The 69172-nt window shown below is 40.5% G+C and overlaps 7 protein-coding genes and 1 long non-coding RNA gene across 19 annotated transcripts in view; 5 read left to right on the top strand and 3 right to left on the bottom strand.

Moving 5' to 3' along the window:
- LOC117740259 (glycerol-3-phosphate acyltransferase 4-like) overlaps positions 1–3438 on the top strand; it is a 6770-nt gene extending 3332 nt beyond the window's left edge. For 2 of the 5 annotated variants that reach the window (XM_034546526.1, XM_034546527.1), the window contains exons 4-13: positions 1–62; positions 181–255; positions 430–519; positions 703–796; positions 960–1075; positions 1771–1853; positions 1945–2030; positions 2115–2243; positions 2383–2462; positions 2842–3394. The exon at positions 1–62 is cut by the window's left edge and continues 236 nt beyond it. In XM_034546526.1, the coding sequence (XP_034402417.1) occupies positions 1–62; positions 181–255; positions 430–519; positions 703–796; positions 960–1075; positions 1771–1853; positions 1945–2030; positions 2115–2243; positions 2383–2462; positions 2842–3034 (1008 nt within the window). In that variant the 3' untranslated portion in view covers positions 3035–3394. Of the gene's footprint in view, positions 63–180; positions 256–429; positions 520–702; positions 797–959; positions 1076–1770; positions 1854–1944; positions 2031–2114; positions 2244–2382; positions 2463–2652; positions 2722–2841 lie in introns of all 5 variants that reach the window. The other 3 variants (XM_034546529.1, XM_034546530.1, XM_034546528.1) reach the window with 3 other exon arrangements.
- A 1054-nt stretch (positions 3439–4492) lies between these two features.
- On the top strand, positions 4493–16794 carry LOC117740258 (trichohyalin-like). Of its 4 annotated transcripts, none has more exons than XM_034546522.1 (6): positions 4493–5001; positions 10971–11398; positions 11508–13689; positions 14306–15178; positions 15587–15701; positions 15905–16794. In XM_034546522.1, exons 1-6 carry the CDS (start codon positions 4649–4651, stop codon positions 16109–16111), a joined length of 4158 nt encoding a protein of 1385 aa, XP_034402413.1. In that variant the 5' UTR covers positions 4493–4648; the 3' UTR covers positions 16112–16794. The 4 variants fall into 4 exon arrangements, with proteins under 4 accessions (XP_034402413.1, XP_034402414.1, XP_034402415.1 ...); XM_034546523.1 differs by having other exon boundaries at positions 15587–15689; XM_034546524.1 differs by lacking the exon at positions 4493–5001 and adding an exon at positions 10404–10531.
- A 345-nt stretch (positions 16795–17139) lies between these two features.
- Positions 17140–21914, top strand: brf2 (BRF2 RNA polymerase III transcription initiation factor subunit). 2 transcript variants are annotated; one of them, XM_034546531.1, is made up of 4 exons: positions 17140–17448; positions 19012–19071; positions 19217–19538; positions 20154–21914. In XM_034546531.1, the coding sequence occupies exons 1-4, from the start codon at positions 17295–17297 to the stop codon at positions 20854–20856; spliced, it is 1239 nt and encodes a 412-aa protein (XP_034402422.1). In that variant the 5' UTR covers positions 17140–17294; the 3' UTR covers positions 20857–21914. The 2 variants fall into 2 exon arrangements, with proteins under 2 accessions (XP_034402422.1, XP_034402423.1); XM_034546532.1 differs by having other exon boundaries at positions 17335–17448; positions 19254–19538; positions 20154–21856.
- A 1318-nt stretch (positions 21915–23232) lies between these two features.
- Positions 23233–25548, bottom strand: LOC117740378 (prolactin-releasing peptide receptor-like). Its single transcript, XM_034546749.1, has 2 exons — positions 25055–25548; positions 23233–23863 (listed from the first exon to the last, which is right to left on the bottom strand). The coding sequence occupies exons 1-2, from the start codon at positions 25474–25476 to the stop codon at positions 23233–23235; spliced, it is 1053 nt and encodes a 350-aa protein (XP_034402640.1). The 5' UTR covers positions 25477–25548.
- LOC117740379 lies at positions 23538–25929 on the top strand. Its single transcript, XR_004610614.1, has 2 exons — positions 23538–23653; positions 23744–25929. It is a non-coding gene; the product is annotated as an uncharacterized LOC117740379 (long non-coding RNA).
- A 6338-nt stretch (positions 25930–32267) lies between these two features.
- Positions 32268–40414, bottom strand: anxa4 (annexin A4). 2 transcript variants are annotated; one of them, XM_034547060.1, is made up of 13 exons: positions 40266–40414; positions 38900–38951; positions 37886–37973; positions 37083–37177; positions 36045–36158; positions 35438–35528; positions 34848–34927; positions 34354–34410; positions 34180–34273; positions 33412–33507; positions 33070–33128; positions 32816–32938; positions 32268–32501 (listed from the first exon to the last, which is right to left on the bottom strand). In XM_034547060.1, exons 2-13 carry the CDS (start codon positions 38906–38908, stop codon positions 32445–32447), a joined length of 963 nt encoding a protein of 320 aa, XP_034402951.1. In that variant the 5' UTR covers positions 38909–38951; positions 40266–40414; the 3' UTR covers positions 32268–32444. The 2 variants fall into 2 exon arrangements, with proteins under 2 accessions (XP_034402951.1, XP_034402952.1); XM_034547061.1 differs by having other exon boundaries at positions 40185–40374.
- Positions 40415–41778: 1364 nt separating this feature from the next.
- LOC117740182 (AP2-associated protein kinase 1-like) lies at positions 41779–61512 on the top strand. 3 transcript variants are annotated; one of them, XM_034546403.1, is made up of 20 exons: positions 41779–42805; positions 44031–44149; positions 45572–45680; positions 45845–45987; positions 46500–46621; positions 46961–47042; positions 47463–47595; positions 47725–47828; positions 48147–48229; positions 48392–48552; positions 48984–49105; positions 49582–49977; positions 50407–50567; positions 50666–50865; positions 50962–51051; positions 52240–52335; positions 52626–52733; positions 52897–53067; positions 54131–54238; positions 59426–61512. In XM_034546403.1, exons 1-20 carry the CDS (start codon positions 42646–42648, stop codon positions 60097–60099), a joined length of 3342 nt encoding a protein of 1113 aa, XP_034402294.1. In that variant the 5' UTR covers positions 41779–42645; the 3' UTR covers positions 60100–61512. The 3 variants fall into 3 exon arrangements, with proteins under 3 accessions (XP_034402294.1, XP_034402295.1, XP_034402296.1); XM_034546404.1 differs by having other exon boundaries at positions 49585–49977; XM_034546405.1 differs by lacking the exon at positions 59426–61512 and adding an exon at positions 54642–56099.
- Positions 61513–64825: 3313 nt separating this feature from the next.
- LOC117740721 (anthrax toxin receptor 1-like) overlaps positions 64826–69172 on the bottom strand; it is a 9299-nt gene continuing 4952 nt past the window's right edge. The window contains exons 13-18 of the mRNA XM_034547259.1: positions 68563–68658; positions 68424–68465; positions 68173–68265; positions 66579–66740; positions 65895–65975; positions 64826–65188 (exon numbers count right to left, since the gene is read on the bottom strand). Coding sequence (XP_034403150.1) covers positions 64826–65188; positions 65895–65975; positions 66579–66740; positions 68173–68265; positions 68424–68465; positions 68563–68658 — 837 coding nt within the window. The remainder of the gene's footprint in view (positions 65189–65894; positions 65976–66578; positions 66741–68172; positions 68266–68423; positions 68466–68562; positions 68659–69172) is intronic.

The raw sequence follows: 69172 nt of genomic DNA on the forward strand, positions 1-69172 counted from the left end.
AGACTCACTTTCCTGTGGGGCGTGGGAGTCCTCATCCGCTACGGCGTCCTGCTGCCTTTCAGGTCAGAGCCGCCACACGTAGGTTATGTTGCAGAGGCAGTAAGATTAATCTCATTTTACAAAAGCTGCAAAAGTGTGAACAACTGGTTTGATCCAGCTACATGTTCTTTTTTTCTGTAGGGTTACTCTGGCGGTCACTGGCATTAGTCTGCTTCTTGTCTTCACTACTTTGGTTGGCTTTTTACCAAATCGAAAGTAAGTGTCCCCCAATTCTCATAACAGTCCAAGCATGCACGTGAAGTCAGGTCCCTAAGCCAAGGGTAGAAAGATGATCATAATCGACATGACTGTCTCAGTATTTTGGCCCTTGAAGTATAGATCCTAAGGAGACTGCAATAATTACTGTGGCATTATGCTGTATGTCTTCAGGTTAAGGTTCTATCTATGTGAGAAGGTTCATCTGATGTGTTACCGCATCTGTGTGAGAGCTCTCACAGCAATCATCACCTATCATAACAGGTACAACATGTTGAATGGTGAATGAATTATAATTATCAGAACAGTAATATTCACAAATTCACAGCTTTTTGCTAATCTCTCCATTTCATAGAACATAATGGCAAGCGTTGAAGTGTGTATGATGTCTAGTTGCAAGTCACCATATTGTGCGTCTGTGTCTCAAACAAATTTGTTTAATTTCAGAGAGAACAAAGCAAAGACTGGCGGTATCTGTGTGTCTAATCACACAACGCCTATTGATGTCATTATCTTGGCCAATGATGGCTGTTACTCTATGGTAGAAACATTTGTGTGTCTTTCATTGTCTTTGTGAGTGTGTGTGTGTGTGTGCGTGTGTGTGCGTGTGTATTCGGTCTTCATAAGAATGAATGATTATGACAAATTACAGATGAGTAGAGGCAGTGTTTTTGTGTTGAACTTGAGCCTAACTGCTCCCTCAGGTTGGCCAGGTGCATGGAGGGTTGATGGGAATGATCCAGCAAGCCATGGCCAAATCCTCTCCTCATATCTGGTTTGAAAGATCAGAAGTCAAAGACCGACACCTAGTGGCCAAAAGGTAACGATGCATCTTCTCAGTGTTGGCATTGCTCTCATCTCCAGTGGCGTTATGGTCAGTCCCACAGCTGTGCAACCATTTCTCATTTAAGATGTTCAGCTCAGTGTGTTTTGATATATAGTACACAATAGATTTAGTTCACCCCTGTATATGTCTTTATGTGTCTTATCGTGAATCGATGTCAAGAAACTTAGTGCATATAGTTTAGATTAGATTGGTTTAAAATGTTGAAATATGAACTTGTGGTGAAAACATTTGATTGTGGCTTCGACATATGTATTACATTATGACTTAAAACACAAGGTACAACAGTTTTACACACACACGTGTTTGACTGGTCAGTCAAATAACAGGGTTGTGAGGAGATTCCATCAAACAGTTTCTGACACATCAGTATATATTTATGGCTGCCATCAAACAATACACTTGTCAGTGAGCATGGTCTAAAAAATATAACTCTACTCTTTTTACTTTAGTGATATTTCAACTTGAAATATACCGGGGTCTATGAATTTATATAATGATTTGGTTTTGGTTGTTGCTATAATAGTAGCAGTTTAGATTTGTCTAAACGTCATTTGTCTTTAACTCTAGAAGTGACGCTAGTAGTAGGATTATTTAGAATATATAGCTTTTCTATATAGATGAATATATAAAGAATATATATATTTTGACCATTTGCTTTGTCATTTTAGGCTAAGCGATCATGTTGCTGACAAAACGAAGCAGCCCATTCTGATCTTCCCTGAGGGTGTGTATGATGACATCATCCTGATAGGTACACCTGTAGAGTGGAGCACATAACATCTGTGGATGTTAAACATAACATTGTTTAGGGTCGATAAGAGCTCCACATGTGTCTTCCACAGGTACTTGCATCAACAACACATCAGTGATGATGTTTAAAAAGGGTATCTTTGAAATTGCCTGCACAGTCTATCCAGTTGCCATTAAGGTAGGAACTTATTTAGTCTTTTTCCTCCTTTCTACTCATGTTGCTCTTCCCTGGGCTTGATATGGCTTTGTGTCCGTCTTGCAGTATGATCCTCGGTTTGGGGATGCTTTCTGGAACAGCAGTAAGTTTGGCTTGGTGAGTTATCTGCTGAGGATGATGAGCAGTTGGGCCATGGTCTGCAGCGTTTGGTACCTGCCGCCTATGAACAGAGAGGTGAAACACCAACTCAACCTTTCTAAGAGATATGTTGGATTATGGAAATTAGTGATGCGATCATCTGTTGTTTATTCTGTTCAATGGAGTACTTTTCCCACCTTTTCTTACCCTGTTCTTTGCTATTGTCCTTGTGTAGGAAGGGGAGGATGCGGTGCAGTTTGCCAACAGAGTGAAAGCCGCCATAGCTGCACAAGGAGGATTAGTGGATCTCATTTGGTGAGTCATTAGCCAAGTTTCCATACAAATGCATTTCGAATGAAGTTTCAAGAAAATCAGCGAAAGGAAACACATGATTTATGTGCGTCTTCATCCTCTGATGTTATGTGAATATTAAACGTTGGTTCATTAAAATAAATGGAGAAACAAAATGGAGTAAACAGTCTTCATATCGTCACACAATTCATAGCATACATCCAAATACTGTTGAAGGCAGATGCTGGACCAATAGAAGACGACAATGAAAACATAAATGAGGGTCAGGTCCGCACACTGTACAGTTGTTCCCTTTTTAATATTGGCATATCCACAAATGCTCTTCTTCAGACTTATAGATCAGGTTTGATACCAGTTCCTTTTCTTTCCTGTGTGCTCTCAGGGATGGAGGTCTGAAACGAGAAAAAGTGAAAGACGCTTTTAAGGAAGAGCAGCAGAAACTTTACAGTAAAGTTCTTGTCGGTGGGCAGGAAGAGGACCAAAGTGACAACACACATTTCGAGGATAAAAATCAAGAAGAGGATAAAAGAATTCAGCTTCAACACATGGACAATGAGGACACACTAAATGTATGACGTTATAAATACAGACTTTTACATCTCATACTGGGAAATCTGGAATAATTTGTATTATTATTAATGATTGAAATGTGAATTAACAGAAGTAGAGCTTTACGCTGGTCACTTTGACCAGACTCTGAGTGATAGAAAAGTGTTTTTATAATTTGATATTTATGTTTTTAGTGGTGTAAAATCTATATTTATTCACATTGTTTTGTATGATGTGAAATTAGGAGACTGGTTACACTTACAGTACAGGAAGCTCAGACATTAAAAATGCTAATAGGTCAGTTTGTCTTTAAAGTAATTGTTCACAGACCAAAGTCCTTTAGTGACCTCACTTTTCCTGCCTCCTTTTTACTGCCACGTGAGCTTGTTGTTTATCACAATAAAACACTGACCCCTTTGTGAATAATTCAAAATGATTTCAGAGATTCTTTGAACAGATGCACAGCCATCAAGAAAGCTGCAGCCATTTCCAGTGCCAAGTCCTACTACTGTTACATCACTGTCAGACAGTGGCAGTGCCAACACTTGTGCGTCACCTTGCTAATTGGCTCAAGGCTCTATATGTGTTTTTGCCTTTAATCTTCGCTGGGCACTGGGAAGCACTAAAAGTTAGATAAACCATGTGCAGACATGGTACACAATGCAAGTCATATTGTTTGTCTCATGTGGTTATGAAAATCTGTCTTTGGTGAATTTGAGAAATAGACTAAAATGGGAAATCCACCCGAAATGTGTTCATTTTGTTTCCTTTCTTCAACAGCAGGAGTCAGGCTTCAGGCTTCCATCTTGCATAATGTGGCATGAACAGCACACATACAAAACAGTAGTATAGATATATACTGTTCTACACCTACCTTATCCTGCTCAGGCTCATGGGAATTGAGGGTTTATCTCAGCATGCATTGAGGTAAATGATATATATCAACCACACCGCATTCAATCCATCTGAAATCCCCGCAGACACCTCGCTTGAGCCCAGCTGATTAAGATTCAAATTGGAGCTGCATGTGAAACTGAATCCAACCATAAGAACCCTATCGCCTGTCACAGGCCTGTCGGGTGTCCTGTGTTTCCTCTCCATGTCACAATTGGAGCAGAGGTCTCATGTTTTCAGACCTAGATCAGAAAGATGTTCAGTAAGAATAGAGGGAACTGTAACTCTACATCGTTACAGAACATGAACATGTCTTTAGTGAAAAGATTTAACCAACTAAGGGACTGTGATGATTAAAAACGGTCAATTTGAGTTAGCACCCAAATCAATCATTCAGTCCAGTCCTCTTTTGAGTGTAGCTGATCCGATGCTGATGCACTCTGACAGGTGTCAACAAGTGGCAGGTGGGGCCTGTTGGCTCCAGTAAATGGTTGTTGTGGTGTGAATGGGCCAAGCAGTGTGTCAAACTCCTTTCGTGTAATCTGTTAATCTGGGGGGCGTGTCTCGTTTGAACCGAGGACCCCTCTCGGTGTAACCACGCCCTAATCAGCTGTTTCCTCAAATTCACCGAAGCTCCTGGGAACAACTTTTCCTCGCTTCTGCCACAGTTCTCACCCTGAACCGGTGGTGGACGTGTCATTTGATTTTCTGTGCGCCGTTAATCCGGCAACAAGTGGCGTCACGAGATGTCTCTGGCGGCTCAGCGGTGGTGTCCCACGAGCGTCCAGGTAACGGTGCAACAAGCCAGGGGCCTCAGGATCAAGGGGAAAAGCGGCACGAACGATGCGTACGCGGTCATGCAAGTGGCCAAGGAGAAGTTCCAGACCTCGGTGGTGGAGAAGAGCGTGGCACCGGTGTGGCGAGAGGAGGCCGCTTTCGAGCTGCCGCCGCTGTCGCATCAGGACGGAGGAGGCAAGGAGCGCAGCACGCTGCACGTCCACGTCCTGCACCGGGCCCTGGTGGGTCCGGACAAACTGCTCGGGCAGGCTGTGGTCAACCTGCTGCAGCTCGGCGAAGACAAAACGCGAGAAAAAATCGAGTAAGTCCACACAGCAGGAAGTCGGATAGATTGCTTTCTGGAGTGTGTGTGTGTGTGTGTGTGTGGTCCGTGTCATCATCTGTTCATCAGAGTCCCAGAGAGTCCAGACGTGTCTTGATTCCTTCGTCCAACAGTCCAACACCCAAATATAATATCAGTTTATTGTCATAAGAAATTGCAACGTGTTGCTGAAACTATTTCTGGTAATGAGCTAATCAATGCATACTATTTATCTTCCAAACAAATGGCATTAACTCACATTTAAAGGAGGCTTGTCTCCTGGTGGTTTCGCCCAGTGGTGCAAAGGGAATCATTCTCTTGAAGTTTCTTTTGAGGAATTAAATGCCTCTGCAGCTGAACCTGTGGACAGAATATGTGTTGCTTTATGTAAAAAAAAGGTGTTAAATAATCCACATGATCACTGCGTTTTTAAGGAGTCTGGGCTTTAAACGCACTGTTACGGCCTGTTGGGTTTTGCAAGTCCTCTAAATACAAGACTGTGTTCTATGCAGTATGCAAGTTTATGTGAAATGTTACTCTTTGCTCTTATGAATAAACATGGGGGGTGCACTTAACTTTCGGTGAGTCATACTGTATCTTTGTGGTCTTGCAGGACACTCCATATATTCTCTATATTAAATCCTAAATAATTACAAACCATGTTTTGTTTTTTTAAATTGTAATAAAAAAAATTATGCAGCGTCTGTAAAAGGAGTTGCTTAATGTTGCCAAATTAATATATTTCCTTTTTAATTTGTGCATTTCGAAAAACTCTTTGGAAGTGAGTTCCTGGGATATTTTGCACCTTTTGCCACTGAGGTGAGGTATTTGAGCGCACACATACAGCCATGCATCACTACACTCACTCGCTCCGGTGCAGTTTAAGGGATTTGTTCCCCCGGCAGCAACCTTCAAGAAAGCCAATCAGCATTACCTACTCAGGTGAAAGACGTGAGTCGAAGGATTCACTCTTGTCAACAACGGACACTTTCCCCAAAGAAGACCCAGACTTCACCTCACTACGCCCAATGAAGCACATTTCTGTCAGGAAAAAGTTAAAAACATCAAGAGTTCAGATTCTCTTCATACCGCATTCACACCCAACAAAGTATAGGTGAAGTAATTAACTGCTTCTACGGGCATTGCTGGTTCTGTATGGTCTCAGTAATGGCAACCTGCTCTTTTTAAGCAGATCAGATGCTCTTCAGTCTGTTAAAGAAGAGGTTACACGTTTTAATTCAAGATATCTTTGTTAAAATGTGTAAAAACAAGACCATACAGTCATGTCTGTAGTTCAGTGAGAATAGAACATGTTTTGTTGTGCTAAGCTGTTTCTGAGAATTTGAGTCCCCAATCATGTGACCGGTATTATACATACAAAAGCCTAAACACACACACACACACACACACACACACACACACACACACACACACACACTTCTCCCACCTTTTCCATGGTTGCTTTGGTTTTTCTGCTCCGTTTGATGTTTTGGGTCATCGCATTAATTTTAATGTAGTCAATAGGAAGGCCAGATTGGATGTTTATTAATGTTCATGTTTTGTTGATCATCAAACTATATAGATGTGCTATCTTTTTTCAGCAAACCTTTTTATAAAAAAGTAAGCGTCAGTAAAACAATCCATCGTTAAATCAGATCCGAGATCATTAAATTAGTATTTGGTCATAAATAACTTGTCATACTATTCTGCCTCCAACTCTCTCAGCATGCTAAACTGAACTTAACTGTGTGTGTGTGTGTGTGCGAGGTATCACATCAGCAGAGTAAATGCTTAACTTTTGATTTCTGTTGGTCTTTCTCTGTGAGCTCAGAGAATGCACCTTGGTTCTGGGGGCTAAATCCAGCTTCAGCCTCACATTCCTGGCTGTTTTTATCTATGAAAGGCAAACAATGATGGCAACAGAGACAGTCTTGCAAGGTCAGTTTTTCTGAGCAAGACCACTATGTCTGTAATGAACTACGACGGACACGCATGTTGTGTAAATGAGAGGCCAGTAGACTACAACAGTATATAGTATAGTCCACCAAGTTCTACTCTTTGAAGGTGTGTTTGCTAAAGAAGGCCCTGCTGAGAGCAAAGTCGTCACTCAACAGTATTCAGAAACCTTTAGACAGAACATAGGAATTAACAGAATTCATAGACATTTATTTAGTGTTTGGACCTTTTTATACCCGCGCTTTTTTTCTTCTTCTTTTGAAATATCTTCCATGAAAAACTACAAGGGCATTATAAATTCCACACCAGTGAGGCTACTGACGAGGTGAATGACATTTATTGTAGTGCCTCTTATTAAAATCTGCTGTCAGGCCTGAGAGCACCTGGACTGTGAAGGCTGGATATAGAGAAATGGGACCTCGGATGTAAAAACCTACTACCTATAGAAGCGTATCGTGTGGAGATCTTAAAAATCGTCCGGTAAGGCAAGTCTCAGTTACAGCATGTTGCCATTTGAAACGTCTTCACTTCAAGTTTATCTTTCCTTGACATTGTTATTAATTTTGGTTGGAAAGGGAATTTCTTTTTAATGTCGGTTTGGTTTCTTTTGCACAGGCCTTCATTGTGGCTTCTCTGACTTGCGGGTGTGAGCCCTGGACTGTTCTGGTCCTTGGACATTGTCACTGTTGAGTTGTGTTACTCACTTGGACAGCTCCTTTGGCACTCGCACAGCTGTGCGCTGTGATAAGAAAGGCTTGAGTCAGGCAGTTTTATCAGGAGTGCATGCTTCAAAAGGAAGGACGTGTGTGTGTGTGCAGAAAGAAGAATATATTTATGAAATGCTGAGTCAAATCCTTCTGTCCTGTCTAGCAGAACACTGTGAACTCTTTGAGATTACTGAGTTTAAGGGGATCTTCTTCATCATTATACAGTCCCTGTTAAGTGAAAGTCACTTTTCATTCCGCATGCTGCACACTGCTTACCACCCCGACCAGATAACGCACAAACACTTTTGCAACTTCCCCTCTGTGTAAACTGAAATATAGCTTCCTTGTTACTTCATGTGGGAGGCATTGGTGTCGACGTCGCATCTGTTGGAATCAGCAAAGTAAAGTAGTAGTTCAAAGGTCAGGGTTGTGATTATATTGAACTGCTTGGTTACTAATAACTCAATAATATTATCATACATACTATGCTATACTAGGGTACAGTAAAGCATACAGTGGTTTATTATTACACTCCTACTTGTACAATATTGTAATATAATATACTATATGGTATAGTATACTACACTGTTAGATTATACTATGATATTAAAGAATATATCTTTTTTCTAATTACCGGTTTTCTAGAACGTTCAATATAAGAAAAGCACTAAAATGTGCTTTAATATTAAAAAAATTATTATTATTAGAAATGAATTATATACTATATATGTGAAAGAAGTTGCTAATCATAAAACCTGTGAGTAAATACCTGAGTTCCTCTCAGCTCTTTTATAGAGTCAAATAAGTTGGCGTGGAATTGTAGATGTGTTTTTGAGCACTTAAAATGGATTAAGGTGATTAAGGCATTCCTTAAAGTGAAGCTGAAATGAGGATGAAATGTGACTATTGAAAGCTCGAGACCAGCTACCAGGGTCAAGATTAATGTATGGGACAAAATGGACGACAAGATATTTTAAAAGAAGCTATAATCAGTATTTTTTTATTTGCAGTAGATCTTTGACTTTGTAATGATGGACCCCCTGAGAATTATTACGAACTCCGTACTTTCACTGCATTGGTCCCCTCACTGCTCCCATCGTCGTTGTTTTCAGCCACGGCAGGAAGCAGCTTTCTTCGGGCAAAGCTCTCAAACATCTGTGTGCTACATTCTCTCACCCGTTCTCTATTGACTGAGTTACTGGAGTGTCCAGCCCCTCCTTACTATACTATGCTTTGAACCATCAGCTTTCCTTTTCTATGATGATATATTGTTTGGCCATATTGATTTGGGAGAGGAATTGTATTCAGTACAATCCTACTTTGACAATAAAACCATTTAAAAGGATGATATGATGCCGCAGAGGGATTGGAGGAAATCTTTTTTTTGTTTTCATAACTTTGTACCACATATGTCACTGTGCGTAAGAGCATAACGGCTACAGAACACGCTCAAATTTGCATGCAATATCTATCAAGCAGTGTTTTGTTGAAGGGCATTCATCAGGGAAATCACAAAGAAGTACCTCAGTGGAATATTTATAATGTCAAGGCCTAAAATGTGCAAATCACATCCCCATTACTCATAAGCGGTATGGGAGGCGGGGGAGCTGTGACTGCAGTCTCACTTTTTCAATTTCCTGGTAAAAGACATTTCACTCCTTAATTTGTTAGTGCAACACTGAAGCAGTACTGAGGGAGGAGGAGAGTGAATGTCCACGTCGTATACTACTCTGTACCACCAAGAAGAATACATTGTGTCTGCTGCATCTCAGGGAGAGTTGTGTGAAAATGAGGGATACAAAAATACAGTGTATGGCACAGAAACACAATATCACAATATGTTATAGTTAGAAGATAACAACTTTACTTGATGATCTTTCTCGGGGTTTTTTTTTAAACTGAATTTTATAGCCAATCTGTTCATTTTGAAGGCAACTTCCTTTTTTTTTTTTTTACACATTGCAAGAACAGACACACAGAAAGGCCCCCCAAGGCCCCTTCCTCATTTCCTCATTTCCCCAGGAATCCAGATTTCAGTTGGAGTTGTTTGTTCAGTGGTGAGCTGACCTCACATTTCTGCCAGATAGGCACTTTATATGCTGACTGCCTCTTATCGTTGTTCTGTTTAAAGTATTCTGCTTATTCTGAGACCCTCCTGTCGGTATTGCACCATGATGCAGGTTCAGAAGCTCTGCAAAGTTGGCACAACCTGGTCTCAGTGGATGGTTTAATGACTTGGTTTAGGTTTTTCTACATATTTTTACAAGATTTGCATTTTAAGATGCCAGTTTGAGGATATAACCATTGGTGCCGGGTTAGATGTTTGGGAACGTGCACTTTATGCACACGGTTGAACATCGCATGCGTCTCCAAGGCATAGTGGGTCATCAGAAAGCCTGCTGGGTATAAATCTATGCCGAGTCTGGTCCTAATGTAGTACATTATATTAAGCTCTGAGACATTGGATGAAAACATTCATAAAAGCTCTCACAATATTGGTGAAAAAACAGTATAAACAGTACTAGCATTCATAACTTCCCGACATGAGAGGCTGTCGCAAGCAGAACGGTGTAATTATTATTATTATTGTGATTTAAAAAAAATAACTTGGATCCTCAGACTTTCCAAAAACAGTCAAGTGGTTGCTGAGTCACGCTCTATTTGCGACGGGATGGATAATAGTTTCCACAAAGAAGCTGACGAGGTCTAAACCTCAACGTACTGTTAATGAATCAGTCTTTTAGTGTCTATGATTCCGTTCAGTAGATTATATGATGAATGATGGTCTGTGAATATAACTCTGTTCTTATTGACGCCTGGTTATTGTGGTTGGTGTGTGGAGCATTACATCTTAAAAGTTAGTAAAGGTATAGAAACAGAAGAGACGGTATTTGAATGTTCTTGCTTTAGATTTTCAGCTAATTGTTTAGTTGTCAAACATGCAGCTTTTTCCTTTTCATAGCGTCATTTCGTTCTGCTTTAAAAGCTCTCAAACCTCTATGTACTGAACACTACCTGGGGCAAGCCAACTCTCAGGAGTTAGTAGACCAAAACAGAGCTAAGAGGGAGTGAATACAAACTCAACCCAAAATTAATTCTGTTTCAGTTTTAATATGCTGGATTTGTAAAGATTTTCCATATCAACTTTAAAGATGCATTTGTCTTATTTCCACTTCCCTCAAGTGGCCACAAAATCAGTTAGTGCCGGTCTAAGAATGTTTTAACCTCAGAACGTGTGTGTGTGTGAGTGTGTGTGTGTGTACATGCTCTCAACAAATGTTCTAATAAGATGCTTCTCTTTAACAGATGGTTTAAGTTGTTGGACAAGAATGGCAAGGCAGACAAAGACAGAGGAGAGGTGCTTTTGGACATCCAGTTCATGAGAAACAACATGACTGCCAGCATGTTTGATCTCTCGGCTCCTGGCAAATCCAGATCTCGCCTGGGCAAGTTCAAGGACAAAGTGCGTGGCAAGAAAAAGGACTCTGACACTGCGTCTGACGTGGTGCCGTCCTTCACCCAAGTTCTGACGGAGAGCGATGAGGAGGGCACCGGGGACGGGGAGGTAGCAGCGGGCAAGGGAGATAAAAAGAAGAAACATAAGATGACGTCTTTGTTTTCCCACAAGTCTAACCTGCAGAAGAACATGTCTCAGTCCATGTCCGTTCTGACTGCGAAGAACTTCTCGCTGAGCGGCAGCCAGTCGTCTGGTCTAAATGTGGATTCCTCTGAAGGTCGGGAGCAACAGATTTTTTTTATTTACACCATCACCTATCTTGTTTATTTTCTCTTGTACTCATTATATATCATTATATGCATGTTAACTTTCCCATGTCCCTCCAGGTAAAAAGAAGTTCAAGTTCCTGATACATAAACGCTCAAACAGCTCTGACAGCAAAGATGCCTCCTCCGGTCACCAAAAACATGTCGCTACAGAACCGAGTAACGTGTGCATCAATGGCAGCCATGTTTACCGCGAAGAGCTGCCACCCCGGGCCTCTCGCATCGGCTCAAACTTCAGTCTGGCCAGTTCAGGCCACGGATCCATGGAGGATGTCCCTGAAAGCTCTCCATCTGTTGATTCACTCAGGGTGGTGAGGCAATATTCACCATGGACAGAAGAAGAAGAAGAAGAGGAGGAATTAGAAAACACAAAAGAGAATGCGGGTCAGCTAAGAAGGGAGGAAGAGGAAAAGCTTAGGGTGGAGGATGAGATGAGGAGAAAAGAACAGGAAGAGGAGAAAGTTAGGAGAAAAGAAGAGCTTGAGAGGTTGTCCGATGAGAAGAGGAGACAAGAGGAGGAAGAAGAAAGGAGGACTGAAGAAGAGAACGTTAAAAGGGAGGAAGAAGAGAGGATTAGGAGGGAGGAAGAAGAGAGGAGGCGACGACAAGAGGAAGAGAGGGTAAAAAGAGAACAAGAAGAGTACGTAAGATTGGCGGGGCACGAATTGCGACTAAAGGAACAAGAAAGACTGATTGAAGAAGAGAGGGTTAGAAAGGAGGAAGAGGAGAGTATTAGGAGGGAGGAGCAGAGGGTTCACGAAGAGAGGAGACGAAAGGAAGAGGAAATGGTGAGAAGGCAAGAAAAGGAACATGAGGAAAAGAGGAGGTTTCAGGAACAAGAAAGGAGCCGAAAGGAGGAAGAGGAAATGATCCGGATGTCGGAGGAAAGTGCTCGGGAAGAGAGGAGGAGAGAAGAGGAGAGAGTAAGGGTGCAAGAAGAGCATAAATTAGCAGAGGAAAAGAGACTGGAGGAAGAAGAAGAAAAAAGGATTGAAGAAGAGATAGTTAGAAAGGAGGAAGAGGAGAGGATTAGGAGTGAGGAGAAGAGGGTTCACGAAGAGAGACGAAAGGAAGAGGAAATGGTGAGAAGGCAAGAAAAGGAACATGAGGAAAAGAGGAGGTTTGAGGAACAAGAAAGGAGCCGAAAGGAGGAAGAGGAAAGGATCCGGATGTCGGCGGAAAGGGCTCTGGAAGAGAGGAGGAGACGAGAGGAAGAGGAGAGAGTAAGGGGACAAGAAGAGGAGTGTAAATTGGTAGAGGAAAAGAGACTGGAGGAAGAAGAAAGAAGGATTAAAGAAGAGGAAAATGAAAGGATCAGGAGGGAGAAGGAGATGGCTGAGGAAGAGAGGAAGAGACTAGAGGAAGAAGAGATGAGGAAGATACAAGAGGAAGAAGAGATGAGGAAGATGCAAGAGGAAGAAGAGATGAGGAAGATACAAGAGGAAGAGATGAGGAAGAGACGAGAGGAAGAAGAGGAGATGATGAGACGACGAGAAGAAAAGCATGAGGAAAATAGAAGACTTGAGGAACAAGAAAGGAGGCGAAGAGAGCATGAGGAAGGGATTAAGAAAGAGGAGGAGAAGAAGGCTAGGAGGGAAAAGGAAGAATATGGGAGATTGGTAGAGGGAAAGAGGAAACTAGAGGAGGAAGAAGGAAAAAGGATTAAGGCAGAGGAGAAGATTAGACGTGAGGAGGAAGAAAGGTTAAGGGTGGAGGAAGAAAGGAGGAAGGAAGAAGAGGGGGTTAGGAGGCAAGAAGAAGAGCGCGAGCAGTTAGCAGAGGAAAAGAGGATGCTAGAAGAACAAGAAAGGAGACTTGAGAAGGAAAGAAAGCAAAGGGAGGAGATGAGAAGACAAGAGGAAGAGGAGAACAGTAGGAAAGAAAAGGAAGAAAATGAGAGATTGGTCGTAGAAAAAATGAGGCAACAGGAACAAGTGAGGAGAAGGATGGAAGAAGAGGAGAAAAGTAAAAGGAAAGCAGAGGAGAAAGCTGAAAGGGAGAGGAAAGAAGAGGAGGCTAGAAAGCTGGAGAAGGAGAAATTAAAAAGAGAAGTCGAAGGGCAGAAGATGGACAATAAACCTAAATGCAAAGCTGCAGGGAAGAAACCTGCAGTGGAAATCCCTGCAGAAGTCACGTCTACTAATCCATTTGACGAAATTGTTTCCAATAATCCCTTTGAGGAGATTCCCGACTCACCTGGACCCGACCGCAGCGCAGCCACGCTGCCAACTGTCAAACAAAGGTTAGGATGTGCATGAACCTGAATGAAATCCAGCTGTGGGAAACAGAATTAAAATATATTAAAAAAAGATTATCTACATTCGGATAACATTTTCTGCACATGTTAATGACTTTCATATTGTTTTCAAGTCAGTCACAGCTACAGTTCCTCTCAGCACTTCTCTTTTCAAACATAGCCCAAAGCTGACACCCTCATGACACTTATCTTTGTTTGAGTGTATTGAGGTCGGTATGAGTGTGCAGACACACGCATGCAAGGATATATTTATTTGTGCAATGAGCCCCGACTCTGTTGACAAGTCTCACCTCATTAAAGCAGGTGACGGGTACAAGGAGTAATAATGACTTAAAACCATCAGGATGGTATTTTAGAAGACTTAATTATTTACCGTCTTAATACATCACATTGCCTTTTATTATACAGTTATTTTTTTCTATGAACATTCTGTGTTCCTTGTTCTCTATTAAAATATAAATAATTGTTTTACATTTTCTTTTTTATGACTGGATTTTAATATCTTTTATTCTCAATTTCAGCTTTCAAGAAGAGTTATCTTGTGTCCTCCTTGAGTACTCAAAAGTATGCTTTAATCTCATGAAGTCTGTCTCATTTCCAGGGTTCAATCTGCAGCCTCGTCGGTAGGAAGCAAGCCTGTTTCCTCTGATGAAAAGGACCCGATCAACACCCAACGGGAGAGGCGACCGGCTCCTCAGCCTCCAGGAAGGAATCAAGCTGAGAGGCTGCAGGACGGAGCGACACAACAGCCGCCACAAAGTAACAAGAAGGGTAAAGACAAAGGCATCAAAACAGTCAGCGTTTTCCCTCAGCGCTCGGTGCAAATGATTGCTCCTCTGGGTAGGTCTCCCACTGAGAAAAAGAACAACCAGAGCTTGGCACAAAGTTGTGCCACCAAAGAAGCCTCAAATGTGTTGAAACAGGGTAAACGTACTGCTCCAGCTAGACCTCGTTCTGTGGAAGAAGAGCCATCATCGGAGCACAAAACAGCCCTTTCTTCTGATGACAACATTTCCCATGAATGTGGCTCTGAGGCCAAACGAGTCTCTATCGTTTATGGTTTGAATCCATTTGAAGACGGTGACGTTGAAAATGCCTCCCAAGAGGATTCAACCGCCTCTGGTAATACTGGTTCAGTAAAATGGCCTCCAGTTGTGTCACAAGCTGCTGATAAGGATGCTGCATCTCAAGCGAAAACCAAATCCTCAAAAGCCCACGCTCCCCAACTTCCTACAACGATGGCCGCCGCTCCGAGCACTTCAATCCACCAACACACTGAGAGGGGGCACGTTACAGATGGTGCCGGTGTGACTGTTAACAGTGGAACCCCCCTCGCATGTGACTCTGCGTCAGAGGCCGTGAGTCCTGTGCGTGTCCCGGAGGCTCCTCTGCAAGAGTCCCAGCCAGTGCCAGTGCAGAGTGCCAGGGAGGACGCAGGTGGGACGAAGGTGGGGCCGCTGACAACGTCACGCAGGTGAGACAGTTCAGACCCTCAACTGAATATTTATATAACTCATCCATCTCCTCGTTTATTATAGAGCACACACTACTAGCTGCCAAAGCATGACTTTCGTTGAAGATTTATAATGCCACATATTCCTAATTTAGAGTCTTCTATTAATCATTCTTAATGTATACTCATTCATTATCCATCTTTGCTTGCATTATTAATCATCTTGTATTTGATACGGTTGGTGTGGATAAGTGAGCTACCAGCAATAATGCAAATATATTCTCTTTGACTAGTGATTTGGTAAATGTGTTGCTCTTTGATCATGTAGAAACATTATACAGCGTTAATACTTACTGTTTTATTTCCGTTCAGTTAACTCCCATCCAGTTAATGCCTAAATTGTTTTTTTTGTTTTTTTTGTCATTGCAGGCTTCAGCCTGTAAAACCCCTTGATCCTTTGGAACAGCAGTCTGTTTCAGTTGTTAAAGGGCTAAAAGATAACCGTTCCACAGGCATCCCTTGTGAAGTCCAGGTAAAAACGAAGGTATCTTGTACGGGGTTTAATGGATTTTATATCTTTAAATGAAACGAGTAAAGAATCTGTCTTAAATGTAAATGATTGTTCAGCAACATTTGAATATTCCAATTGTGTATGTGTATGTATATGTATGTATATGTGTATATATATATATATATATTTATATTTATATTTATATTTATATTTATATTTATTTTGTACTCTCACAGGTAAATGGCACTGGGCTGAAAGGGCCCTACTCGCAGCTGACTCGGGGGGAACTCATCTCTCTGGTGCTCAAACAAGAAAAGCAGCTGTCGGAGAGAGACACAAAAGTATCTGAACTGGAGAAGTACATTGACGACTTGATTGTGCGGGTCATAGAAGAGAAACCAAGTATTCTCATGTCCCTGAACTCTCTGAAAAAAGCTACCTAGGTGGAATCACAGCTGACTTTATCTCCTCTGGTCCTAATTGGTTCAGACACAGTAATCTGACAGTACCGCAACAGAAACTACAAGATACTTGTGAATTATATTGTTAAAGGTAGCTGGAGTACAAGTTTGGATTTACAAGGTTTCACAATATTGGCAAATGAATAATAACAATGATTTAAATATATTTTGTAAAAGACATCTTGCAGAAGCTGATAACGTTTCAGCTCAAATATTTTCAATTGGGGGGGATTATATTAATTTGCAGTCAAAGATGTTAATGAGTACAAAGATGATCTATATTTTTCTAAATATTTAGCAATATTTCTTGACACTCTCCTGCATTATGTACATGTGTGAATTAAATTATTTCCAGAAATGACTTGCCAACATTATTAATTACTGTATGTAATGGTATACAATTAAATTGTTTTTCTATAGAGTGTTAGCTTCCTTTACCCTGGAGATATCTTCAATGTGAAGAACGGCCTTCTTTTATTTTCCAAACTATGCACAAGTTTCATCGTTAACATGTCTTGCTCTTGTATTGAATGTTAAGGTTTACATGATTCTACTAACCCCCAAAAGGCACTTTACGCTTCTTACACTGTTAACATGATGTTCACTGAATTATCGCACTGTTGTGGTATTAAAATGTGCAAAATTAAATAAAGTTGTCTTTTTCTGAAAAACGACTATTCCTGATCAATAAAGTCTAGCTATCTCTGTAGTTTTTCCTAAAGTGTGCACTTTGGGATTCACTGTATAAAATGTTTCCCTCGAACATTTCAACCAAATCAACTTCCTACATTTTCTAATATCATTGACAAGTGAGAGCTTACCGAATACTTTATGATTTCATCGCTTCAAAAAGAAAAAGGCTGATCAATGAGAATATGTAGATAAATGTCAGTTTTTTGTAACCTTGATTGACAGTCTACTGGTATGCACTGTCGGCTATATTTTAACGTCAGGACCAAGCGGAACTTTAGACTTCCGAACGGTTGTGCCTACCCGGACACTTCCTGTGCACCCCCTGCCGACGGTCACTAGTCGTTCCTCATGTTTTTAAAGTTTCTTCGTGCTAATAGCGAGCCCACCAGCGTCACTGCGGGTATTCAAATTAACCCCCGGTTTCGTATTGTTAATTTCTAGTTGTCGCACGCGGCTGCGGCTCATTTGAAAGATGTCTCGTGCAGCTTTGCGATGCTCGGCCTGCGGCTCCTCAAACATCGTAGAAGATGCGCTGTACTGTCAAGCGCAGCAGGTTTGTGTGGACTGCGGCTCTGTGGTGTCCGAAGACGCGCTGTCCAGTGAAAGCGTGTACGTCGGAGGTTCAGGTATGTAACGCTGGGTCTCAAAGCTGTTCTGTCACGCGCCACTTTGGAGGAAGACACAGGTGCTTGCCCCAGCAAAATTGTAACAAAATGCTCCATGTTCAATTTTTATTGAAATGACATTTTGTGACTCCTCCATCTGTGCTTTTTCAAATAATAGAATGGAAAAAGATTGCAGTGACGTTCAAGTAAACCAGATTACTCCATCAGACAAAAACAAATAAAATGTGAAATCACTTTGTTGGAACAATGCAAATAAAGTTCTATCTGTGCAAAATAATTACTAATATTTTGCAAAGAAATGGCTCATCTTGATTGAAATTAACCTGTTTTGGACTGAATATCTTTTCAAAACAATAACCTGTGCAAAACAAAATGAGTGCAGACATGTGTGAGCCATCAAGTTTCATCAGTATTTGTGGCTGCAATGAGCCCGCTTTCCACAACAAATCCTTTAAAAACGAGGTTGCAGACTTGATACGGCCACTCCCAATTCATGCTCAATGCTGAGCTTAGAGCTGTGTTTTGTTTTGAGAGAGGCAGAGAGCAGCCGATCTTACAGAGGTAGGACACAGCCCTCGGTGTGATGAGTGGATGCTCCCTCTCCACACCAAGCCAGAACCCACTTGAGCTGTAAACCTCAGCCTACGGGTAGAGTCGGACGTCATCTATCTGATAAACCGGTCCTCTTCAGCAGAGCTGAACTCCGCAGGTGCTGCTGCCCTGAAGGGATCTCTCAGCCAGTCATACTGAGCACTGTTGTGCGGGAAGTGTTTTTTTAAAGTATCCTCTCACGGAAGAGATGTGCTCTTTGAGAGAAGGAATCACTGTAGTGGCATCCAAATCACTGGTTTCAGCCAATTCACTCCAATTCTCAAAGGAATCAATATTCCCTTGATCGAGTCGCCTGTCCCACATCTACAGATTCTGAGTGAAACCGCTGAGCTTGTCTGCCAGGTGAGGACGGTGCTTGTCTCTCGCTGCCTTGAAGATGAAGATTTAATTCATTCAGCTTTCCAAATATGTTACGGAGATAGGCCAGTTACATCAGAAATTCTTGTGTATGTGGACGGACAGGATTGTCAACTTGTTATATGTATATACACACATACTACACACATACCTAAACATAATAGTATCCACAAAATAAGTTTCTCAATATTGATATTGAACATTTAATAAAGGCTCACTATTCAACATTCTGAAAATGAATATAGCTTAAAATTGAACAACTAAATCTTTGTTTTGTTTTGCTCGCCCAGTAAGTTCTTGGATGTATCACTAAGATGACAACTATGCAGCATCCTTGTGTTACTGTAGATCTTCTCTTGACCGCAGAGGGAATTGTCCCGAGTAAGATGCACATGTCCCCCAGTGTGCCCTGCAGCAGCATCCTCATGGATCATAACATGGCCAGTTTAATCCATCAGGGGCTTTTGGTTGAACACACATCTATTTAGGCATATGCTTTACGTTTTGACAAAGGGCCTAGAGAACTAGTATTAATGCATTTGTGTTTACCATTTAGACTTTGTCTTGACTTATTTTTTCTTTTTTATCATCCAGATGTCAGCTACAGCCGAACCACAGCTGGAGCCAAAAAGCCATGTATGAACCTGATAATAGGTGAGAACTTCTCTCTGAGGGGAGCTTATTAAAGACATTGTTACATAGTAGCTCATATATATAATATACACACACACACACAGACATTGACACAGGTGGTCTCACTGCTCTCACATGCTCGTATTTCTTTGTTACACCTCGACAGGTGTTCAGCGTGTGATATCCATATGTCGGATTCTCAGGGTCAACAGTGAGATTGAGAAGCTCACGCAGATCTATTACAGGGAGGCTTATCAGCACGAAAGTTTCATAAGAGTGAGCCTTCGGAAGAAAGAGCATCTGGTTGGTTGCTGTCTGCTCTTAAGCTGCAGATTGCTCAATTGGCCCATCAGCATGGCAACCATCAGCTCCCTGCTGGATGCCGACCCGATGGTGATGGGGATGCTTTACATTGAGATGGTCAAGATTCTCAACATTGAGGCTCCGATCGTCAACATCACTGATGTGATGGAGGCCCACAGTCACGAGTAAGTAAAGGACGGAGGTCTGAATGTTTCTGTTTTTTGGGGGGGGGGCACTTGAATGACCTCATCAGCCACATGATCATTAAACATTCAAAAACCTCAACTCTTTTTCTTTTCTTTTTACATTGTACAATAGCAACAGATAAATAACAGGTCATTCTGACCAATCCAAACGTCAGCATCCATTCTCATTTTCCTCTGTTATTCAGATGAGTAATTTCATAGAAAACTGACCGTTTCTCAACATAATTCTGCAACCTGTAGTAGAGTTAAATGTCCCAAGCCTACTATAAATCACCTGTGATCCCCTGTGAGCCTCAATTAGCTTTGTTTCACAAATGTACACAAGTGGATAAGATCATTCTTATTTGCGAAGAGGTTTAGCTTTCTGAAATTAAAATGTTGAATTCTCTCTGGACTGACTGGACTTTAAGGGAGCTGCTCTTGTCTGGATTGAATGTAGTAATGAGGCAACAGTAGCTAATTTAAAGTTATCTGTATCGCTGCAAATCTATCGGAACAGAAAAGAGAACCAACACTGCTTTAATTCATTCTCAAGAGGTGGTTTAAATGCTACATTTCTCAGACTTATTGAAAATGTTTTTTTCTTTCTGTCAGCTACCAAATTAGCTCACTTCATGCTCCTGAAGAATTGTCTGAGAGCCATAAGGACTTGACCAAACGTGCCGTGGAGCTGGTGGAGCTGTCAGCGGATACCTGGATTGTGACTGGCCGCAGACCCATCCCCATCATGATGGCAGCCATCTATCTGTCATGGCAGTCCTTAAAACCCAACAAGCACCGCTTGAAATTGTCTCTGGAGAAATTCTGTCAGCTTGCCAAAGTGAACAAGCACAAGCCTGCTATAAAGAGGATAACTGAGATGAAGGAGATGCTGTGTAAGCTGGGACAGGAGATTCCCTGGGTCAGGGAAGCGGTGACACCAGACAATGTTGTCAAGCATGTGGAGGATATTCTAAAACACAGGCATGCACTGCTAAGGAGGGCTCTCAGAGCCCAAGAGGACGCCCTGCTGGCAGAGAGGCAGGCCAGCTGTGAGGACCTTCCAATCAAGGAGGACGCTGATAATCATCAGCTGCACGGGGAGACTCTAAAGAGCCAAGATCCAGAACCAAACTGGGGGAAGAGAGTCCTGTTTGCTCCCCCGTGTGTGGTCCAAGCTAAGAAAAGTAGAGTGGAGCAGCCCGAGCTCACGGATGTTACTGGAGATGAAGAAATCTCTGACAGTGAAATCGACGCTTACATCCGCACTCCTCAGGAAGTTCGAGAGTTTGCTCTGTCACAGAAGATGCTTGAATGACAAATCAGTACCCGCAAGTACCCTCAAGGCCGGATTATACAGATGTTTAATTTCCATGAGATTTGGTTTGTGATAAGAGATGCTACAACCTTTTGTATGTAGTATTATGCAGTCACAGATCATGGTTATTGTTTTGCTGCTTATACTTGGTTCACTATTAAAAGTTGTGTTGAAGGGGTGAAAGAAATGTTGGTTTTTGATTTGTTTTCTTTTAATAAAATGTTGTGTTAAGATCTCCACTTAACAAACTGCAAAATGCTGCTTTTTTTTTTTTTTTTAAAGGAAATATATAATGGTAATAATTATGTATAAATTACATTTTTGGTTTTGCTTATCTTCCTGGTATGAAAGCATTTGTCTGGTTTAAAGTGTGATAAGTTGTGTCATTTATTGGTTTTGCATCATTAAAAAAAAAAATTATAATGGTCTTTTTCTCAGAGGACATTTTGATATTTCAGCGTGAGGAAATCAAGACGTCTGCTGAGAAGAAAGCCTATTATGCCAAGCCTCCAGCCATTGTGTTGATTGAATAGCTACTTCCCAATGAGTACTTTCATAACACCTAAAGAGGTTTTTTACGATGTTACTTCTGCTTTACACATTCACTTCATGATATTCTGAATATTGGCTACGACTGATTACACTGTTAAATCCACCTTTAAGTGTATATACATCACATTTTTCAAAGGAGAGCAGCTATGGAGTTTTTGAATCACAGCAGCCCCTGAGATGTATTAGGTTTAAAATTATTTTGTTTGTTTGCAAGTGCTAGTTCATGATTAAATTCAGCCTCTTTATGTATAAAACACAGAAGGTAATGGCATTCAGGTCCATATAAAATGGTAAAACTCACCTAATGTTTAGCAGCTTTTCACTTTTTGATCAGAAATTAAAATGTGTTGAACAGAATTGTGATAAATGGGGTTTGTTTCACGGATGAAAAACTGTCATTGCACTGCAGGAAATGTACATCATTGTTGGCAAGCACCAAGCATGCTGTAACGATCAATAAATTCTCACATTGTTTCAATGTCATAAACAGCTCCAGTTGAGATGCATAAAACACTTCTGTCCTCCCTGTTATTTAATTAGTAAATTCAGCAGGGCAACCACACGGTGACCTAGTGGGATAGAATTTAATTTAATTAGTCACATTGAGCTGAAGAGGTCATTCAATCTGTCACAATGTACCACAGTGTGTGTGTTGTTAGTACAGGCAACAGATCAGAGAACATACATCTCGTGAATGTCACATCACAAATCCCATACGGCGTTTACACAGTAAGTTATAAGACAGTCCACTTAAAAACAATTCAATCACAGAGTCTCGTCATACGAGCAAATGTGGATGATGGAAAAGAGCAAACATAAAGGCACATGTGTTCGACATCCACGCTGCTGTGGTGAAGCTCAAATAATGACGGTCGCACTTGAAACTTGTGGATTTGGTTGAGTTATCACTGCTGCAAAGATAAATGAGTCTCGTCAGTCGGCAGGAAGGAGACACAATTGTACACAGAGAATGCAGAATAGGGGGCTTGACAGCTAGAATGCAAACTAAATAAAGGAAGTGGAGAAAAAAAACATTCAGTCTTGCTAATTTTGCATTCAATCTCAAGAAGCAATAGAAACGAAAGCAGAGAACACAAAGCAACACAGAGCCAACCACCACACAATGATCACTTGTTTTACAGACATACATTAGTTAATCTTATCTGCTATGAGCATTTTCAAACACAATTTGAACTGACAGTCTCATTTTGTATTCATATACAGCTACTCTTTGTTCAACACCTGTTATCTAGATTTTCTCAGGGTCATTTGAAAAATGTATCCTCATTCATTTGCTAAAGGAGCTTAGGAGCTCCTCTCTGCATCAATAACGTTTTGTCATTACAAGTCTGATGTGCAGCATATGTACAATATACTGCATTAAGTATTTCAGATACACAAGCGTTCATGGGTTCTCAGTTTTATTGGCACAGTTTATTCATGTTTAATTAGCTACTGAGAGAGTTTGTAGTAAATCTTTTTGCATTGTTCATGACATCTGCTGTTGCTATTAATTGTCCCCAGAGGATAAGTCATAATACTAGTGACCCTTTATTTAGTGACAACATGCTTATATTGATGAAATTGGCAGATTGCCATGGAATGTGCAATGGGCACTCGTGCTTCTGAGTGAATGAACCCTTTCGGCTCTGGACCTTTAATATATGCTGGATTGCTATTAAATGTATTAAAATCTTGATCCACAGAGGATGGATTTCCGTTAACTTTTCCGGGGAGTGCACCGGGTGCCCAGAGGATGAACTCCACAGCGCACTATTATACACTCTGAAATAACGCCAAAGGATTCCCTCCACCAGGTCACGACTAGACCACGCTGGCAGCGCAGTGGTTAGCGGGCACTCCGATGCGATGGCGACACGTGAACATCTTCCGCAACTCAGTGCGGAAGCGGTCGTGTAGCCACGCGTAGAGGAAGGGGTTACAACAAGACGAGCTCATGGCGCACAGGTGGCACAGCAGCTGGATGAGGAGAAAGCAGCGCTTGTTAATGAGGTGAATGTCGATGTCTCGCAGCACATTGAACACGTGAATAGGAAGCCAACACGCAGCAAAGGCAGACACCAAGAGCGCAACCAGGCGGAAGATCTTCCTCTTGCGCGCTTGCTGAGCTCCGGCCTGGTCTTGTGTCCGGTGGCCCGGGGCGACGCACTTCCTCAGCTTCACGGTAATGCAGAGATAAGAGACGAAGACGGCGGACAGCGGCAGGACGTACGTGACCACCAAGGTGCTGTACGCGTAAGCACGTCTTTCCTTCTCTTGACCCAACCAGAATTCCTCACAGATGGTGAAGCCTTCCTTCTTGAACTCCACGTAGTACGTGTGGCGGACCGCCGGAGCAACCAGCCCGCAGGACAGCAGCCAGATGCCGGTGAGGACGGAGGCGCAGGTGGCCACGGAGATGCGCTTCTTCATGAGGTGAACGGTGGCGTAATACCTGCAATAAAGACAGAGCGGCGCTTTATAATGATTAGAAAGATATTAATGCACGTATAGTCACGAGCCAATGTATGAATTAGTGTGTGTTTTATAAGGAACAGGAGATCAATTCAAGTTAAATTAGTTAATTAGCTCTAAACGTCCCTGCACATAATCTCAGAGCAGTCCATTTCATTTACCTTTTCAAAAGAAAAACTACGATAATAATAATAATATTAATATTAATAATAGTGATATTGATAGAAACCTGTATTTATATAGCATCACTCTATGTGGAGGATATTAGCACAATGCAGTCTACATCAAGAAAACCCAAAACAATTACAAAGACAGAGCTTTAAATTTGACCCAAACAGAACAATAAGAAAGAGGAAAATAATTAACATGTTAATCTATTAAGAGTGATCAGAGGTGTATATGATAATACGGCAGTAAAAAGCTGGTGCTTAGAAGCCTCCATTGATGTGGCTGTTCTCAGCTCAGCTGAAAGGGGAGACATGAACAATTTGAGGGCAGAAATGGAGAAGGGAGCTTTTCTGTAGCCGTTTGAATTTGTATAACAGTGAGCAGCAGAGAGGAGAGGGATCTCAGGGGTCTAACGGGGGACAAGTCTCTGCAGCACATTGTTCTGCATGTCCGTGCACAAAGTGTAAAGCTGGATAATTGGATTTTGGTCTGTGCCCATCAGTCGCACACTGCTGCAAGCAGCCCAAGTGTTTTGCATGTGTTCGTTCATAAATTCACAAATGATGTACAAAATAAATGAGAGTTTGATATAATTAATTTATAATGTTTACCTAATTTACCAACTCTATATATGAGCTAACAAAAAACGAATTATTAATATATAATAAACCAGAGGAGTCTTAGTTACATCATGTATTATAGCATACTCTGAATCACAATAATAAGTCCTAATAATAATAATAACTCCTATTTTAGTAATACGCATAAGTCATGAAATGTTCATGCTAAAGTGGTGCTATTAAAAGTGCAATCTTTCTGCACAGCTCCATAATTCCTAAGTGCGTATAAATGGAAATTGATGACAGATAATTGTTGAATTTCCTCATTGTCTAATTTCTGGCTTGTGGAGAGAAAGAAAACCAAAGGACGTTTAAAGATAATTCAAAAGGTCCTTTTGTGATGTTAGTGGAGTCATTCTTGCAGCGCAGAGAGATCCACCCACCTGTCCACGGCGATAGCAGTGAGTGTGAAGACTGAAACGTAGACGGTGACCGGTTGGATGAGGAACACCAGATAGCACATCGGGCGGCCAAAAGCCCAACCGTGTGGGTTGAAGGCGTAGGCGAGCGTGAAAGGGACGCAGGTCACACACATGAGCATGTCAGAGAAGGCCAGGTTGCCGATGAAGAAGTTGGTGACATTGTGCATTTTGCGGGTTCGACAAATGACATAGAGGAGCAGGTAATTCCCAAAGACGCCCACCACCACAACGAGCACGTAACAGGGGATGATGAGAGGCTTGAACATCTGCAGCAGAGCCACGTCTGCAAACTGGGAGGTGCGGTTGGCGGAGCTGTTGTCCACCTCATCAATGTGTCCGTCGGTCTGTTCCCCCGACACGGAGCCGCTGTGATTACCCTCCATGGAGGCAAAGCTCAGTCTGCCAGTGTCTGCCCTGTCCAAAAGACAATCACTTGCAAAACATTAGCAACTTCTACAAATGTCAAGTCTGTGTATATTCAATCCAAGGATGCGTGAAAAAAAAGGTAAATGTAATTGTGAACCACATTCTGTTCATGACATTTACTAAATGGAAGGCCATTATTGGATAGTCATGCTTTTACCAACACATTCTCACAGAGGCGAAGACCACGCTATTAAAGGGTGTATAATCACGAAGGCATTTAAATGCACAACATTATGCATCCTCCACTGAAATGTACATATGTCAAATGTCTGCACGTAGAGGTAATGTGGTCACGTTAGTCTGATTACAGACCAGTGTTTAATATTTTTCAGCATCAGTGGATTTGTTCAACGTAACTGGGGAGCTGAATTTTGATGCATTTTCTTAAACAATAAAAAACGATTGTGTTACTTTGCTGATTATTATTGTCACAGCGGAGAATGAATTAGAGAGATAATTAAAGGAAGGTAAGACTGTAACATAACATTCCCTTTGGATATTAAATCTTAAGCGCAAAATCACTTTAAAACAATATGTTGAACTCAAAGCCAGCTGGAATTTGATGTCTAAATAGGGAGAATAACTGCTTTTTAAACTTTATATTGTCTCTATATTGTTAGTTGTTTAAGACATAAAAATAAATGTAATGATATTTTATAATCAGAGTTCTTATGCTTCTCGTGCACCTGAATCAGATTACTGAATTAAAACTATAGTACATGGACAAAATAACAGAAACAAAAACCTTAGTTTTAAAATGATTTAAACATCTTTTGTTGGGATTTGTCTGATGATTGAAGGTCATTTTTTAGAGAATATCTTTTATGCATAAAGGAGGTTGACTTTTCTGTGTCCATCTTCATCAGTGGAGGCATTCTGTTTTAAATCCACTTCAAAAGATCAGATGTGCAGAAACTAAATGCAATATTCATCTTCATAACCCAATTAGTACTTTCATTTTAAAAGTCCAAGTTCAGCACGGAGCAAGTACTGAGTGTGGACTGGTAGCTGGAGAGGTGCAAGCTCTCCACCTGGGCACTGCTGATGTGCCCTTAAGCAAGGCACTGAAGCCCTAACCGCTAAGTCCCTCCAACTGCATGTCTTTTGGGTCCTAATGTGTGTTTGTAAAATAAAAAGGAAGGTGAAACTATTTATTCCCCCAGGGGATCAATAAAGTAATTATTCTTCTAGATGCTTAGTCTCCACAATGACTTTGAGTATGATCACACATTATGAACTCAAAACAAACGGCGCAACATGTTATCAACTTGGATGCTACAGTGCAGAAACACAATTATAAAAGTAATAATACAAACATTATATTTGTTTTTCCCCTCTTTTATTCCTTTGAGATAGATGTGTTCACGGTGTCTTTTTCCTCCTCAATTATATGAACAACATATTCGAAGCCTTAATTCATGTTTCAGATTTATCATAGAAGTCCAATATCATATGACCAAGCTCTGGCACATGCTGTCACTCCCTACTCATGAATCTCTCATTACACATGTATTGAAAAAGAAAAAAGGGCCCTCAAAAATATATATATTTGCATAATCCAGGGTGTGCAAATACATATTTCCTTGAGCCATAACAGCTTTGCCTGAATTACAAACAAACGTAAGCAGTGTGAGTTTTGATATTTAAAAGAAGATGATGTGAAAATAGTGTGTATTATTGCAAGATAGATTCCAAGATATCATATTTATTAATTAAATAATCAATCAATTTCTATTTTATTCTATTGACTTCTATGAAAAAAGATACTTTCACTACCTCTGAACATTCAAACAAATACAGATAACCAATATTACACAGTAACTCACCTGTGTTGGTGTTTCTTAGTGTAAAGATGACTTGAGTGTGTGAGTATGAAGAGAGAACCTTCCTTGTGCGCTTCTTCTCAGTGAGTGAGTTGAAGAAGCTGCTGTTTCAGAAAGAGAGAGAGAGAGAGAGAGAGAGATGTCTGTGAAAATGACAGTAAGCCAATAAGATGGCAGAGACCCAAAAAGATTAATGTCTGGGTTGGACTTGACGATGATGTTTGATCTTAAACTGATTGGTTTCGTGGTCACGACTGATAGATTATACATTAATGACAGTAACGGTATTTATTGATCTGTTCACAGAGGTGCACGACTCTATCTGAGAGCGGCTAGATTATTGTTTGTCGAGGCATGCACATGTGTCAGTTCTGATTTAACATATGTATGTGCCGTTAGTGCACTGTTGATTAGGATGGAGCTGATTAAAGTGGGAATTTTAAATGTTGGGATTTTTTAACTGCTTTGGCATCGACCGAAAAGGATCTGCAAACGATCTAGGGGACCAGAAATGTCACCATTTTAACGTTTCTTCTTGCTATCCATAGAATCTTTAATTGTCATCTGTAGAACATGCCAGTTACAACTTGTTTTCTGTAGTTTTACCTTACCATAACTAGACCGGATTCTGTACTAAAGCCTTTTCAACAACAAAACTCATTATACTTGCAAATAAAGTGGAAAACATTTTTCAATAATGTGCTTTTAAAAAATGTCCCAATTTTAATGTGTTATGCCATAAACTTCTGCTTTGACAAGTGAGGATTTCCAGTAATTCCATTGTTCACAAAACCGTCCCCGGATAAAAGCTTTAAAAGTGCACTGTGATTCACAGTTACATGTCCTCGGCTCCACCTAGCATATGGGTTAGACATTTAATTTGTTTTGCTAAAAATGACCTTTTCACTGCAAACGGAGAATTAATATTGAATATTCAGAAGGCAGCTATGCCTCTGCCACTTCCGTCTTCTTGTGACTCATTTCTTACACATTACACTATGTTGGCATCACAAAAGCAGTACATTCTGATGACAGCACTGCCATCTTAAATTGTCAGGCGTGTCCATCAACACTAAGAAGAAAGGCTATAGATAGCCACCACAAAAGGATTGAAGTTTTAGAGGACGCAAGGGCGTTTGGATATGGATAGTAGGACCAATATTTTCAGAGAACAGAATAGTCCCTAACGATATTGGAGCAAACTCGTTTGCATTATACACAGAGGAGCAGAGGAATGCTTCCATCCAGAAAATGATGCCAGATGGAGTTCAGTAGTATGAGGAGGAAAATGTCCTTTAAAAAGAAAAAAGCCTGGCCATTAAAATATGCTGAAATACGTTGATGTGTCAATGCTATCACGTCCAATGTGGAGTGATGAGTAGTCAAGGAGATGGACCACCTGCTGCCAGGGGCCCCATAGGCTCCATCATCAAGTGTATTTAAAAAAAACAACTGTGTTACTCAAAGTGTTTTCACAAATGAGAAACACTGACTATATAAAGCTGCAACATTTACCTAAAATGCTCTTAAACTTGAAATGAGTATAATGTAATCGGATCAGCAGACCGGGAATTAGACCCATTATTACCTGCAGCAGTTTCAGAGAAGTTAGATGTAGCATACAACCGCCATGTCGTTCAAGTATTTAAAATATGGTTAGAGTTGTATACGCAAGTATCCTGATGAAGTATCCTGCATGCTTTCACTTCGACTAAAAGTTTAGTGGAGCTGCTAAGCATAACTGGCCAAAGTAAATTACTGGCGCAGAAAATAACATTACAAAATCGCCTCTGAATTCCTCGCTCTGTATAGCCCATAAACAACTTAACAAGTGGCTACGGTAGTGAGAGTGAGGCTGCACGTTATCTCTACATCCCCAGGCCTCCCTTACAATCGGCTCCCTCTCCCTCCATCCCATTGTTCCAATTGACTCTCTCCATCCAGTCCTTGTTTTCTGCTGTGATTAGAACAAAGCAGCCATCCTCTGACTGACATTATCTTCCTGATTGTTCTTCAAAAGTTCTTCCAAAGTGCCCTGCACAATGCCTCGATGGATGGTTTGGTCGTGTCACACATTTTAATATACCTGGGTTTTCTTTTTCTGATTTCATTTAGTTTTACTGCTAATTAAATGTGTTTAATTAGCAGTAAAACTAAATGTGTTTAACACATGAAGTTAGTGTCGTTCCTTTGTGAGGGCAATTCAAAATAGACACCCTGTTTCTTCTCTTCCTGACTGAGATAACAATAATTATTTTAAGCAGCAAAGAGAAACGTTATTTTTCTTTTAAAAGAAACATGACAAATAACATTTGAGCAGCGACTACACCTTAAAGAAACACCATTTAGCCTTGCCTTTTTATTGAGGTTGTAGTTCACACTGGTGTTGAACTGGACTGCATTGTATCGACAGGTCCATTTTCAAATATAGTACCCGGCTAATTTTGTTAGATAGATAGATAGATACTTTATTCATCCCCAGAGGGGGATTTGTTAACTTATTGTATATTTGATATGTGTTCATGTTAACACATAAGCGAAATGTGAGATGGTTGAATTATCGCTGGTGTGTAATAACTTTTGCATCAGCAAAATATGGAAGATGTATAGTTTGCTAAACTGTTGAAATATCCTCTTTGAGTAGCCCTTGGACTTCTCACAGGTGGACAGGTGTCAATTTGTTATTAGCCAATCGGTGTCAATCAAAGACAAGTTTGTAGCCTACCGGGTTCTTAGAGGGGGTGGGACTACAGAGACCAGGTAACAAGGAAAAATATGACTGTTAATGTATTTATTTTAATGTAATAAAGGATGCTTCTCACGCGGGTCGGACCGGATCTGGTGAGAGGCAGTTTCATATAAATTGATTCATGCTTTGTCAGGCTGTAAGCAAGCCACTTTTAAATTGTTTGTTTTCTGAATGGAGCTCGCATATATCATGGCTGTGCCACGCAAACATCGTAAGTGCTGCAACAAAACTCTAAATAATATACATACTGTGTTACTTATTTTGTAAACTCACCAGCATATATATGTATTATTCATGAATAAAGCTGTGCAGCCATATCAATAAAATGCTACTACAACAAATGTATAGACTACCCCCTACAGTACCTCCAATACAACCCAGTGAAATGTTTTCTTTGCTGCAGATATCTTGCAACTGGTGACTTGTTTTAGGACCAACACATGATGTCATCAAAGCCCATTCAGGATCCCATCTTTAGCTACAAGGGAACCTTCTCATTGGTTCTCCTGCAGCTACCAACGAACCAGCGATGTTGTTATTCTGGCCTCCTCCTCTTTTGGTAAAGCTCTTCAATCTACACCCTCCAGCTGACCTGCCACTCCCACCGAGGACTTCAGCAGCACTTCTTTGTTGCTGACCAGAACTTTCCACTCAGACATATCAGTGGATATCTCTTTTTATCACCCCATAAATAGGAAAATACAAGGTTTACCATGTGCTAAGAATATAATGTTCTATAAATCAGGCTATGAATGAAATATATAAACCTTCTAGTTTCATTTACATGGTAAACGGCTGTGATATTTGTTGTATGTATTTGTATTGTAGTTTTCTGAAATGTTATGTTTAGATGTGAAAATGTTATATATTATCTAGTGCTAACCTTTGTTGAATTTATGAGATTATCTACAGATTTAAATAAGTAAAATAAACAATTAAATGTGTATTTTGAAAGTTGTATTTCCACTAATCCGAAAGAAGACCAGTGCATAAAAAAACAATATATTGCCTGTGGTCATAAAGAAAATAATTCACAATGACTATTCAATCTTAGGCTTTCTGTCTCAAGGTAACGTTGAAGCTGCAGCAGCATTCCTTTCCCTTGACTGTAGTTGTGACCGATTCTTTGTTGGCAAGATGTTAATTATCTTCTGGCACAGAGGGTTAAGTGTAGAGTAAGCATAAGGATGTCTGCTGTGTCTGTTGCCATGGTAATATTTGCAGTGTTCATCCTTATTAGGATTGTTAAGATGTGAAAAAACGTCCTGTGTCCTTGTGTCCAGTAAGTACCTGATGTTTTGGTTTGCTTTACACACTTTACTTTTCTACATTTATCAAGGACTTCCTGCACGTCCCATCTGGGATTCTGGGATCAACTTCAGCTTTTGCCTTTAAAACACCTGAACGCTCTGAAGTAACTAAATGAGGCTTTTAGCAGATGGCCAGAGGGTGGCAGCCCCTCAAAGACAGAACCGGATGCAGTCTTTTTGGCTGTGTAATATGGTGACTGGCGGGCAACAGGGATCTTTCTTCTTCCTGTTGGTGCCACAGAGTGAGTGCGCTGCGGGGATCTGCGTTGTTTTGTAAAGTCTGAACTGCTTTTGTATGAAAGTATGCAGCACAAGCCAGATTCAAAAGTCAGTCCTATGTTGCCCAAGGACCGTGAAAGAACACATTCAATATCACAAGAGCTTTTACTCAGAAGCTAAATTGTCATATTTTGCAGCAAAAAAGAATGTATGACATTGAGCTCTGTACATTGAGCTCTGTACATTTCACGAACAAATGCTTCTCGCCTCCCAGTGGCTTCAGGCAAACTTCATGTAGTTATTTTGGTTCCACCTAGTGGTCTCCTTGAGTGCAACCACTGCAGGATGTTTCCCAGGCGTATTGCTCTGAAATGGAGGACTGTAAGCTTGTATGAGCTATGGGACTTTCTCCTTAACTTGATTATAACACATTTTACTGCCCCCCAAATCAAGCTAGCATCCCGTTAATGTAATTGAGTCAAATGACAAAGGGCTGACTCAACAAATGAGTAATTGCTACCAATTAAACAAATGCACTTCACTGACTGGACAGGGATGAAAGGAACAAGACCGGGAGCTGGAGGCGTGAATATCTCTACTACCATTAATTAATCCTTAACACAGCATCAATAACAAAAAGAGACGTGTTCAAAGGTCACATGGTCTTTGGTTTAATTGGTAATAAAGGTCGAACATTAAAACAAGGCACGTTCAATCTGTGAAATGTGAAGGCCGTGGAAGAGAAAGGAAGATAGAGAAAGTCTTCAACAGAATAATAGCTCATCATGTGAAATCAAGAGAGCTGGAAGTCCTTCTGATGTCCTTCACTCTCCTCCACACAGCTCCAGCAGGATTGTGCGGTAGTCACCAGATGTGTCTCCCTACACATTGAGAAAAAGATCTGTGAGACTTCAAAGGACGAGTGTAGGGAATAACTCCAAACTGGCAACGGCTGTGATATTCAGATTCAGATTTCAAAAAAATAATACAAATGATATGACTTAAGGCAATCATCTGAAATTAATACATTGAAGTCTTGTCACAGTTCAAAACTACATTAAGGCAAAACATAAACGTAAAGAATTGCAATTGTTCTAATAATAATAATAATAATAATTAATAATAATAATGATAATATCACAGCTGATGTATTGCAGATTTTTTGCTGACTTGAGTATTCCCCACCCTGACTCACCTTGATGAAGGAGTAGAGGGTTTTGCCATACATCTGCAGGAACTGCACCTTAATGTCCAACATGTCGATCTCCGCCCTCGCAACCATTATTCTGATGAGGACAGTATCTGTAGTACCCAGCCCCTGACGAGAGACAGCATGTTTGTATGGCGCTGGAGTTTATAGATAGAGATATGTGTATATAGATAGATTTCATTTGTGTAGTGACTTCACATTTCAGTTTAGTAGCTCCATTAGAAGCATGAAATATTTACCTTCATTGATTTGTATAATCGCTCCGCAAAGAAGGCTGGCTTGTTCTTTATGCATTTCACTATAAAGAAAAAACAAACCCCAGCACATGAGGTGCAAAGCTCTCACAACATGAATACAATAAACTGAGTGGTGTTAAGTGTGTAAACACTGTTTTAAAAGTGTGTTTCTGCACAGAAGAGACTCTCCAGCATCGTACTGTCTGTAAAGTTTGAGTTATGGTTCCTGGCTTTTTCTTTATCCATGCTCATTTGAACTTGAATGGTGACAGCTTTCACAACAGTGTTGAATTTTTATAAATGATAGATGTCTATTTGATGGCGCATGTCAGAGCAGAAACAAACCTATGGCCAGAAAGACGTCCTCCAGACATCCGGACATCTCCCTCTTAATGCTGTCCTCAATGTCTCTCCCAGAAATCTTCTGATACTCCTCGAACACTGAAGGAAGAGGACGACCGTCACACACTGCCTTTTCATCATCAAGCTCATGATGCCACACACTTCACGTATGAAAATTTAAATTATTCAACAAAACAATTTCACATTTAAAAAAAAAAAGGGAAAACCAGTTAGAATTGGGCAATAAGACTCCTTTCCCATAAGAATGTCGTGCTGTTTCACTGGTCCTCCTTTTTTTATTTTTTTTTTTATTCCCCGCTGTGTTTCTGTCGCAATTAAATTAATGAATTGTGTTTTACAACAACCGGTGAGTTAAAATGTCTGACTGAGGTCTGGTGGCTTTAAGGAGATCATATTCATTGTATGTTTTGTACAATAATATATTGTAATTCTCTGAATCCCTGTTGATTTATTTGTAATATATTCAGACTGGAAAAGGTTTCCATCACTGTCGATCGACACTGAATACATTTGTCTTGGGAATTAATTATCAATCATAACCTTCGTCACTGAAGGCCAAGATCCTGCTATTAGTGGGTTTGTGTCCATTGCTCAAGGGGCGAGTATTTGTGAGTGTTCTCTCCTAAAACTGCCACTGAGTCAGACTTCTGTATCGCCAGTTCATGTAAAAAGTAGTATTTTCCCTTACAAAACTCCAGGATATGAAGAGTGTAGATGTTAACTATGTTTGTGAATGTGCTGGAAGAATACCTCGCAGCAGATGGTTTCGGTTCCTCACACAAAGCACCGTGAGGAATTTCACCTCGTCCGTGCCCCATCGCGCCTCGCCAGCCTCAAACATTTCCTATAAATCACAGCCGTTAAATAACAGAACTGGTTATCATAATTGAAACACACTTCTAAAGAACCTGAACTCCTTCTTGCCTTGGCATCGAGAACCGCCTGGGCCTCGTCCACTCTGTCGCTTTCATCACGGCCAGCCTGCAATGCAGAAAACACTGCAGCTTAACAGAAAGCCGGTGTAGGATTGCGCAACATTGGTGAAGCGAAAAAAAGAAAGAGGAGGAACGCATTTTATTTTTATGACGCAGAAGCGCCTGTTGCTTCCTGTTACGAAAACAAACAATGGTTGATAAGGTTTTCTTCCCAAATTCTTACTGACAGTTTACGCCTCCAAAAGAAATGTCAAAATACTTTTTTGGTAGAAATCAACTCAAAAGGAAATTTATTTCATGAAATGCTTTCCTGCAAGGACGTGACTACGTATACTATAATAACTTATATACGATAAGTTTGACTTGACCTACACTTTTCATCCAATTTCATTTAGAATTCATAGAATGCACTGCTTTGTGATCTCTAAAAATGTTAATTAAAATGTTCACATTGGCCAAAGCTAGAAGAGGTTATGGGCTCACCGTCAGTAAAGAGACCAAAACCCTCTGGAACATTCCCGAAGTGTCTCCACACACAGCCTCTTCCAAGTCTTTTTCATATTCTGCCATGACAATAAATGAAAATATAAAGCATGTAATTCAAATACTACGGAGCAAAAAAATCAAGACAAACTGACTGATAACGAGCCACTATATGGCTTTCCATGGAAAGTTTGGAAATCAAAAATGTACGACTGAATACAGTTTCATTGATAATAATTGTGTTGTAATATGAATTCACCGACTATGTTTGTATAAAAAATGTACATGTAACACAAAGCACCACAAAACAATTTATACGCATCGAAATACATTTTTAAACCACTTTGACAATACTTTAAACAAAACTATTACGCAAACAATAAACTGCCACATAAAGAGCAGCAAATGCTTTAATGAATAATTTATGCCTTCCACTGTTTTCTAATAACGGATGTCATTGCATCTCCAAATAAAGAATAGAGACGCAGTCACTGATACACAATATCGAATGTCATTCACAGCCCACAGACAGACTGTGAGATGCACCATGACCGGATATCAGAAGTTCTGTTCACAGAAGTGAAACGTACCTTTCTTGTAGATCGCATTGACGATTTTTATTTCAGCATTTGTCCTTGAAGCCAGAATATCGATAAGACCGGCCTCTTCAGTTCCAGCCCCCTGTTGATGAATGGATTTGGACCCGTGTTAGAAACAACATATGAAGACATGAGGAGGGCGTGATGCCTCGCACTGAAAATATGAGAAGTTTATGAACCAAAGGTAATGCAGCTTAAAAGGATATGTTTGGTGGTATTCTATATTATTTTTATTGTCAACAAATCCCATAAAAATAGACCCTAACTCCCCTACCTTGTCTGTGTCTCTCAGGCCCAATTACATGTGCTGAAGACATGTCACCAATACACACTTGTTTTCTTAATTGTAGTTTTTAGCATACGTAACTCAAATGGTAGTAAATGGTGTATTTGTTGGGGAATATTGTAATGAAGGAACATGCAGTTCAACACTGTGTCTGATTGATACTCATTGCACAGAGAAATAAGATAAATCAAGCTTTGGACGATACACAAACAATACATGTTTGACGATGAATTCATGATTGGCTTTGGTCTTTTCATGGGATTTGTTGACAATATGAACAATACAGACCATCATATGATCCTAAACTCTGACCCGCATTGCATTTCTCAGCTCGTAGGCGTCGTACACCGGCGCCAGCATCAGCAGACCCAGAACGACACTACAGTAGTTCCCACTCAGCTCTGAGGACAGATCATCAGCCAGGTCCTGCAGGAGGACAGGAACATATGGATTAACAGGAAACCAGCCCGACAGTCATTCAAAGTACATCAATAATGTAAATCAAGTGGTGCATCTGTAGCGAAAGCCGATTATCGTCACATTCAAATACGTCAATCTTGGCTTTATGTCTGGGTTTTGTGCTGCCAGCGTGGTCATGAGAGACGTCACAAAGTCCAGCAGCAGGACTTGTGTCTCCACTAGAGGGCGTGGTTTCTGGACACAGGTTTGTGAAACCGTTTCTACACAACTCGCCTCTGTGACCACATGTGGGTGTCACCAAGTGCAACATGACTCACTCTTTCTGCCTGCGAAGATTTCCTCTCACAATATTTTCTGGGTTTTTTTCCGCAGCTCCCTCGGTGGAGCTTTCAGATAACTTTATCGACATCAAACCGGACACTGCACAGTGGGCTGCTTATTTTCTCCTTATGTCAATACAATAAACATCCACTTCCCTGTTAGTTTATATATTGATACATATAATCATGAAACAAAGAAACGGCCAGTGGGAAGCATACCTCTGTGGGTTCATTGTACTTTTATTTTTATGGTAGGGAACATTAGTTTTTTCCTACAGAAGACAAGGCCCTCTCTGCCCTGGTCTTTGTTTATAGTGGGTATTAGGTTCTGCTTTACAATTAATGGTTAACTTGCACATTATCCACAATAAGTTAGCAGAGAAAACTCAAGTGAAAGACCGATCAGGGTATACGCAATGGAGAAGACAAGAGATGACACGTCCACTGCTGCTGCCAATAGTGTCCTTTGAGGATGCTCTTTCTTTATTATTATTCTACTAACTGACATTTCTGTGCTTCTCCTGCTTCATGCATGTTGGCTGATTTCGAAAAGCGCCATCAGAGGAACTTTGGTTGCTGCCTTTGAGTGCAGCTCAATCGAAACTCTCACCTTCCCCACTGTTTGTTTGTAGGCCTCTTTGATGCGCTGCCTCTGGGCAATGGTACAGTGTGCCAGGACCTTGGTGATAGCGTCCTCATCAGTGCCTGCAAGAAATAATACAATATAGAATCTTAGAACCTTATTAAACAATATCCATTTTAAATTAACATATATTCCTATTCTTGGAGCTTAATTTGAGAACCAGAGTTCAGCCCCAATGTGAATCACATGGACTCAGCACCAGCAGCAACACACAGTTGTTTGTTGGCTTCAACATGGAAACCATCTGCTTTCAATAGACCTCAAAGTGGAGCCAGCTGACGATGACTATGCGAGCTAACCCCAACAGCATCAACATGCTATGCCATAAATGTGCCGATAGTGAAAGAAATGGCATTGCTATGGCATTGCTATGTGCTCCTGAATGTTTGTTCGGGTGATTCTCTCTGAGTGGTGCAGACCTGCCAACATGGTTTCAGGACAGTGCAACCCATAATGAGATTAATGTACTACTACTTCCTGCATGATCAGCAAGGCCAAGATGAATCTTCCCTCCGTATCAGGAGTGAAGAGAAAGCTTTACAACACAGTGTGTGTGGAAGTGAGGCAAAGTGCAGCCGAATGGGCTACGGAATTAGAAAAAATTTAATCTGCCATGACAACACAGGGATTTTAGTTTTCAAAGTTTCCTGGAGAGGAGGAGAGACCCAAGAAAAGAGTCATTTTCCCCATGGAAGCTTAGTCTTAATGACACAGTCAAACACATCTTTAGCTCACGGTGGTTTCGAGATGACAGCGTCTGGACCACTCACCAGCTCCCTTCATGGCTTCTCTGAGACTCTGGGCATCTGCTTCTGCATTAAAACCAGCCGCCTCAGTCACTGTTCCACGGTTTCCAATCTGATCACAATAGACAAAAATGACAAACATAAACAGACACACTTACAAATGTGTTTGCTTATTGCTGCTTTGGCTTGGAGGTTTGACCTTCGCTGTGCAGGAGGATGTGTGTGCAGTTTGACACTAAAAGGCTATTTTCACACGTTTCTGATGAAGGGAGAAGGTTCCTCGTCACTTAGTTCGAGGTGTGAGCATTTGGAACATTGATGTACTTTTCAGTGAAGTAACAGACATCTTGTGTCAAGCAGTTCAACTTTTTAAATGAACGGTTCTGGGGTTTGATAGAAAAAGAGGTGTGTTGTTAAGAATTTGTAGGTATTCTTTTATTTGTTTGTCAAACATTTCAGACATATAATTATTCATAGAGTATTTGTTATGTCTTTAAAAACATTTGGAGGGGATGATTCATGTGTCACAAAGAGATACATTTTATCATTTAAAGTTTAAGAGCTGTGAAATGTATTTTTTAGTCATTCATAACATCTAATAGGAGAACATCTAGCTAACAGCGAGAATTGTCAATTTTAGATTAAATTTAAAAATCCCTTCTTAACTGTTTTATGACTTTCGCATTGATTAAATTGACTAAACTGCTGCCAGTAAAAATAGAATTTAATATAATTTCTTACCACAAATTGTCGGTTTGTCTAAAACAAACAGCAGCTAGACGTAATACTTGAAAAACCAGTTAAAGTAGCAACCGTGAGCCAACAGTAACATATTACAATATAATTATAATAAAAGAAGAAACATTTGAATATTAAATTGCTGGCCAGGCCTATTCAAAACCAAGCACAACAGAACCGTCTGATGTCCAGTGTACAGTCTCTGCTGGTGATGCAAATAAATGTAAATGTAGTGAACTTAAACTACATGACTATTGTTTGTTCAGCACAGATGGAACATCAGCTATGGGACGGACTTACCGCTGCCATTGTAGAAAGAGAATGAGCGTTTCCAAACTGGAGGTGCAGAAAGCTACAAAAGAAGTAAACACACAATGTTAGTCTTGTCCCTGGCGCAAAGGATCCGTTCATAACACAGAAATATCTCATTCCCTGCAGCGTCAGGTGTCAGGGGCATTTTCATGTGACCCTCATTAACCCCTGATGAATATTGTATGCAGTTCATGATCTTCGACAGGGTTTCCGTCACACACATTTGGTCTTGGGCTCTCTTGCATGCCTCGTCTGAGCTGGCGAGCTAATCTCATTTGGCTGGTGTTTGTTTGCACACACCTGTAATTACTCCACTGAGAGCAACAGTGGAGTTTTTTTTTTTTACTCCTACCCTGTTTCCTGCTGGCAAGGATCAACTTACCCTCCCATGTGGTTATCATTGATTTGTCAAAATCTTTTAAGTTTTGGAGAAGACTCATTTAGTTTACAATAGTGCTGCAGAAAAAGCATGCACGCACTACTTATGTTCTACTTTGACTCCATTGTCACGCACAGGACTCCTGTCCTGGAATTTGAGAGTGGAGACACTTACTAATCAAACATATTGACCTAACTGTGTGTAGGTCAACAGCCTCACCTGAGTGTTTGTGATGTGAATACAGGGCAGGTGACTCCCACAAACACTTCACAACACGTGCATGGACCACAGATGTACATAAACTAAGTGTATCCTGTTTTTTAAGCACAAATGGTGTACATATTATAAAAGTCCTCTTGAAACACGACGTGGGGTTGTTCATCGGGTAAGTAGCTCCACTTGTGAACCACATCAGTGTGTTCCAATATTCACTTTAATTGTGTCAACTGTACATGATGTGTGTCAGGGCTTTAAAGTCATTTGCATGCACCTGTCAAAGTTATACCTGGGATAAGTATCCTGGATGCAGCTGTTTTCCTCTTAGTGGGGATTCATCTCAAATGCATTATTTATTGAATTATTTCTTGGATATTGTATTTTACAACGTCAGCAAGTTAATTTGCTATTGCGCAATAATAAAGGGTAGTGTATCCCATATCTAAAAGCAAAGACTGAAAAGGCTTTACAATAGAGTCGTTTCCAAAGTTATTTAAAATGAAATGTATTCCACAAAATTGTAAAGAAAAAAAAGAATCTACACTATAATTCTCAGATTATAAATATATTAAGAACGAGTCGTAAACAAAGTGAATGAGGAAGCGGAGCACTTGGCTTTCTAAGTCACAGTTGACTTGGAAGTTGGTGGGCACACCCTGCCGACGGAGGATTACGCACCTCAGTCGGAGCTCTGTGCCGAAGTCAACGACACAAAACACCCAGGAAGCGCGACTTCCTGACCCCCGGACAGCGTCTTACCTGTGCTGGAGACAAAGTGAAGTGAAGCCCGTCAGAAGGTCAAAGCGTCAACGTACCAGAAAACTAAAGCTTATAGCGTATAGCTGCTGTCACGTCCCACCCACTTTGATGTTAATGTTTTTTTTCTTTTTTTTTTACAGGATCCTCCTTTCACGCTGCATTCACGGAATGTCGAAGCTTCAACAACTGAAGGGAAATATTGTACTTCTTACTTTACTACAATTATTTGGCAATTTGAGTTACTTTACAAATTAAACAAGATTACTGCACGAATGTGAGAATGTGCTGCTTCTAATTATTACTTATTGTTTTTAATAATTTTTAATTGTATACTATTGATTGCAAACGCATTGATGGTGTCACTTTGAGCTCTGCGTTGCCTATTTTTTATACATGTCCCACTATATTCAGAATTTTAGTCAGCTGATAAACCCATAGTGAAAGAGATAGTTTTAAAAATGCTCCACCTCAAACAAATAAAAACAATAGGCTAAAATCCTTTATTTACATTAACGGACAAGTAATAATACTCCAATAATATGATTAAGTTTGACACTAAAAGGCTGTTTTCACATGAAGGAAGAAGGTTCCTCGTCACTTAGTTCGAGGTGTGAGCATTTGAAACATTGATGTACTTTTCAGTGAAGTAAGTAACAGACATCTTGTGTCAAGCAGTTAAACTTTTTAAATGAACAGTTCTGGGGTTTGATAGAAAAAGAGGTGTGTTGTTAAGAATTTGTAGGTATTATTTTATTTGTTTGTCAAACATTTCAGACATATAATTATTCATAGAGTATTTGTTATGTCTTTAAAAACATTTGGAGGGGATAATCCATGTGTCACAAAGAGATATATTTGATCATTTTAAGTTTAAGAGCTGTGAAATGTCTTTTTTAGTCATTCATAACATCTAATAGGAGAACATCTAGCTAACAGCGAGAATTGTTGAACTGTTTTATGACTTTCGCATTGATTAAATTGGCTAAACTGCTGAGTGTTTTAACAATGTGGTATTAGTACTACCACACACTTAGTCTGCTCTACCAGTGGTAGATATGGGCAAACCATAAAACCATATGCTTTACAAATAAAATGCATTATTATTATTATTATTATTATTATTATTATTATTATTATAAATATCCCAAATTAGCTTTATTGTATTGTGTTACACATTTGTTGAGAAACAAGTGAAACCAGAATACAAACTGCATTTGTAGTTTATTTTAGAAAGTTACAGTTGATATTGGATGTTATTTAGATGTAACCGCCAGCAATACTTTTTCCAATGGTTTGAATCTTTTTGTGAATATTTTTCGTAAAAGCAGACACCTCTACACAATCATATTATATATCCGATATGAATCGAGACTGACAGTGAACGTTATTCCTTAACTTCTGTTGTGTACGGGCTGAGCGACATGACTTGAACATAGCGTATGACCTCATACGCGAGGGGGAGGGGAGGCTGCAGCTGCACTCCGAACTACACTACCCACAATTCCGTCCGCGCGTCAACAGCAACAGCGAGGATGTTGCGATATCGCGGGCAGCCAAAGATTGCTGTGGTTGCAGAGATTAGGCTGCTGGGTTGAAACCTCTGCCGAATGTTTTGGTAGATGTCAAATTCTATGGTTTCTCTTTCCAGCTGCAACAGACGCAGGCTTTAGTTTCCTGTCGCCCATGCGCGTGTATGTGTTGATAAACGGCTGCCTCGCGCTAACGCGCTAGCTTACTAAAATCAAAGCTTTAATGTAAATGGAAGCAATTAAATATGTGGACAGGCAGCTATGTGCCGTCTAACGGTCGCTTCACTTGACTGAGGATGGAAAGATCTTTTCGGGGAACGCTATCACGCAAGTTAGACGTCGGATACATCGCCCTCGGAGACACTATCTTCAGAGGATAACCTGGATAACCTTACACGAAATGTCATAGCGCGTAAGCAGCTAGCACTTCGCTAGCTTGGTAATGGCTACACGAGATGGAGAAGGACCTTGTGTTATCAGCAGCAGCAGCCGACCATGAACAGCTGCATGGATAGCTAAATAAATACTTTCTCCGGAGATGCTTTAGCCTCCTGGGTGGTTACATAACAGCGACTCGCGACCGCTCTAGCTATCACCAACTGGCCCGTTTTGGCATGCAAATGGGAAATTTGCGACTAAAAATCTGTGTTGTCTCAACATTATAAGTGACAAAGGCATCGCTGCATGTTTTGAGGCTGCAAATAAGACTTGCTCGAAGTGTCGACATCTTCAGGTTTACAATCTGACCTGCATTATATATCGGTGCAATAATTCAGTGCACAGGAATCAAGCACTTTATCGGTGCGTGCGTCTGCGATTGAAGCCGCAAATACTCCTGTCAATTCGCCGACATGAGGAAGTTCTTCGACTCTCGTCGGGAGTTGGTGAACTCTGGGCCTGGTTCTGGAGGAGGTGGCAGCTCTGGGTCTAGTCATGCAGGCGGAAATTTCATCGGCAGAGCCTTTACCGTCGGGCGGCACCAAGTTACTGTCGATGAGATCATTGCTGAAGGTGAGAAGGGTTTGTTTGTTTTCCCCACTTGTAGTTTCATTCATGTTGAAGCCAGAGTATGATGTGTGTCCTGCAAGCCGAAAGCAAGAATCACACGGCCGAGCAGGGATGTAGCCTAATGCCATCCCCACAGGAATGATGCAGCTTTGCATCTATGTATCTTGGATACATGAATGCAACACAAAAAAAGCGAGGCCTACTGCTTTCTTTCAGCTGTGCTCTGACTAACAGTTTCCTGTTCAGTGTTTGTGTGATTTAATGGAATTGGAGACCTACCTGGTGCCGAACAGTGGTTGTTTGATTCCTTTAAAAACATAAAAATAATTGAGGGTTTATTTTCCAATGAAAGCTGATGTTGACACGTGATTGTTGGATTTATTTATAAATATGAGTGGTGGTAGAATACTCATGCTGAATTAGAGGCCAAAACTTGATCATTCTATTCATCATTTTAAAATTTAGGGGGAACACATATTTGTGTTATTCTTACATTTCTATTTTGTAGTGTTTTGAATGAGTACAATAGCGTCTTTAAACATCACTACACTAACTACAGTGTGAAAATGGAATAGGACAATTTTGCGGTGATGCACTTGCTTCTGTACATTTCTTAACTCTATTGACTTTTGATTGAACATAAGCTACTAATCTTATTAACCACATGGTGTGGTTGATTACATCTCCTTTACAGTATTATTAATATTGATGCAAACGCTTGGCCTCAATCTGCACTCTTGTTCATGGGAATCTCGTGCCGATTTATAGTGCTACTGTGCCATACAATAGCATTTCACCCATGTCAAGCTGAGGATGCAGTATAAGCCGCGATGTCTGCCTGAAATTGATGACTGTCCCAACTAAACTCTGCAAAGTGAATTTGTGATCTGAGCTATACCAGATGGTTTGGCCTCGATGTAGGCCTCTACGTAAAACCCTGCAGCAATGACATGACTAATACATAAGGCTATAAGGCTGCACCATTTGTTCCTGATTGTGTCCATATTGACGTAAGACGACATGGACACAGATTGCAGCAGTAATGGAGTGTAGAAATTAGCATGTCAGCTACATTTTCCAAAATTCTGATGCACTAAGAAATGTTGTGAAGCTTTCATCTTATACATTTTGTATTGATTGTAATGTAATCTGGCAATAATCTTGTGTGATATGTCCGTCATCTCTTTTGAGGACTGACTCAAATTTGCTTTCTTCCTCAATCCTGCAGGTGGCTTTGCAATTGTGTTCCTTGTGCGAACAAATCAAGGGGTACGTTGCGCCCTGAAGAGGATGTATGTCAACAATGAGCATGATCTGCAGGTGTGCAAATGCGAGATTCAAATAATGGTGAGTGGCTGAGGTTAAATATTTCAGCTTGTTCTCCCTTTTGAGCTCATGTGATTTTCCTATGGTACATTACATGTAGGAAGGCAACTACAAAACAACATTCAAATTCAAATTGTGCCTGACATTTCCAATAAATCCACAATTCTCTATTCTTTCAAGAATGACTAAGAACAAGTGCTGAGAACACATTCAGCCTGCTGGTTTGGATGGTTGACCTTTATTTATCTGGTGTGCTTTGTTTTTGTTTTCATAGTATTGTCTTGCATGTTCTGCTCTTCCCCTACAATATATTGTGGAATGAGTTGTATGTGTTATTTGTATGAACACCATGTTACTTTTGGAAGCATTCATTGTTGAGATTGGTCAAACGTTCTTACGTTCTAGTTTTTCCATTTTGGGGTCTTTGCCAAATTCCTGTCCTGCTTGTGTAACATAACATTGAGCTGAATGTGTCCCTGCTATACATTTAATGTACATGAGGATCACATGCTGATAAAATGAAAGACTAACCCTGTATTACCTGATCTCTTGACCTGGTGAAAATGCCTGAGATTAGATTTATTTAATGTATAATATACATGTATGTCATGGTAGCTTATCACAATATGCAGATATTCCACCAGAAGTCTTAGAGAGTTATTTTTGAAGCATTTTTTTTGTAGCTCTATTCCTACATTCAGTTAGCTCACACAAAGGTGTTATTCTTCTCTGGTAAGCACTACTCAGGAAGGAAGGAAGGCAGCAATGGACAGTCATTTACAAAAAAAAAGTATAAACATTCAACTGAATCACATTCATTACATTCTAACTAAGGTCCTAGTTTTGCTTTAGAAACCAACCTGAAATTTGCTTTAAAGATGATCTCTGGCGTGTCATTCTTCTCCATCACATGACATGTTTTCCTTACCTCTCTATTCAATTAATTCTCTCTTTCTCACTCAATCTCTCTCTCTTTCTCTCTATCTCTCTCTCTCTCACTCTCTCACACACACACACACACACACACACACACACACTCACACAGACACATTGACTGTCAGACAGACAGACATTCAGACAGTGCTTCACCTCAGGAGCAGTACATTTTTTCATTACCTAATAGGCTCCTGATTTCCAGCTTCCTATTCCAGCTCCCTCTGCAGGTTATGGCCTCAAACTGCATCTCTAAACTAAAATAATCGGATAGAATTCAATTATTTATGGTATTAAACTTGTCGCATATCATTTTGTCACTTCTGTGGCATCTTTGCAGAATAATAAATGCAGAGTAAAAAAAATCATGTCACTATGAAATTCTTCTATCCACTATAGGGGTCACGTTGTGTGTGCACTATGCAACAGCGTTACAGAAGTTGGGCTTTTTGGTTCACATTGTATGAACAGTGGTTTGTTAACACTCTTGAATGTGTGTCTGTGTTGTAGAAAGACTTTGTCGGTCACAAGAATATTGTTGGTTACCTGGACTCCAGTATTACGGCTATGGGATCGAGGGATGTGTGGGAGGTCCTCATACTGATGGACTACTGCAAGGGTGAGTGCTGACAGGGAAATGTGCTTCAATTACTCAAGGAATTTGAGTTTGGATAGCAGTTTTAGAATGATTTGAACAATATCCGTGTTTTAAAAGAATAACACACCCAAGTTAAGGTTCAGTCTTATACCAGTGACGCTGTATAATTTAATATTTTGTTACAGGGGGACAGGTGGTCAACTTGATGAATCAGAGGCTGCAGACCGGCTTCACTGAGGCGGAGGTGCTGCAGATCTTCTGTGATACCTGCGATGCTGTTTCTCGCCTGCACCAGCGCAAGACACCTATCATCCACAGAGACCTTAAGGTAACACATTTTGCCGTTGTTCTCCTGTGAAATGCTCTGCAGTGTGTAGGACGGGACAGGCAGCCCATTCTGTGTTAACTCAGGGGCAACACCTTCTGACAAGATTGATATGTCTGAAGGAGATTGTCAGTTGTCAAATGCTTTTCCATTTCTGCAGAGCGCAGTCAACTGCATTGTGCTTGTCGCATCCTATTTAAGTTCCTGTTACTCAGTCGATTTAATTCACAAAACTTTAAAAAACAAGTTTTTATTGCAGTTCAGATTTCTTGATTTACATTTTTAAAAGTTAAGGAGTGTGTGTTTTGGAGCATTATAAAAGGAAAAGGCCAATTTTGACTTGAATCCTACAGACTTAAAGGTGGCCTCACCTTTTGTATTCATCATTATTGCAGGAGGCAGAAAACCGCTGTGTTCGATTTGGCAGCTGCACCGCCTCCTAACAGGGTCCTTTCATGTATAACCTCCATGTTGCTCTACGTGACTGTCAAGTCTCATCTCTTGTATGTTTGCAGGTGGAGAACATCCTCCTGCATGACAAGGGTCATTATGTGCTGTGCGACTTTGGCAGCGCCACTGACAAGTTCCAGAGCCCGGAGACAGAAGGAGTGGCCGTTGTGGAGGAAGAGATCAAGAAGTGTGTGCCTCTTTTCGTCTGCTGTGGCGATATTTACAGCTCTCATTCATTAACACTCCTTTTAGTTATGGCTGCACAGAAACTGTTTTCATTCATGAGCAGATTTGTTGTCATTTTACGGACTAATTGAATCTTTCACCTCATAATTCAAATACACTGCAGGGTTCTGCACAGCACTGTTCTGCTTTGTTTGATGCTAAATTAAATTTGTAATGCATAAAATCGCTACTTTTCATTTGCATTTGTGCATCTTTGAGCACATAATATTGTGTAGGCCTCAGTTTTCTGACTCAATATGTCCTGCTTTATACTTACTAATTTCTCCATGTCTCCTTTCAGGTACACCACTTTATCATATCGTGCTCCTGAGATGGTGAACCTCTACAATAACAAGATCATCACCACAAAAGCAGATGTCTGGGTGAGTGAGGAGGACGGACCTCTGTGATAATCATAGAGCAGTAACACATACACTGTATATATCTTATAAAACACCATTGTCTCCATCGATGTAAAACATGATCAATGTATTGATTTTGGTATACCTTGTTAACCTAATACCTATCGATCATAGTTCCAAGTTGGACATAGTGGCCCATGACTAATATTAAACCTGTTGATTTGTTAAGTAGCAGATATATAAATTCTAGTGACTGTTTGTTCTGAAAAGGGTACTTTAAAAGTTGCCAATTGAATACATACTTTTTAACATTGTATCCGCTGGTATTTAGAGAGGAAAAGGTATTTGTTGTGTGACTTACTGTGTGTTATTGATATTTTTTATTAACCCTCTCCTCTCTTGTTGGGTGTGACGGGGCGTGCATGTTATTTTCTTCTCCAGGCGCTGGGCTGTTTGCTCTACAAAGTGTGCTTCTTCACTCTGCCATTTGGTGAAAGCCAGGTGGCCATCTGTGATGGCAGTTTCACCATTCCAGACAACTCACGCTACTCTTATGACCTTCACTGCCTCATCCGTTAGTCCTTCTTAAACATTAATTCATGTTTTCACAAAGGCATGCACTTGTGTGTGTGAATACTTACTGACTTTTACAACTCTCCACTTTCCGAGTCACACTGTCTTGTTTCTTCATGATGTTTTTAAGGGTACATGCTGGAGCCAGACCCAGACAAAAGGCCAGATATCTACCAGGTGTCCTTCTTTGCTTTTAAACTAGCTCAGCGGACCTGTGCTGTCCAGAATGTGAAGGTCAGTGCCTCTCAGCACCAGCGTCCGCTGCAATATTTGGAAATGCTTGGCTTTCTCTCATTTGGAATTGATTTTCATGTTGTATCACTGGAATCTGCTATGGGCTGTCTGCCTGACCAACCAGTTATCACACCGTGGGAGGAAACTCTGACCTATTTCATCAGTTGCAAACAGTGACAAATGCTTGTTGATGATATTCTTCATTATTGCCAACTGCAAGAATTATGGAAGTTTTCATTGTCCAATTGTTATTGATAATGCTGTCCTATGGAAATTCAATTTCTTTAAAGATGTGGTATTTTTCTTTCTATAATCCAGAATTCTCCAATTCCTTCTAAACTTCCTGAGCCAATCAAAGCGAGTGAGGCTGCAGCAGCAAAGAAGAACCAGGCTAAACCCAGGCAAGCATAACCTGCTTACATGGTGTCAACATTAAAGCTGTTGTAACCCGACATTTTGTGGAAGTAATTAGACACAGTCAGTGTTTGATACTCATTAAATAGTTATGTTAACACTATTTGCCATGATTACCAAGAAGGCCAACGTGCTCCCTTTGTTGCCAGACTGACTGATCCAATTCCCACCACTGAAACCTCCATCACCCCTCGCCAGAGGCCTAAAGCAGCCCATTCCCAGCCTGCGGCTGGCATCCTACCCATCCAGCCTGCTGCTCTCACCCCTCGCAAGCGGGCTAATCTCCCAGGTGGTTTAGCTCAACCTGTGGGTATGTACAGCACTCCGTCCTTATTCTCATATCCGTTGTAGGAACAAGAAACTGAGCTCTTGAATAAATATGTGCATAGATACAGGAATGATTACTGCAATTCTGGCGACTGTGGGTCAGTGGTTAGCAGGTCCGTCTTTCAATCAGAGGATCAGCGGTTCGATCCCGGGCTCCGCTAGCCGTAGTTGATGTGTCCTTGAGCAAGACACTTAACCCAGATTGCTCCCCTTAGCTTTGTCTACGGTGTATGATTGTAAGTCACTTTGGATAAAAGCATCAGCTAAATAAAATGTAATGTCAGGAACAGATTAAGTAAACAAGTTAAGACTTAAATTAAAGCAATCTAAGCACATCTGTAGAAGTATTAAGATTCACATTTTGTTCTACGTTTCCTGAGTAATTTGTAGTCTGCTCTTTTTAACATCCCACAGGAGTCAGCCTAAACCTGTCTCAGCCAGCTGCAGCTCTGCAGTCACAGAAGGCACAGACTTCAGTTCTGCCACTCGTCCAGTCACAAAACAATTCAAGTCAGGCTGTGGCTCCACAGAAGCAGGTACTTACTGACCAATTGCACTCTTGAGTGAAGTATAATGTATGTTTGGATGTTTGTGTCAGGGTTGGCATACATAGGTCTTCACATGAGTGCTGTTTGTTTAATCAATTAGCAGTTTGACAGAAAACTAAATGCAACAGTTTTGATAATTGTTAAGTCATCCTTCATCAAGTTAAATTGTGTGGTTCCAGTTTTGTAAATATGAGGATTTGATGCCTTGCTCGGTCTTGAATCATTATAAATGTAATCTTTTGTTAGTTTTAGATCTTGGTCTTATTGATTGGTCTTATAAAACAAGCAATTTCAAACAAAACCATGTGTCTAAATCAGAAAACCAATTAATTGTAAGCATAAATGGAAATCAGTCCTACACAAATATAAATTCCCAGCTGCTCACAGGACCTGGAGCACTAATTTAGTTAAGCTGTTCTGTAACTTAATGAGTGACATCTGATTATGTCATATAATTGTGACAGCAGGTGCAGCCAGCTGCAGCTACAGGAGCAGAGACTACAAAAGCAGCAGCAGTCGTGTCACTAGCAACCAAGGCTGACGTCCAACAGCCAGCACAGCCAAGAGTCCAGCAACAGTCCACACCTCCATCTGTGGTCAGTGCCACCTCCCAGCAGGCAGCTCAGACTCCATCGAGCCCGGCTCCACCTCAACGCCCTGCTCGGCGCAAGCAGGCTCAGCAGCCAACGGCTCAGCAGCCAACGACTCAGCAGCCAACGGCTCAGCAGCCAACTCAGCCTACACCCAGCAAACCGGCCTCTGGTCAGGCGCCTGTATCTCAGCAGCAGCAGATAACTCAGCCATCAGCGGCCCAGGCTCAGCCCGCCTCCACTGAGATCAGCCAAAAAGCTGCTGAGACGGTAAGTGGCCTTCTGCTCACCATCCAGCTTCAAACAATGCTGAACGTCAACATCACTGTTGGAATTGATTTCCCTTTTTTTTTTATTTGACTAATGGTTTAAGTGGCATGGCCTTTGTTTTCTACATCCACCTATCCATCAATTGTTTACATTGTTCCTTAGGTATACAAATATTGTAATAATATTTACTACCTCTGTTTGTTAACTTCCAAATAATTTAGCTCTTTTTTCTGTTTCTTTGGTCTGAGACCTTTTGCCTTCAATATATGTGGCTTTGGTGAAATGAAAAGTTCATAACATGGCTTGTGGACATGTGTGTCTAACATTTAAACACATTTGTCTGAGACGTTCTGGGACTTGTGAGGACCTCTATGGACTATGTCTTGATCTTGTGTGTTTTGCTTTCCCTCCATGCCTCTTTTGGATCAGACTCCACTTGCTTCTCCAAAGACAACTGAAGAGCGAGGCCACCAACGCACACCGAGTGACGGCACACCGAGTGACGGCACAGCGAGCAGCGTTGCTGGAGTTCCAGTGAGCGACTCCTCACTGCAGCCTCAAGGAGCTGTCGAAGAAGCTGCCCTCAACCAGTACGTTGCACGTGTACTGGCATAAACCTAAAGAATAGTTAAAGTTCAAGTCGCCTGGTAGTTTACTTCTAATATTTTGTACGTATTTCTACGCGTAGATCACTTCCATCTCAACAAAGCACCGCCCAGCTTGTTGAGCTCGGTGTTGGTGATGCAGATCAGGACCAAAACAAAGATGGACCCCCTGTTCTTGCGCTTGACGATGCCACCAGCCCCCCCACATGGAACCCTTTTGACGATGACAACTTTTCCAACCTCACTGCAGAGGAATTCAAAGCCGAGGACAAAAAGCCTACTGGTACTATTATGAGTACTTCCATGTATACTACTATGCATATGTGTAGTATTTGTTATATTTTGTAAACTGTTAATAACTGAATTTCCCTTTTTTCAGACCTACCTTCAGAAATTGAGCCATTATCCTCAGAGGAGTTGATACCAGGCCTGCAGGCCTTATCTGTGGATAATACACTCCAAGATACTGGTATGTCACAGTTGTCTTCAAATTCACTTTTCTTCTTCATGGACCTGAACCCATGAAACCCCACAGTCCCTTTCAGGGCATCATCACAAACTCAAACTGTTTCTACAATCATTTTTCAGACTAACGTAAGAATGTAAAGATATTTCATACAAAGCAAATACTTTATGTGTGAAAGCTACATTTTCCTTCTTATGTAATAGTTCTATCTCAAAATGTTCACCATTTATGTCTTTATACAATAAGTGTGATAAAGCTTGAAACACCGAATGAAAGCAGGTAACCAGGGTCTGGAACAAACAAATAGGACTTTAATCTTGTTAAACTGCGGAAAAAATAAATAAATAATAAACCTATTAGATGCTAGTTGTGGAGGCATTTGATGATTGGTCTTTACAAACATTTGCTATAATTTCCATATTTCATTATGACCCCGCTGTCTTCGACAGCACTGAGCGCTTGTTACCACAATTCTTTGGCGAGGTCACTCAGACAGAGATTTACAGTAAAGATATCTTGATAGGTTGTTCCCAACTTCCATACCCACTGTTGTACTAATGCATTTTACTACTTGAGTCTGAAGGAATATAATGTAATATAAACCTGTTAATGCACCTGATCCATTAATCTGATCTGCTTTCAAAAGCTTTCAAAAGCAAGCTGCATCATGTAAATAAAATAAAAGGGTTTGGTCAGAATGAAGGAAATGCAACATTGTAATGACATTACTCTAATGATGTTAATGTAGGAGCTCTGATAGGACTGCTGCTGTACTTAGCAAATGGAGCCACTGATTAATTAATTGTTTTCTTTAACAAGAAATATACTGTATTCTGTAGCACTGTTGCTTAGAGTCTCACATAGTCTAGAAATAGAGAGCTCATTCAGTTTAATTTGGTCTGTTGGAGTGATACAAATGCACTTATGGAATTGCTTTGTTTATGTAGACATGTGAATTAAGTGGAAAACTAGATGTAAGGCACCCATAGTTGTTATTTGTAATACCAGCTACAGATAAAAAAAAAAAAAAATAATAACTTAGTATTCATAGTTATAATTGGTCTAAAATATAAAATACTTAAGCCAAGTTTGAAGCATTTTTTCATGAAACTCAGCTTCCTCCCATAATGCATTTTTAGACTCATTGTTGGGCTTCGTAATGGATTCTAAAACACGGCTTCTGTTTCCTAGTTGAGAGACCATCAACCCTTCTGGATGTGGACTCAGGAGCCTCACTGTTGGTTGTCCCGGATCCTTTTGGTATCCTCGATCTGTCGGGTGCTCCAGGTAAATATCTCTCTCCGCGGATCCATATTGCACACAAATATGCCTTAGTATGGTCAAATTAATAATATATATACAGTATATTGTCCAAATAAAAAACAACATCTTGATATGTTATTTGAGAAATCTATTATTTGATTGTTCTCATTAATCGTTAGTAAAATGAATAAATGATCAAAATGAATAATGACATTTTACTTTGAGCCTTTTACATTTTTACAACAGCTGATATTGTTATTGCACTTTGCTCAAGTACGTCTCCTTTACTGGTCGTAATTCTTCGTTGCCTTCAGAGAAGCTGATTGAAGGACTCAAATCTCCAGACATATCTTCACTCATGCTTCCCGACCTCTTGTCAATGTCCGATCCCTTCGGTGGCTCCGTGGAGGATTCGGCAAAAGGTGTGCATGTGCCGTTGCAAGCAGGCATATATTTAGTTTCTAAGAGCTAAAAAGGTCTTCAAATTGTACAACTGTGTAACTAGTAGCAGTGACCTAAGTCAGAGGGTCAGTGCACTATTGAACTAAACTTGACCCTCTTCTCTGTCTACCTTTGGCTTTGCAGACCCTCTCATCGCAGACGACTCTCTCCTGGGCTGCTCTCTGATCTCTGGTCTGTCCGCCCCTCCAGCAGCGAGCAGTGCCACCTCCTCTGTCTCTTCTGCTCCCACCTCCGCTGCTTCTGCTTTGGATGAATTCAGTCTGTTGTCTGGAGACTGTGCACAGCCTGTAGCAGGTAAGCTGTAAGACTCTGAAGACTTCAATGTCGGATCTTTCCACTTCGGTCCTTAAAATAGTTCTGAGTCCGAGGTCAGCTCTGTATGCTGAAATACAAACTATTTACCAGTTCTGCGTCTTGATTGTTCTGTATGGAAACAAGTTCTCCATCGATATAGACAGATAGCGAATGGTATTCAAATAAATCAATGCAAAGATAGGAGGCGCCACCATGAAACCAAAAGATAAAGAATACACATTTCTCCCTTTTGGTTTCTGATTTATTTATTTCAAATGAGGGCACAGGCCACGTGATCTGCAGAGCTGATATTCATGCTTTGAAAGGCAAAACATGCAAATTGTTTCAGTTGACTTAAAGCTATTGTCAACACTAGAGGGCAGAAAAACAAACTTCAGAACCCAGATCAACTTTCAGACTTGACGTTTACATTGTCATAAGATTACTTTTATTATTATCTGAACACATTTTGTTTAGTTTTGACATAACTTCATACATTTTCTACATTAAAGGCAAGTGAATAATACTAAATGTTGTCCATTCACTCTAATGGTTTTCCTGTGTACAACAGAGTGATGGTCCTGCTTGAATCTGTTTCACATTTTAAATAGTGCTTGGAGTGCTTTTTTTCCCTCAATGTGTGTCCCACATTGACAGCTCCACAGCTGTGGTTCAGGTTTAGGTTCTTGGCTGGTGAACGAAGGCATTTGACTGTTGTTGACAGCGCCAACTCTGAATCACCGCCTGATTGTGTGCACCAGCTGCATGATCCTAATTACTGCTGCTCCCTTCTCATAATATCTCATCAAATAGGCTCTGTACCTCTGGAGAGCTTCCGATATGGTTTTGCAGTAACTGCTGATTTTATGAAAATGTTTATTATGGTGATGGGTTGAGTCTAATTGTTGTTGGCCTAACTCATTGGTTGATAAAGCATCTACTCTGCAATGCTCTAATAACATGAATACTCTTTTTATTCAACCTATTTTCCTAAACTTTTTACCTTCTCAATGGCACAAATGTGCTTTCTTTTGAACACCCACCTTTCTTTTATCTTCTGCAGACTCGTCTCTCCTGATCTCAGACTTTGAGCCCCAGCAGGCCACTGCCGAGGAAGGCACCGAGGATGAGTTTGATCCGATTCCCGTCACAGGCCGAAAGAACTCCCAGGGTAAGTCTTTACATGCTCCACCCGGAAGTACAGGTGGGTCACGTTGGTCTTTAGGATTAAAGACACAGTGATTGGCTCTGTATTGGGTTTCACTCAGTCACATGCTGATTTGCTAAATAAGTAATACAGTCGTAAAAAACTACTGATAACAGGATCAGGTGCCTGCACTATTTTTGTATCCTCAAAATGTTTTAACACTAGAAGAGATAAATAGGTAAATTCTGCCCTCTCCCTTTCTCTCTCTCTTTCTCTCTCTCTCTCTCTCTCTTTCCCTCTCTCCCTCCTTGACTGCTCTGTGTGCTTATCGTGACTCCCGCTCCTCTGCTTCTCCCCCCTCCTCCCTCTGTTTGCCTGTATTCGTCTCGTCCCCCGCCTCCCTCCCCCCCCTTGTCTCTCCGGCCAGTTTCAGGAGGCCACTCGCGCAGTAACAGTGGCGGCTCTGAATCCAGCCTGTCCAGCTTGGCCCGCTCCATGCTACTGGTGGACCAGCTCATCGACTTGTAGGCGGCTCCCCCTGTAGAAGCTATAACACTGGATTATAGACTGGCATAGCATAACGGCAATCAACACTGTTGTCATAGCTAGATTCCCGCAAACCCCGGCTGTCATCTCCATTCTAGTTCCTACAGTAGAAACGTCCTTCGCCTTTCAGTGCTTCTTCATACCTCTCCGCCGTATCAATTGCATTATCTGGCTTCTCTTCACCTCTCATCTCTCACCCTCTCACTCACATTTTCTCTTTGTTGTAGTCTCATGTCTCGTCCTTTGGGTTAAAAAGTGGCCAGTACACTAACATCATTCTTTCTAAACATTAACCGTTACATCTCTCTGTCAATCAGGATGTATTATTACAATCCAGTTTGTTTGAGCAATATTGCATTATGTCTAATAGCAAACAATAGAAGATCATTGTTGTAATGTGCAATAGGCATAGTTATAAGTGGTTGTAGTTATTATCGTGCACAAGTGAAATTGTTGTTGTTTGCCTTTTTTTAATTCTCCTCCCCAGATTTATTTGCACATTTTAAAGTAGGAACCATATAAAAGTTTAATGACCATTTGTTCAAACACGGTCAGTTTATTTCTTCTATAAAAGGGAGAAAATTAGTCATGTAGCCTGATTTGCACAGTAGCATAAATGTTACCTCCTGTCTTTAGATTGAATATCTTCAACAATTTAAAGCTCCCTAGATTGGAAGGAAAAATCCAAACCTGGAAACAAAACGTCCATAACCACCATACTGAGTCATTGTGATAAACGGTGCCAGAAAATAGTCTGTGAGTAAACTGCTGACTGGTGGAGAAAGTATATCAGCTTCACTCTAAATAAGTAAATTATGTCTTTTAAAAGACACACTTTTTAAATGAGGACTCGTTCTCATTTGCTGCTGTTCTGATTTCATCCTTGAGGCAAGCAAATGGTTGTTTGGAAATTAATTGATGAATCGGGTTCATTTAACAGTGTTCATAGCAGAATGCCATATCAATAGAAAATGCATGAAATCATGACAATAATTTGAATAATAAGCAGTAATAGGATATAGTAGAAATGCAGTAGTTTTTATCTGGAGAGAGACCATTCAGATACATGTTTGGCACCAACAGAAACAGTCTAATATGGCATAAAGAAATATATTTTTACTCACTCGCACTTTTTGTTTAATATCAACTCAAGCATTCATTCCGCATTGTGCAATCCTTCCTACATTCCTGCCATTTGTTCACTCCTATTCTATGTAAATAGATATCTGCGACCCCTGCAGGTTCTTATCCAGACCATAGAGATGGTTATTCTTCCCATGTAAATATTAAGTCATTGTCATGAAGCTTTACTTGTGGAAAACATATTGCTTTACTTGTGAAATCTCTCATATTTATATTTATATATATATATATATATATATATATATATATATATATATCTACATACATATATATATATATATATATATATACATATGTGTATATATATATATATATATATATAGATATATCCATGACATTGTTTTCCTGTTAATAAATGTTAATATGAATAGAGTGTTAGAGAATGAATGTAAAAAATGAATATTAGTCTTTAATAAAAAATATCTATGATTCTGACACCATAATCACTGAATAATATTGAAGAATACTCTATATAAATATTTCATTCCTCTTTGTGGAATTGTGTGTTGAGAACGTCTTTTTTTCTGGGTTATATCTATTCAACTATTGTCAGTAAATTAAAATCCTAGTCTTTGTTCAACCTGGAGATTAGACTGAATCCCATGTTTTATTCCACCACCTCAACTTTTGTGAAAAGAAAGTGAGGCTGTGTTTTGTTTGTTTACACGGACAGATGAAGGATTATATTTTTATTCAAAACCTTTTTTTCTGAAAAGCGGGAGCTTAACCTCGAATCTTAGTTTCATTTCATCGCTAAACTCGAACCTTTTCAGAAACTTGTACTCTGTAAAGTTTTGTTTTGCTTTTACCTGCTTTAGTGATCACATAATTCATATCAAAACGCATGGCAGTGTTGTTGAATGTTATGTTCATGTGTGTTGGTATACAGTGTTATGATAAGTATGTATGTGTGTGCGTGGAGTCAGAATTGTTGGATGTGTTTTCCAGTTGCCCACTTGTGTTGTTGTTTTCTGCAAATATGGCGACGGTTGCGTTGTCGTTAAAATCTCTTCTGGAAGCACAGCCCCCCTAAATTCTCTCAGGGAGTCCGAGCTACATCTGAGAGTTGGGTACATGTTGGCCTGCCGGAGCCCAGTGGAGGTCTGCGCTCCATATTACAGTTGAGACTCTTTGTCTGATGGGTAAATGTGTGAGGGGCTCTGTGAAGTGGGACAAGGTTGAATCTGGAGATACAACACTGAGCAAGCTGTGCAGGGTTCGAAAAGATCAGCTCCAATCAGCAATATATATGTTTCTGTAGGATCAAACTCAATTATTTGGCATGCATGTTAAAAGAGAAGAATGCCTCCACCACTTTTTTCATCTCAGCTTAGGAAGTGATTGTTTTTGTGACTTAAAATAGTCCCTTCTGGAGGTGAGAGTTGAGAGGCATTTTATTATTTTGTTTTGAAGCATAACAAGAAATGTTAAACATCTGCACCAATCTTAATGGGTTTCCACTTGCTAGTTAAATATATTCAACTGGCATACGTGTAATATCTAAGACAATGTAGTAACCCTTTTGAAGTCCTGCAGTACAAGATAAATCGCCTCAAAACTGAGTACATTTGTTGTTCTTTGATGATAAAAGGTCACGATCATGAATTTAAACCTCTTTGCTTTTGTCCTTTTTCAATTGTATTCCTTAACCCCCTCAGATTTTGAGTTATTTTGTGTAGAACTCCCGATTTTCAATTTTCTCTTGATTTTCAATGACATCCTCCTGGTCTTTGAAAGAACATTGACGAAAGCTAAAAAAATAGGCTAGTTTCAAAGCAACAGCCTCTTGGCTGTATTTACTGTAGGGTGCTGCATGTGCAACTAAAGGCGTACACGCCTCTTAATCATCCTCTTTATGATCCTCGCTCTGAACAACATTCGTAGTTACTGTTTGAACCTATGCAACTCCCGAGCTTTCTCCCTGTAGCCGCCAGTGTGCTGTTGTAATCGGTGAAGCCAAGCAGGTCGTGAGATTCAGTGTGAAACAGAAGCCCCTCATTTTCTCTGTTGTTTTGCCACACATGAAAGCTGATTATCTGATACTATTGAGTGTTTTCCAAGACACCTCTTGTCTTTATGGCCCAAACCTGCATCAGAGCTGTGGTATCGTGTGCTCCTTCTATTTTTGTGAGATAATTAAAGAATTATAAAGGGATGGCAAATAAAATACAAATGTGAATGTCAATGTGTTGAGTATTGATTGTAAGATTGTCTTTGTTGTCCAGGATAGTGGTTGATGTAACTCAACAAAAGTGCATAATATTTTATAACAACAATAATAATTACTGGGTTTATAGTGAAAGAAAAAATAACAGCATTGTAAGTATTTTGCCCATTTTGAACAACTTTGCTTTAGACATCATCTGATCTTTAAACTTTTTACGAAGTCTGTTTACAGGTCTTGGGGAATAACTAACCACTGTATTTGAACGCCTTTTGTGGCACCAGAGAGCTGCACACAGTTTGGTAAATTATGATAAATCAGGTTGAAAATGACAAAAGAAAATAGCATTATTAGCCACAACTAGCATAACACTCCTAAATCTCAGCTGAACTGTCGTCGGTTTAAGTTGCATTGTGGGTAATGTAGGCCCCAGGTTTTGACAAGAAGAAGACAAGGTATCTGGTTTTCAATTGTCAATCCCTTTTTTTCTCGTCACACTGTCCATTGAGAGTCTGATGATGTTAAAGGAGAGCTCTTTGTATCGCTTCTCATCAGACGTGTGCAAATATAATATCTGCATTAAGTACTTTGGGTGAGATGCTCAGGGCTTAAATGATCTCATCAGTGATTTGTTCATTTTATGCATAATATACGAAGGGAGATTTAATTGTGTAATGCACTAATCAAATTCTTATTCTGCTCATATAGCAGGTTAATTCAACTCAGGTAAGACCTTCATGCCCCATTAAAATGTCAATTTATTTTTGTTTACCTTCCAATAGGCTTTTATTTTTCACTAACTGGAGTAGAATCCAGAGTCTGTAATTAAGTGGGTTAAGATCATTTACTCAGACAATATTATCTTATTGCAGATAGTTGTTCTCCAGCGAGCACTGTCTCATGTGTTTTATGTAAAAAAATATATATATTGAGCCATATATCTTTATTGGAACTCTGAAATATATATTGGCCTGAAAAATGTAGTACATGGTGTGCAATTGTTCACATCACCCATTTGAGCTTGCAGATACAGGATATTCTAAGAAAACAAATGTTCACTAAAATCCAACTTAAAAATCTAACTTAAGTTATTGGGGTTTGATCCTCTTGAGAAATATTGTCCAGATAAACATATAATAGTCCACAAATGTATTGTACACCTGTGTTAAATTGTCTTTCCACAAATTGGCACAAGAGCATGTAACAAGCACACATGTAAAGAATACAAACGTTATCCCTTTGCATACATTTCTGTGGTTAATATCATAGATGGCACAATATGTCTTTAAGATTCAGAGGTCAGCAAAGCGTTCATGTATCTTCATATCTGACCGCTCTCTCGTGTTTTCCACATACAGACCTGCAGAGGGAGCTAAGCAGTAATGTGCTGCCAGCTGCTCAGGCTGAGACTTCTGTGCAGCCCACTGAGGAGAAGCAAAGGCTGAGGATCCCGCAGAGGACTGCTGCATGTCTCTATAATAAACACATGTTTCCATCAGATGAGAGGAGCATACCACATACAACACCAGCTTCTCCCACTGGCCTGCCGCCTACACCCATCAACCAAGTATCCCAGTTCCAGGCGCCAAACAGCCCAGTCAGCTCTGATGTCTTCCAATTGGCCCCTTTTAAAACGCCAGGAAAAGAAAGCAAGATGGCACTCGGCAGCTCCTCCTCCTCTTCTTCATCTCCACCTGCTGACGCCGCTGATGTTTTCCTACAGGCACCGTTTGGAAAGAGGCAGGAAACCACAGGCGCCGATGCTGCTAACACTCGCATATTAAAGTCTGGTACACAGCAGATTCAAACCAGTAAACAGTGTCACCTGCTCCCAGTATCATCTCCTCCCGGTCCTCAGTCTCTTGGTGTGCGTGCCCCTCCTGTGCTCCAGCAGCCGGTGGCGGTGCACCGGGTCGTCTCCAGGATCGGCCGGCAGGCCGCCGTGGGTTCGGTAGCGGTGGGGCCTCTGCATTCTTGGACCATCGGGGGAAGACCTCTGGAAGACCCGTTCACTGGTGCACCTTTCCAGTGAAGATGCTCTCAAGGGAAACCGTGATTATATATTCATCGCTGCAGTAGTTCAGTCGCAGTATTACCCACATTGCTAATGCAGTTTAACTCTTGTCATTATTACTGCAGTATTAAAACGAGTAGATTATCCTTTTACCCATTATGTACTTGTCTAAGATTAATGTTCTACCTCAGTCATGTGATTTTCTTTCAGTCTGACCACAACAGTGCATCAATCAGCACTAAAACGATGTGAACTTGGACTAAGAGGCTTCTAAGATGACCATGAAGGATTGGTCCTGGACGGGATTTAAAACTGAATTGAGGATATCAAAAAGGATTTCGTCAATCTGTCATTTTAGCCAGCTAACTAACGGTTTTATTTAAATAATGAGTAAAAGCATGAAGTGGATTTTATAATTGAAAATATGAGTGTTTTACTGAGACCTTTACAAACATTACTATTATTGTAATATTTAACAGCCTCTGTTTAAGTCATTGAATTCCAAACATTTCAATCAGTTTGGCAGTGATTGCACGTTCTAAACTTTAGTTTTTTTTTTCTTATGTTTACACTTAAATTACGGATTGTGCCTTTTTTTTAATACCAGTTGTATGTTTTTTTCGCCAAATTGCTGCAGGTCGTTGGTCAATATTCAGCATAAATGCTGAAAAACATACCAAACATTTTGCTGCAAGCCAAAGAAAGCATTGGAAATTAAATGTAGTGGTGTGAAACGTTTTCCATGCAGTTGAAGGACGAAATATTCATGCAGTTATTACTTTCATATTAACGAGTAAAAGAACGGTAAACTTGTTTTGAGAAAACAGACGAGTTACACAAAGTCCCAAATGGCCGGTCCCTAGAGAGCTGGACTGGCACCAGTATGACGTTAAGATTCAGAAGGACTTTAAATGATTCATGCTCAATTTACCTGCTTAATAATTGTTTGCAGGTTTGTGCTGCCATTTTCCTAACAAACCACCAGTGTTATTGGACCTTTAGAGTTTAGAGTCTTGAAATGATTTTTTACCTACTAATGTTGTTTGTCTTTGGTCTTGGTGTTTTAAATGAAACATATCATGTCATGTCTGTGGTTACAAGATGACGGGTCAGAAAGGATTCTGAAGAAAATACCAGCATCGCCTCCACCGAGCCAGCTTTGTAGTAAGTTTCTTAAAGTGATAAGATTTCAAATAATGCTTCTATAGTTTTGCTTTTTCACAGATGAGGACTTTTTTTTTCTTTTTAAACCATGCGGCCTTGCCATGCTAAGTATTTGTATATTCCTATATTATCTGGCAATTAATACCAGACCAAAGAAAATGTCATCAGTGAAAAGTTAACTTTGATTTGGACTCATGGTTTAATGCACTTATTGTAAGTCGCTTTGGATAAAATTGTCAGCTAAATGACTTGTAATGTAATGTAATATTAAAGGTCTGTAAACATAATGATATCCTGGTTTTTCTGCGTGTGTCTCATTGCTGACGTTTAATATTCAGGGGTCCAGTCTTTCATGACCTGATATGGGACATTATGGCAAATGCATGTTAGCATGTTAGTCAGCAGGGCCTTTATGAGGCGAAGTGTGCTGATAGACGTGCTGATGTTTACTTTATGATGAGTCCTTATTCATCTGTACGCAGCAGGGTGTTGTTGCTCAACGGTCGCAGTCCTGCCGTTAAATCTGGGACAGCGAGGCCAAATGTAATCTTTCAGGAAAGGTTTTTAGTTTATCTTCATTTTTATTTTTTCCACATTAAACAGATTAACCAAATTGCAGAAGTAAAATGGAAAAAAGAACCAGTGTAAACCAGGAGTCCGCTTTGTCAGATTGAGCCCCCAATAAACCAGCACTAAAACATGCCGGTTACCCTTTAATCCTCGAGTTGAGGAGGAACACGGTACATTGAGCTTGTGTGAAAGATGAGCTGCTTGTTTTGATTTAACAATAAGTGGCGATGAAGAGCACATGGAAAAAGAGGAGAGTGAACCAGGTTAGGGGGCTGATTGCTTCAGAGTAAACATGTCAGGATTTGTATACGTAAATGTAAAAAGATAAGTCTGAGGCTCTCCTGTAAATGATTTGGACAGCGGCGTGACGTCAGTGGCTGCCATTGTTCGTGCCGTCAAGGTGGACTGAACACATGTTGTCAAGGAAGGTTGAGTATATTTATATTGGTTTGCCCAGTAATAATGTAATATTGTGTTTGACAGTCAAAAGACAAACTAGGGGGAAATAGGGAGAATAAATAATTGTAAGTGGACCCAAAGGGTTAAACTTTATGCTCAAGTTACCTATATGCTCTTCATCAGGATGGTGTAATCAAACATGTCGTTGACTGCAGCTGTTTGCAAATGTACTTGTTAAAGTGTTCAGCTGTGTAAATACCGCCTCCAGATCATGGCATCATATATTGATTTTGATTTTATTGTCTGCCTCGAATCCCACTGCCTCTGCTTCTGGCAGCTTTCTCAGACGCGCCTTCATGAGCTCACTGCCCACAGGACTGCGAGTCGTCTGCGTGCATCTGTGAAAGCATTTACAGAGCAAGAAAGAGCGAAGAAACTAAGGAAAGCACATGGAAGAGATATATTAGGATTTATTTGAGTAGATCTGAGTGGAATATGATTCTGATGACTGGCTTATTGCATAATTCCAAACTCTGAAAATCAAGTTGCAGTTGTATTATTTAGAGAGAGACTAGTTTGTACACAATTTACCCAAAATGCAAACTATTTAGTCCAAACTATAAATAAAGTAAACAATGTCACGTTAGTCCTCCTTCTGTTAATCCAGCCACTTTCTAGACTTTTGCATATTTCCTGCAGTGCTAGCCAGGAAAGCAGAGCAGTCCAGATGTGCTTTTTTCCACCAGCAAATTCTTACAGTTTTTCCATAAGCATCTAGCGGTGACCAACATATCTTTACTTGGAGACATGTGAGGGAATCTTTACCAGGTGTGACAACCATCTCAACCACAGCTCAACTCCTCTTGTCAACGATGTAAAGCCTTATTTTGGTTATTTGTTCTTCATTCTTTTGACCACTAGTTGCAAATCTTCTGACAGACGCTTTCTCCTTTGAGGACTGTTGATAGGTCCCCAAAAATGTTTCTGAAACTATACGGGCATAAAAGCAAACTTACAATTTATAAAATCCCTTTTGAATGTATTTAATTGTCTGGTCTAATTTTAAACTTACACATGGTATCATCTTTCATTGCTGCACACGCACACAGGTGTTTTCAATTCTGGCTGATTAGACCTCTGCTCAGGTTGGATTTACACTGAGAATATATGATGTCACCAACCTTTATACAGCAATAAAAGCCCTATACTCCGTCTGAAATCACTCACTATTTACTACATAGTGCACTGTATATTTTTTTTCCCACATACTTCACAGAGCTGAGCAACATGTTTTTAAAGTACGGACAAACCAAACTCTGGCTCGCGATAGACAGATGGCATTTCAACCAACAACCGCTTGGCACGCACACGGGACAACGTTTAGTGGGGTCGCAGTCTGTGGTTCCTACTGTACACTCCTATGAGCTTACTGCTTATCAAACTATGTTGTTAAATGTCTGCCGCTAATGCATCATTCTAACATTGTATTGTATTAACTGATTAATGAGTGTGGTTTACTTCCCATGATAACCTGATGTTGTTTCACCAGAAAGCTATTCAATGTTGTGAATCCTGTTTTATTGTTACAAAGTCATGCTTTGGTCTAACTCTTGTTTATAGAATCTCGTTGTTTTCACAGCTGCACTTCTGCTTCCAGTAAAAGCCACCTGCTGTCTGCAACCTTCATTGAAGTGTTTCCAGCTGGGTGCATATCTATGCACATGCACAGTGAGTGTTTACCTGCTGAGGTGAACCTCGGGTACGGAGAGCTCTTAAAGTTGTGAGTAAATCCTAAACTGTCACCATTGAGCTTGAGTTCTGATCAAACTTTTTACTTTTAATTTGACTGATCCATCACACATCATATGAACACATCACATAACAAGACTATCGACTATAGTGCCCCCGCAACCCTAAATAGGAATGGTCTTCTTATTTAAAGGTCTTCTTATTTAAGCAAGAAAGTAAAAGTGTATTTCCCAAAATGTCAAACTATTCCGTAACTGCCTTTCCTACTTTTACCTAAAAAGATCATGAAATGAAAAGTGTCATTGTCCATGGAAATCAGACATAAAATGCAATATCATGTACTGTATATCTTTCTGTGATTTTAATTCATTCATTTACAAAATATACGTTTTTCAACACTTGCCAAACAAATGTTCATGTATAAAACACATGACGCAGTTGCTGAGCCACTGGATCTTCTGAACTCGATGATTATTGCTTTTCACTGCACAAAGCAGTGACAGATTGATTTGAGGTCAAAAGATTTGCATCAGGTGAAGGCTAAACTGTGAATGCATACGACTCCATAACTGCAACGCAGTGTCTGTTTTGATATTAGGAAGAAGTGTTCTTACAAAAATAATACATTGCTTAGCTCCAATAGCGTTTAATAGCCAAAGCTGTGCTCACTGCGCTAAATATTCACTTTCTAGACTTTGAAAGAAAAGTCTGAGTTCATGCGTGTTGAGCAAAACAGACTCTGTTTTGCCCTCAAAAGGCAACGTTATACAGTCTGTTTGGACAGAGGCACGGTGAGAGGATTCCTACAGGTGTTCATCTTGAGCTTGGATCCTTCTCCTCAACTCCTTTGTTTTTATAATCTTCAAGGGCTCTCGTGATCGGGGCGTGGAGGAGGGCGTGACGGAGGCGGCGCCCGACATGGGGGCGGACCCTGAGGTGGCGGTGGGAGGGAGCCAGTTGGAGATGGGGGTGCAGAGACTGAGCTCATGTTGGAAGGGGGCAGTGCTCTGTCTCGAAGGGTGGAGGAGGAGGATGGCGGAGGTGTGGACGGCAGAGGGGGGAGCGTTGAAGTTGGCGAGGGGGGCAAATCGAAGCCGTGGCTGCCCTCTGAAGGGCGACGCTGGTAACTGTGGGGCAAAGTGTAGACGGGCGTGGAGGGATGGTTGTAGATCGGGTAGCGAGGAGCAGGGGAGGACTTACTTCGGGTGAAGTTTATGCATTTGCCCTGTGAAGAAAAAAACCCCAAAAGTAAACACAGGTGACTGCAGAGGCTCGTTGTGTTTATTTACATAACTCTGCAATGTGTGATGTAAATATAAGTTCATCTTTAGAGACAATAAACTGCAATACTGAAGCTATACTGTGGCAACGTAGTTGGCAGGCTTGGAAGGGTACAGCTCTTACCAGATGGAAAAAGTACATTCCTTTGTTTTTGTGGATGTCATGGAAGGAAACGCCATTCCTGCCAGCCCTGTAGAGCTGAGGCTGGAAGCTGGAGGAGGCTTGCTGCATTTACTCCAAATGACTTTGCAGACAGGAGCGTTCCTCCAGTCAATACTGCAGTTGTTTTGACCTTTTGTCTACTCACTTTGCCTCTCGAGAGCTCGTTGCTTGGAGTCACTTTGATGCAGCTTTGACGGTGTTTTGAAAATGATAATGTAGTCCATGAAATAAGTGTCTCTAATGTCATGCAGATGAGATTTCAACTTGGTTTCTACTGCGTTCTTTGATCTGGTGCTCCTTTTTATTGCTCATTTGAGGTCATGAATTCGGCCAATTTGTACACGTTTGTCTGCAAATAGTAACTTAGCTCACAGTCGTATTGATTGCTTTGTTTTCTTACAGCTTATCTTCTGACAGAGATGACGCTGTTTCACATTACTGCAAAGAGGAAATCGCAGCATTATCTCCGGCTTGTCGATATCTCTCACCTTGTCTCCAGGATGAGGTCGCATCACAGACACTCTGTCGTAGCCTTTTCTCAGGAATACACACAAAGCATCCAGTTTGCCCTGTAGCGAGATTATCAGATGACAGCACGAATAAAAACCAGTATGTTATACCAGTGATCTCTTATGACATGCAGACTATTTACATAATTCCAGTGCAGTTAGAAATAACACCAGCTCAACACATTCATATTCATATTTTTAGCTCAGTACATGTCTGGTTCTTATTACCGTCCATCCAGCTGACTAATATGTTAGGAAACACCTTTTATTAACTAATTTCTGGTCACATTTCCTTCCCAGAAACACTCAAGATAATAATTGTAGATTATGGATAGATGCCATCGTAAGAAAGATGTCTGTTCTAAAACATCTGGTATTTATGTATGTTAACAATATATGACCCATGTCATGAAATACATTTGCTGGCAGTTATACATCTCTATGACAACTTATGATGACCATAAGATGTGGTTGAAAGCACTGGAAAAAAACTAGCAAGTAGACAGGGCTAAGATTTTTTTAAAGAAGAATTTGCATTATAATTAGCATTATATGATCAGGTATATGACAACAAACTACACAATCAAGCATGTGATGAGAGTAATATGCACCAGACCCCAAAGGTCCTGAGGGAATAACACCATTATAAGTGAATAATATCACCTTGATGGGAGAGTACCACTTCTGGGGCCGGGTAGATTTGTGCACGTTGTAGTAAGGCCGATCAAACTCCTCAAACTCCTCTGCGGGCATCACAACACGAGCGTTTTTAGCTTTTTCCAATTTGGCTCCTTCTTCAGTGGAGCCTTTGTCACCCCATCGGACCTGGACAGAAACAAAAGCTTTCAGCACTGTGCTTTGATCAGTGACACATGGGACACATTTATTGAGCCTTTAAAATAAATTCAGAATATGAATATGGCTGAGCATCTGCATCTTAGCACTGTCATTGTATGTATGTTAGCCTGCTGACTTTTAGCATGTAGCTCAACACATAGCGTTGCCTCTCAGAGCCGCTCTTAGACTTAATTTAATATTACAAGGCAATTAAATCACATCAGCTGATTATATTAGCTCCAGGGAAATCCCTGTTTATTTTTCACTAATGCATCGGCATTAAATAACTGCAACTGATGTAAATTATGTAAATCTTTGCAACAACTTACTGCTTTATTTGTAGCCTACATGTAACAATTACGCTTTCCTTTAATATCCAGGTGTTCGTAGCATGTCTACATAAGTTTAATTAAACTCTATACATGTATCTCTGAAATCTACAAGCAATCTAAAGTTTTCTCCCTTGGCTCAAAATTTTTCCCAACTTTCAGATTTAGGATTTTTCCGAAATAACTTTTGAACCTGTTTTATAGTAACACCGAGAAATGCAGCACTAATGCAGAAGTCTTCCTAAATGTAAGGATGTTTCATTAAAAGCACGTATAATTACTTGATACTCAAAGAACCACTAAAAGAGCTTCAGTAAATGTCGAGAACGATCCATCACATCCAGAGTGAAACCAGTTCTGTCAAAGCAACCTTGGAACTCCATTACTTAGACGAACTCCCTCGCAGGCTTTAACTTGGCAGAGAAAGCACATAAATGAAGTTGAGCATATTTTCCATTGCTCTGTTTAGAGGCTTGAAGTTCACAGCACTAGTCGGTGAAGCACTTCACACTGAGAAGGTGACTTATGTCTCCTTGGCCGTCTTCCTCTTAGACAATAGACGCATCTCTTAACCTGCAGATGTTTCAGTCTCAGAAGTCTGACTGCCTCTTCTTCTTCCACAACAATCTATTAACATCATCATGACCTTTTTCGTTCTTCTCCTCGCATGAATTGAGAGGACTCTTTCCTTCTCAAGCTGCACAATCCAAGCCTTTGCACAAGATTTAAGGCACCTTCATTTCTCTAACGCAGCACACATCCTGTCCTCCGGGCAATTGCTAAATCTGGCGTACTTGCGGTTTACTGGCCAGATGTCCTCATCTGGACTCTCATTGGCTTCTCGAAGTAGTCACGACAACAAAGACACTCAGTGCCTTCCAGCATCGACTTGCATACTCATCTCTTTTAAGGAATGAGCCACTTCCTGTTTCCCTTTGTACTCCCACTCTCAAAGTAGCCGAGTGCTAGGTTCAATTTATATTATTCATCTTTGTTTCTTTGATTAAAAGTATCTGGAAAAAATTGTTGAACGCTAAGTTTCATTACATATTCATTTATTTGCTATCTGGGTTGCCATTCTCTCCCCATACCTCCATTCTCTTGATGCCTCCGACTCCACGTCCTCCGTAGTACGAGGCGTCCACTGTAGGCCACCTCTTCTTAGGAAAACCATCTTCGTCATCCTGAAGGAGAAGGAAATGGTTTTACTGTTCACGAAAGCAAAGTAAATGGATTATACCATAGCTCACGACCAGATGTGTTGTGCTTGCACAAACAAAGTAATGATTCCTGTAAAGGAAGGAATGTGGATGCAGAAAAGTGATACAATAATGGCACTTACAGAGAGGTCCTCTATTACTGGAGGAGGGGGCTCATGGATGACCTGCAAGGATGAAGAGAAAAAAAAGGTGTCTAGATGTGTCCCAACATAAACACATTTGTATGTTCTTCACGCTGAGGATCCAAGATGGCCATCGTACCACGGTGCAGCAGAGAGGCCAGAACCACCATAGCAGAATGATGGTAAGCAGGAGCATCAGGATGAGCAGAGCGATGGCCACAAAGGTCCCATCAGACTGGAGGAGACAGAACCAGGGGGAGTCTTTAGCTCATCAAACCTGTACACAGCTTCACTCAGCCTCGTGTTGCTTTCTGAAACATTGTTGTGCTTTTGTGTCTCTAAATAATCTTTAAAGAATGTTCAGAATTGTTTCTTATTGATGCAATTTTCCCTTTTCAACCAAAACTAGAAGGAACGTTTTCTTTTAGGCAAATAGTCATCATATAGATTTCCTCTTCCAAGTCATTTGAACACCATTTTTCAGGGTGAAATACTTGCATACATTATGGATTACTCTCATATTGCATAACATGATAATGAAATGCAGCAATCGGAGTCAAAGGGTCAAGCTGCTGCAGCTGCAGACATGTGTGTAGGAGCATTTTCTTTAAAGGCAAACTGAAAGAAACGGCTTAGCCATACAAGAAGAAAACCTTTTTTTGTTATGCAATGATTCCATATGGCCGACAATACAATACTCGTAGCAGGAGTTACATGGAGTTACATGGTAACAGAAATAGAAGCAGAAG

The sequence above is a fragment of the Cyclopterus lumpus genome, chromosome 12 (assembly GCF_009769545.1).
Source record: "Cyclopterus lumpus isolate fCycLum1 chromosome 12, fCycLum1.pri, whole genome shotgun sequence".
NCBI lineage: Eukaryota > Metazoa > Chordata > Actinopteri > Perciformes > Cyclopteridae > Cyclopterus > Cyclopterus lumpus.

Excerpts from the sequence above, each read along its gene's own strand:
- LOC117740258 (XM_034546522.1), top strand. The coding sequence starts at position 4,649 with ATGTCTCTGGCGGCTCAGCGGTGGTGTCCCACGAGCGTCCAGGTAACG. Across the intron at positions 11,399-11,507 it reads AAATGTGGATTCCTCTGAAG|GTAAAAAGAAGTTCAAGTTC; the intron begins GTCGGGAGCAAC and ends ATGTCCCTCCAG. Across the intron at positions 15,179-15,586 it reads CCGCTGACAACGTCACGCAG|GCTTCAGCCTGTAAAACCCC; the intron begins GTGAGACAGTTC and ends TTGTCATTGCAG.
- brf2 (XM_034546531.1), top strand. The coding sequence starts at position 17,295 with ATGTCTCGTGCAGCTTTGCGATGCTCGGCCTGCGGCTCCTCAAACATC. Across the intron at positions 17,449-19,011 it reads CGTGTACGTCGGAGGTTCAG|ATGTCAGCTACAGCCGAACC; the intron begins GTATGTAACGCT and ends TTTATCATCCAG. Across the intron at positions 19,539-20,153 it reads ATGGAGGCCCACAGTCACGA|CTACCAAATTAGCTCACTTC; the intron begins GTAAGTAAAGGA and ends TCTTTCTGTCAG.
- LOC117740378 (XM_034546749.1), bottom strand. The coding sequence starts at position 25,476 with ATGGAGGGTAATCACAGCGGCTCCGTGTCGGGGGAACAGACCGACGGA. Across the intron at positions 23,864-25,054 it reads ACTGCTATCGCCGTGGACAG|GTATTACGCCACCGTTCACC; the intron begins GTGGGTGGATCT and ends TCTTTATTGCAG.
- anxa4 (XM_034547060.1), bottom strand. Across the intron at positions 32,939-33,069 it reads GATTATACAAATCAATGAAG|GGGCTGGGTACTACAGATAC; the intron begins GTAAATATTTCA and ends GTCTCTCGTCAG. Across the intron at positions 32,502-32,815 it reads CCCTCTACTCCTTCATCAAG|GGAGACACATCTGGTGACTA; the intron begins GTGAGTCAGGGT and ends CTCAATGTGTAG.
- LOC117740182 (XM_034546403.1), top strand. The coding sequence starts at position 42,646 with ATGAGGAAGTTCTTCGACTCTCGTCGGGAGTTGGTGAACTCTGGGCCT. Across the intron at positions 47,829-48,146 it reads GTGCTGTCCAGAATGTGAAG|AATTCTCCAATTCCTTCTAA; the intron begins GTCAGTGCCTCT and ends TCTATAATCCAG. Across the intron at positions 52,336-52,625 it reads CGATCTGTCGGGTGCTCCAG|AGAAGCTGATTGAAGGACTC; the intron begins GTAAATATCTCT and ends CGTTGCCTTCAG.